The following is a 61034-nucleotide window of genomic DNA, read 5'->3' on the forward strand; positions in this document are numbered from 1 at the left end:
CTATCTATCTATCTATCTATCTATCTATCTATCTATCTATCTATCTAATCGTTCTCAGGTTATTTCCCTTATAATTACAAGATACTGAATATAGTCCCCTGTGCTATACTGTAGGTCCTTGTTTATCTGTTTTATACAGTAGTGTGTATCTGTTAATCCCAAACTCCTAATTTATACCCCCCAGCTAGCAAAGTGACTTTTAAAAGCATAAATCAGATGTTTTGTACTTTTTCCTTAAGAACTCTGCAAAGGCTTCCCGTTGCAATGTGAATAAATCCCTTCAAGGTAGTGTGGTCACTCTACCAGCTCCCTTCACTCTAGCGACATTAACCCACCGTGGTCCCATGAACTCCTCACCCATCTCAGGGAGAGGCCATCTCCTGCATTTTACTTGGGATGCTCTTCTGAGACCTTCGCATGGCTGTCCTCTTCTCATTATTCATGTACCTGTTTAAATATCATATGCCCATCAAGGCCTTTCCTGGCCTCTCTGTCTAAAGTACAAATCCCATCACTCTTCATTCCTTTACCCTCGTTTGTTCTCTTCTTAGCACTTATCACCAACTATCCTCCCAGGGCAGAGCCTTTGTTTTTGTCACCACTGTACCTGGAGTAACGCTGGACATTCACAAACGTTTGTCTGATTTACCTTATCGAATTGTTCCTGACCTAGGGGTTGTTGTGATAAAATGGGTGACAATGTAGTGTGGAATGGGCCCTGCACACACAGATTAACTTATTACATTAAGGTCTGTCCTCTGAATAACCCCTTTAAGCTGTTTCTTCACAGCCCAACTATTTTATGAACAAGACGTTTGTTGGATGCCTGCTAGGTGTTGCCCTTGTGCTGGGAATTGGGGCACAGCTGTGAACAAGGCAACTGCTGCATTTGTGGAGTTCACATATTAACGCAGTGAACTAATGAGTGAGCCAACCACCTGTGACCGAATATATCTAATATAAAAAATGCATTTCAAAATATTGGGATGAAGTGGTGTGGAAGGAAATCTCTTCTTAAATCTCCTGTTCAAGATGCTTAAACCAAAAGGATCATACAGATGCCTGACAGCTGCCTTTCTGTAATTCAGGTCCTTATATATTGCAATTGGCTCCAATAGTTAAAACCTGAATTACCCTTTTTGGACATTACTGAGAGGGAATTATTTAATCTGTCTACTGAAAATGAAGGCATTAGAACCCAATCAAAAGGGTTTGCAGATGTGTCCTTAAACGCTTGTAGCTTCTCAGGTGGCTCTTACATGAAACTTGAGTCCCGGAACAGGAGACTTCTTGTAGCCAGGACGCTAGAGGTGGAGCTTGAAACTTTACGGGTTAAATCCTAGTGTTAGCCCTTACTAGCTGGATGGTCTTGCTGATCTCGTTTTGGTACTGTACAATTACAGTTGCCCATTCTATTTCAAAAAGTTACAGAGAAGATCTGAACTAGTAAATGAATGTTAGTGTTCTTTTTACACTATAAAAAAACCCTGCAGAAATGTAAGGCGATATTGTGGGTTTACCTTTGTTCACTGTTGGATGAACAATAATGACTGGCAAAAAATATTTGGAGATTGAATCTATTAATAGGGGAGCAGTTAAATAAATTATGGCACACAGTGGAACACCACACAACCATTAAAACAAACATGATACCTCTCTATATACTAACACAGAAAGATATCCACAAGGTACTGAGAAAAAAAGTAAAAATATCTACCATTCTATCTATGTATGCAATTGCACAGAAAAATCACTTAGAGGACGATATGCCAAACTGTTAGCCATGGTTTTTCCAGGGTGGTGGTGGTGGTAGAATTCTTTTTAGATTGGTAAAATCTAAGCAACTTATGAGAGATTCTATTCGCAACTGGCAAAGTGCACACATCACTGATTACCTAGCCCCCTTCTAGATGTTTCCCAGCTCTCAGGTCTGATTTAGGTTAATACTGCCTTGGAGAATGAACTTGCCTAAATTGGGGAGCTTAGAGAGCCACGCTGAATAATAAATGACAAGCTCCTTGGAACAGCCTTACATGCAACATTCACAAAATAAAAGGCAAAGTAGAGGCTGTTATGAGACCTGCAATCTATTCACAACTGTGCCTCTGCTTCAAGAAGGTAAATGGTGATTTTAAGATACGGATTCCTCAGATTAAAGACTTGTTGCCTAAAAACCCATATATAAATTTCTTAAGGATCACAGTATCAATATATTTAACCATAGCTGGGTGAAGGAAAGTATAAGACGCCTTCCAACCTCCCACTTCGACTTTTCACACAATGGACATTATTGCTCTCCAAAAGTAGATGGTGGAGGGCATCCAGTGACCTCTATCAAATTCAGAAGATCGTCTTGGCCTTCCTGACGACTGACAGGGCAGGTTTGGTAAAAGCTAGCTGGCTGGAACTTAGACCAAAATGGACTTGAGCAGATCTTTCTGGAGATGGAGCTGGGATCCATCCATCTTGATTTAGCAGTCAGGAAAAAATGCAATTTCGTGTACATATGGAAGCTTACTGGGAGATATGGCTTGGACTTATCAAAGTGGTTCTTCGACTCCCTCAACTGGTACATCATTTTATTTTTTCACCATGCTGAATGGCATGTGGGATCTTAGGTCCCCAGTCAGGGATCGAACCCGTGTCCCCTGCAGTGGAAGCACAGAGTCTTAACCACTGGACAGTCAGGTAAGTCCCTCGTATATCATTTTAAATGTTCAATAGTGGAATACCTGACCACGTCTCAGGATAATTGCCTTGCTTTCACATATTTTTTTTCAGCGCATTCATCTGCTACAAAGTCAAATGCACTGGCTCTGAAATCAAGCACAACTAGGTCAGACATTTTTGTCCCACTAGAACTTATTTTCTCACCAGAAAGTAGAGGGTTTACTAATTTTAGCTGTTTTTAGAGAATAACCCCCTTTTGGTTGTAACAGCAATACATGCTCATTGAAGACAATCTGGACAATGGAAAAGCAGGAACAATCAACTACACACAAAATCCTCCACAACCCTTCCCCTTAAAGGCATCCACTGCTCTCTGATCACCCTTGATTGCATTCCTTTCCCATTTTTTTCCCCACACAGATTAAGTCATATACATATATAAAAACTATTTATACTTAACATTATATTAAGTATTTTCCCATGTAACTAAGCTCTTCAAAGACAATATTTCCTCTAAGAATATAAGCAATGCATTTTCTCTATAGAAGACTTGGAAAATACTGAAAGCAAAAGAAAGTTCCCCATAATCCCACCATCTACAGATGGACACCTTCAGGGGTAACTGCAGGGGCATATCCTCCCAATTTTTTTCTCATCATATATACATTTTCTTAAAAAAAGAATTGGATTCAAAGCATATATACTTTCTGCTTTTCCCCCATACTAGATCATAAACACTTTCCATGGTTAAATATTCCAATTGTCCATGACACAGATTATCATTTACTTAGCCATTATTGTGATCTTGGGCATTTAGGCTATTTCAATTTTTCTATTATGAATAATGCTGTGATAAGTTTGAAATAATTAACATGAATTTACTATAAAGAATGACCAACCTTTTTCCACCTCTTTTGAGGAGATATGAATGAGAGCTAAGGAAATACTAACCATGAGGGCAGCTTAAGGCCAAACTGGGCTACGTGAAGTTTCTTTAAAAAGTCTCATATGCCGGGACTTCCCTGGTGGCACAGTGGTTAAGAATCCACCTGCCAATGCAGGGGACATGGGTTTGATCCCTGGTCCAGGAAGATTCCACATGCCACGGAGCAACTAAGCCCACGCACCACAACTACTGAGCCTGCGCTCTAGAGCCCGTGAGCCACAATTCCTGAAGCCTGTGAGCCTAGAGCCCGTGCTCAGCAACAAGAGAAGCCACCGCAACGAAGAGTAGCCCCCGCTCGCTGCAACTAGAGAAAGCCTGCACACAGCAACGAAGACCCGACGCAGCCAAAAAATTTTTTTAAAAGTCTCATATGTCTAGAGATGAAGATGAACTGCAGTCCATCTATTGAAATTTATAATTCTGCTTTGTAGTAAAAAGTTGGAGAGGAGGGACTTCCCTGGTGGCACAGTGGTTAGGTTCTACCTGCCAATGCAGGGGACACGGGTTCGAGCCCTGGTCCAGGAAGATCCCACGTGCCATGGAGCAACTAAGCCTGTGTGCTGCAATTGCTGAGCCTGTGCTCTAGAGCCAGCGAGCCACAACTACTGAAGCCCGTGTGCCTAGAGCCCATGCTCCGCAACAAAGAGAAGCCACCACAATGAGAAGCCCGCGCACTGCAATGAAGAGTAGCCTCTGCTCACCACAATTAGAGAAAAGCCTGCGCACAGCAATGAAGACCCAACGCAGCCAAAAACAAACAAACAAACAAACAAATAAATCTATATAAAAGAAAAAGTTGCGGGCAAATGACAATGGTCGAAAGCAGCCTAGGTTTTTTTTAAAAGGCTTTTTGTTTTTTTAATAGATTTATTTATTTATTTTTGGCTGCATTGGGTCTTCGTTGCTGTGCACGGGATTCTCGCTGCAGTGGCTTCCCTTGTTGTGGAACACGGGCTCTAGGGTGCACGGACTTCAGTAGTTGCAGCACGTCGGCTCAGCAGTTGTGGCCCCTGGGCTGTAGAGCACAGGCTCAGTAGTTGTGGTGCATGGGCTTAGCTGCTCCACGGCATGTAGGATCTTCCCAGACCAGGGCTCGAACCCATGTCCCCTGCACTGGCAGGCGGACTCTCAACCACTGCGCCACCAGGGAAGTCCTGAAAGCACGCTAGGTTTTTAAAGGAAAGTTATCATGTAAACATAAGATCTTTATGTGTTATCTCCCTTATGACAAAATAAAAAAGATAAAAAATTAGGTAATAATATCCTTACCAATCCACAACACCAAGAGGTCTATCTAAATATGCTAGAAACACATTACAAAGCATGTTCATAAGTAATAAACAGAAATGGAGGCACATATTTTTTTCAAGTATACAATTTATTTTTATTTACAATACCCTATAAAAATGTAAATTTAGAAACTTTCATTTTTATTAATTAAAACCAAACAAAAAAGATAAAGCACAGAAAAGAAGAAATAATAATCAAGCCTTCACTTGATCGGTTGTGAAGGGAAGGTAGGAAAGGCGCCTAGTGGAAAATGATGGCAGAGGGCAAGCTAGGGAATGTCATGGGGAACAGCTGGTGGAACCTAGGGCCACTGAATGGGAAGAAATGGAGGTGGAGAACAAGGAGAGCTGGATATAACGGAGGACCTTACTGTTGTACATTTATGTGCAAAATGTTAAATCTCATTAAATATCATAACCTGTCCCCCCACTACATTCGAAAAGGCTAGAACAGCAAAATGTGCATCAGGACAGTCATGTGAAATCAATTCAGATTTAATTTTCTTGAGGGCTATAATCACCAGGGATCAGAACCCCTTATCCTGGTTGACTGCTGAATGGGGGAGGGATAAGTGACTAGGGTCACAGCAGGCTTGTCCCTGCTCGCATTCAGACCCAGGCCCCTGGCTGCCTGGGAATGGGACCTGGGTGAGATGAAGCAGCGAGGACGGCAGCTCTGCCCACAGTGTGGAGGAAACTGAAGAGCAGCACAGGCCCGACTTAGCTTCCATGTTTAGGTGTGGAGGTTTCTCCCCATGGCACCAAATAAAAACAGAAAAGAGAGAAGTGAAAGCATGGCTTACTGAAGTAGTCTCAGGAAGACAGACTGAGTGTGCAAAAGCTACACTGTGGAAGCGGGCTCTAGGTTAGGGTCATCTTGGGCAATCTTCCATGCACTCGAGGGGACAGGCTCAAGTACACTGCAGTTGTAGCAGGAAAAAGGCTTAACCGTGTGCTGTTTTCACTGAGGTGGACAGAACCAAAGGAAATACAAGTGGGGAGGAGATAAAGAACTTCTCAGCCTAGAGCTGGGCAGCAGCCAATTAAGAGTTCTGGTTTTATTAAACGTGCTCCATACCCTATATTTATATGAAAACAAGTAGAACCCACCAAATTCATTACAAGAGGGACGAGAATCAGATTAAAAATACATCAACTGGTTTGTGGTTAAAGAAGGGTTGTGTCACCTAAATATTTCTCAATCTAAAACTCATTCTTTAAGCATCCTTTGGAGACCACATAAGTGTGTGTATAGGGGTGTGTGTGCGCGCATAGATATAGACTTCTACTTAATTGGCTCTCCTACAGTCATATTAATATGGGGCAATGAAAAAAGACTTCAGTAGGATGAGGGAAGGAATCCTTTGGCAAGCTACAATCTACTCTGAACTGGAGTAGTGGTGGTGGGATAAAGGGAGAGATTATATTTGTGTTTCTAGGGCAAAGAAAATGCAAAATTGAGAAGAATTGGGTAAAAGTAGGACATGCAGAATTGTAACACAGAAGGTAAGAAGAAACCAGCAGAAGTATCACCCAGCCAAATTTCACAGACCAGTGGGGAAATACCTTGCATTCAGAGCCAACCCCTGTGAACAGGAATCGGTCCCACAAGACGCTCTGGGGAATAAGCTACCTTCCCTCCCTCATTAAAAACAACACTCCATTGGTGGTGGCAGCAGTGCAGGTGGCAGCCAAAAGGAGGTACAGGACACATGTGGAGATCTTTTATCGTATCCCCTGAACTAGCCTACGGTACAAAGAAAGAGAGAAAGGAAACCTGTATAAATGAGTTAAAACAGAAGTCAGTCATTTGTATCAGAGTTACATCCTTGTATGAACTCTCATAACAAAACACCTAAGATATTTGTACCCTTCGCATTTATTTAACAATGAGGGTTCTGTTGCATCCAATACAGTCTTTTATATCTCGCAGATACTCATGTATTTGACAGAAATCTTTAATCTCTTCCACCAAATGCAGTTTTATGCCCCCCCCCCCCAGCCTCAACATAACTTCTAAAGTGCCAACTTCAGTGAGATGTGGAACTCTCCTGTTTCCAACTTACTGCAGTTTTGTCTCCAGCAAGTTCAGTTTCTGTCGGTCAACGTAACGAGAAAACAGGGATACTAGATTTGTGGGTATAGAGACTGGCTTGGCCAGGGCTGCCTGGGGAATCCGCAGAAGTTCTCGGGTTGCCACGAACATCACCTCCGTCCTGAAAGGGAAAATCAAAAATAACAATATAAAAAAAGAATGAAAAGATTACCTAAAAGAACTTAAAATAAGAGAAGAAACACAGTCTAGACTGACCACTGGTTGCTCTGCGTTGATTCTGAAGTGGGGTCTGAGCCCTGCAGGTCTTCCCCCCGGCTCAGCACGACGAGGAGCAGTGACAGGCCGAACTACGAGAGGAGACAGAGGGCGTCACGCGGCGCTGCACCCAGTCCTCCTGGACCGCTGCTGCACGGACCGCAGCGCTAGATGGGCAACGGCGCTGGATCAAAAGAACCCCACTGCTGTGCTGCTCTGTGGAATCGGGCCGAGCCGAGAGGCCGTGTCCTTCTCCTGGCACAGCAGCAACAAGCTCCCTCAAAGGACACAGGAAGCCCCCGTGTCCAGCAGTCCTCTACACCCCACCCCACCCTGACAGGACAAGACAATTTCTCCTTGCCACGGGCAATGTGGGATTTAGCTTTTCTCCTGTTCACTAGAACAGAAATGGATTAAAAAGGAGAGTTAAATGAAGACAAATTTTGATACAGAAAATTAAAGTTCATAGAATAAAAAACATCAAATAGAATTTGAATTAAGAAAAATGGTGTTAAGACCTGTGAGAAAACATACAAAGAAAGGTAACTGGGATGATCAGGGAATGAAGAGAAAATTACCTTAAAAAAGGACACACATATCTGGAAATATAAAGGCTTAGAGAGGATGTTCAAGTCCTAGGTTAAATGTATGAATCACAGCTATAATGGACCATAAAGAGAAGCTGGGGATATTTTGGGATTCTATCCCCTCCTTTCTGAGTTCACCTCATACAGGATAACCTTGCCTTTCCAAAAAAGCTCCCTTCATGTCATTGTCAAAAAAACAACGGGTTACATAACCTTGTCTGACTTCATGCTTTTCTACTGTCTTTATCAAAATTAAAGCTAAGAGACCAAATAACATGGAAGGCACACAACTGATTACCCCAGAACCCCTGTCTTATGTCCCCTGAGGCACCATCACCCTCTCAGCCTCTGAGGTACTCACGGCCCTTCCGAGCCATGCTTGGCAGGTTTTCAGGTAGAAGAAGAAAGAGGCCTTGGGTCTACTTTTCCCTCTACTGTAACAGACGGCCCGTAGTGAGTGCTCACTGTGTACCAGGCATTATACTGAACCGTTCACAGCTGCTTTCTCATCTAAGAAACAGGACAACTCTGACACTGACCTCATCACCTCCACATTACAGATCAGGAAAGTGTGGCTCAGCAAAGTGAAATAATGTGTTCAGGGTCACAGAGCTAGGATGTGGCAGAGAAGGAGTGGAAACCTGCTCTGTCTCAAAGCTCATGTTCTTCTTCTGTATCCTGCTTCCCCCAGGAGTCTCTGGGTCTTTAACCTGATACAGATGAAACATGAAATAGTCTCTTATGACAGAGACCGTTAATTATCTACCTAATACTGTATGCTTTCCTTCTCCTATTAGATCTGATTTTATTTGTGGTGACAATGGTGTGAACTAAAAGACGTTCTCCAGCCTTCCCTGCAGTTTAGGCATGGCATGTGGCTAAGATCTGGCCATTGAGATTAAGTAGAAGTTGGTGGTTAGAGCTCCTGGAAAAGGTCCAAATACGGAGGACAGACAGCTACTCCACACCTCTTGGCCTTCTAAACACACCTCTCTTCCTGGTGCAAAGTGGAACCTTAAATTCCACAACCATCGTGGACCATTAGAGGTCACAAGCATGGCAGCCACTGCTAAGGATGGCAAAGAAGGGAAACTGAAGGAGCCTGTACCCCTGACACCATGCAGTCACCATACCAGATTTATTCCACATGAGATACAGAACGTTCTATTTTGTTGAAACCACTGTTATTTCTAGTTTTTATCACTATAAGCTTAATGTAAAAGGCCGAAGGAAGCCTTTTTTTTTTTTTTTTTTACAATTGCCACAGCAGTCATTATTTTTACTCATAACTCAAATTTAAATGCCTCTCAAAGTTCAGGGACATAAAAGGGCAAGGCCACCTTGTTCTGGAGCACAGCAGTGAGGTGAGGATTGGAGGGTGCTGGTGCAGCTGCACTCTGAGGTAGGTTCATTAGCTGTTGCAGAAGGCTGGTGACAGTCACTGATGGAAGATGATAGAGGAGAAGAGAGAAGGGACTCAATAAGCATGGCAGCACCTACCAAAAAAAAAAAAAAAAAAAAAAAGGCATTACATCTCGGCAACTGTTACTTCAGTCACACCCCATCAGTGGGCACGGATGGAAGGATGCTCAGTTGTATATTCAACTTCCCGAGGCAAGATTTAACCAAAAAGGGCTGACAAGCCTAGCAGATACTACCAGCATCTTAACAGTGGATTCTATGGTAGCTACTGAGAACTTTTTCAACTCAACTTGTAAAGGAAACAGCATTACTTGTGTGTACCAAGGGTGTAAACATACCTTCTCAAATACATAGCCAGATTCACGATAAAACATCAGTATTCCCTCCACAAATATTTAGATGCTTTTACACATTTAGATGTGTTCCAGGCGTGTGAGGTAAAAACAAATAGTAAACAGGACAGACCCTCAGGGGTCTAAGGCATAGAGGAGAAGCCATGAGTAAACTGGCAACTTTAATATATTGTGAGACGGACTCTAACACAGGTAAAATTGTCAGTGCTACAGAGTTATCGAGAAGTATTTTCAGAGTTAACTGTACCTTGTTTTATCTTTTTATAAAAGCTGAATGAGGAAATGATTAATCAATTTTTATAGATTATTAGAGAAGTTAAGTGATCAGAAACTCAGTGTTCGGTTACAAAGCTAGGAACTAGAACCAGACTCCAAGGCTGCTGGATTCCAGCCTGCTGGTCCACTCATTCCGTTTTGCCTTAAGGCCCGGACTGGGAAGTTAAAATACAGAGCTACTGGTATAACTAGGTTATGACACTTGAAAGGAAATTGAGGATGCTTCCAGCACTCAATGCCCATGGCGTAAAAAGTGATGGCTGGTTCTACTTTAAACAGCATCCAAGGGTGCAGAAAACGCCTCTTCATGATCTACTACTCTACATAAACAGAGCTTTAAAAATGAAACCATTCTTAAACATACACAAAAGTACAAAGACCAGTATAGTGAAGTCTACACACCCATAACCTAACTTCAACAACAATTCAATCAACAACAGGTTGCCAACCTTTTTAAATCTACGTGCTTCCCATATGAGATCATTCCATCCATAAATACTTCAATTGGCATCGCTAACAAAATCTCTCACAATATTATCACACCTAACAAAGTTTAATTCCTTAATTATCATCCAATATTTATTCCAAATTCAGTCTGTCCAACTGTCTCAAAAATGTCTTTTAACAGCTGATTTATTCTTTTTTTTTTTTTTTTTAAATGCCATCAGTTAATATAGTCCAACACAGCAAAGGCTTTCCTCAATGCTTTGGCCAATACGGTACATGCCCATCCTAGCTTGATGGACATTCAGTCTAGGACCAGCAATGTGAATTATTATTTTTATTTTTTAAATATTTGTCTATTTGCTTGCGCTGGGTCTTAGTTACCGCATGCGGGATGGTTAAACTCTTAGTTGCAGCATGTGGGACCTAGTTCCCTGACCAGAGATCGAACCCAGGCCCCCTGCATTGGGAGAGTGGAGTCTTAACCGCTGGACCATCAGGGAAGTCCCAGTAGCTGATTTATTTTAATCATGATTCAAATAAATCCACACATTGCATTCGGCTGGTAAGGCTTTTAAAATCTGTTAATAGCTCCTTTGTCACTGTCCATCTCCTTTTCTCATGCCATTTATTTGTTGAAGAAACTGGGTCATTTGTCCCATAGTTTGGATCTGGCTAATTGCACCCCTGTGTGGCACTAAACAGGTTTCACCATCCTCTGTTTTTTCCCATAAAAACTGATAATTAGAGGTTCGATTCAATTCAAGTTCAACGGAGGGGTCAGGGTGGTGCATGGCAAGAAAACTTCATGGAGAGAGCTGTGTGTTTTCTACCGCATCACATCAAGATGCACATAGTGTCCGGTTGTCCCCCTTAGTGGTGTTAACAGTCAACACTGGGGGACTTCCCTGGTGGCACAGTGGTTGAGAATCCACCTGCCAATGCAGGGGACACGGGTTCGAGTCCTGGTCCAGGAAGATCCCACATGAGGCGGAGCAGCTAAGCCCGTGCGCCACAACTACTGAGCCTGCGCTCTAGCGCCCGCGAGCCACAACTACTGAGCCCACGTGCCACAACTACTGAAGCCCCCGTGCCTGGAGCCCGTGCTTCGCAACAAGAGAAGCCACTGTGATGGGAAGCCCGTGCACCGCAATGAAGAGTAGCCCCCACTCGCTGCAACTAGAGAAATCCCGCGCGCAGCAATGAAGACCCAACGCAGCCATAAATAAATACATACATACATAAATAAAACCAAAAACAGTCATCAGTGGGTTCAGGTGTCGCCTGCCTGCTCCAACCACCGTAAAGGTCCCCATCCACCTTTTACCTAATGCTTTTGTAGCACCAGGAATGGTTGCTGCCTAGATTGACTGCTTTTCCATTAGGAGCTGTAAAACTGCAATTTTCTAATTTTATCATTTCTTTTGAATTTATTAGCTGATATACCTTCTATAAAGAAGAACTTTTCTATTATCACTCTCTGGTCACCATGACATTTGGTTGTAATGCGGCAGGATAAATGCTTCTTTTCCTTTATTTACCACTTTTCAGAATAATGAGTTGATAGCCTAGCAATCTCTGAAGGTGATTAGTATATTTTTTTCATACCATTATGAACTCATTAAATTAAATATATTTGATTTACTTCAATCCACCCCTATAATTTTTCTTTCTGATGCAAATTATCCCATTTTGACCAGGAGGAGACCCCTTCAAATTGGTCTGTGCATCTTTTACACAGGACCCTAGTAATCTTTTAGCTTCCATGCTTTCTGATACAAGATATTCCAGAATTATCTCGCACATTTTATGCCTCAGGACCTGGAACACGCTATTACTTCAAAAAAATGGGTGTTTAGAGATGTGGTCTATTACTCTTTAACGCACACAGGTAAAAACTTAGCCTCCACACTTAACCAAGTTTTCCTCACTAGCAGATAAGCTCTACCAAAGCAGGCATCTTTGGATTCCTAGCTCTCGGCACCTAGAACTAGGTGCTATATTTCTAGGACCTAAATGTGCCTGGTACATAGAAGTATTCAATAAATATTTGCTGAATGAAGAAATTCTTTCAATTCTATTATCATTTCAGAAGGAATAATTTTCACATCTTTCAGGTTCACGCTCATAAATTCTATTATTCTGAATCTCACATTGAGTAATACTAGCCCTTTGTGCTAACCTTATCAATTCCTTGTTTTGAAATTCTAAGACTATTTTAAATTGTGCTAATCTTTCAAGTATTACGACACGCATAAGCAGAGAGCAATTCTTACCAAGAGTTAACTTATAAACTTGATAATCATGTTTCAAATTCCAGCCCAGTTTAGGTTAGATAAAATTATTTAAAAGCACTGGCCCAATTCCTGTGGGACACCATTCAACTAAGTCTACAGGTCAATGTTAGCTACTAATAACAGCCCAATGAATGATACTTTATATCCAACAAAGTAAGCAAGATCATAAGTTGCAAATTTAGTGAGCATCAGATTCAGCTAGGGATGTTGTTATAAACCCAGAAGCCCTGATCGTCTCTCTGTAAATTCTGATTCAGCAAGATTGGCGTAGGGCTGAATTATCTGCTTCCCAAGCAATTCTGATACAGACCACAGCTTTTACAACTACTTCAAGTAAGACAGAATTACTGCTTTCCTCCTGTTTAGGAACATGGTCTGTTGGATAAAAAGTGACATTAAAAATACAGGCCTGGAGTAAAGTTTTTGCCTTAAATAATCTTATCACTCTGCCAAAGATAAAAGAATACAAAAGGGAAAAGGGGACAAAAAGAAATCTGGATTCTAGAAATCTTTTCAACTATGAAGACCCAAAGGAAAGATGTCCCACACATGGCGGATCACCTCATCTTGTGCATCCTTCTTGATAAGGAAAGGGAGGTTCCTGGCTGTTGTCATGAGAATGTCAGCTGCTTGCTCTGTGGAGAGGAAAGGAAGAATACGGGCAACCATTCTCTTCCCTTTTCTGATGCACATGATCTGTACAAAGTGGTCATCACTGGGCCTGCAGGGAAAGAAGAATGCTAACTTAGGCCAGCAAGAATAATGTAAAAAATCTCTTTTTTCCTCTTACATGTTACTGAGTGAATACACTGCATTTATTTTCACTCTACACTTATCTGTACTACAAAATAGAATTACTTCTCCAACTCTCAACCAAATAATAAAAAGTAATTCTTCGGGGCTTCCCTGATGGCGCAGTGGTTAAGAATCCGCCTGACAATGCAGGGGACATGGGCTCGAGCCCTGCTCTGGGAAGATCCCACATGCCACGGAGTACCTGAGCCCGCGCGCCACAACTACTGAAGCCCGCACGCCTAGAGCCCATGCTCTGCAACAAGAGAAGCCACCGCAATGAGAAGCCCGCGCACTGCAACAAAGAGTAGCCCTGCTCGCCGCAACTAGAGAAAGCCCACACGCAGCAACGAAGACCCAAATGCAGCCAAAACTAAATAAATAAAGAAGCTACTGTGGAGTTTTGGTATAGTCTCAAAGAATAATAAATAAAAAAAAAGTAATTCTTTGTTTCATAAATACTGAAAATCATCATTTCAAAAATTGTTATGTTAAAGAATTGATCAAACTATTTGCATTAATTTCCTTTATTAACTTTTAAGTAACTACACAAATGACATGGGTAAAACAGCAAAATCTGAAAATATATATAAGAAAAAAGGAATAAAATATTCATAATCTCAGAGATAATTTATTAGTGTTACCATTTTGAAGACATTTTTGCTGTCTATTGTATATTTTTATCTTTCATTTAAAAGAAAGGGTCCATATAATTTATATGGCTTTGTTACTTGACTTTTTTCACTCAACAACTTCTTGTGAACACTTTTCTATGGCAATAAATAATACTTTAACTACATATATTTTAATGGCTGCATAACAGTCAAATCTATGGATAAACCCAAACTTATTCAACCAGTTCCCTGTCAGCCCGACTCCAGAAAAGGTGTGCCGAAAAGAAGGTCGTTTTTTGAAGTTCTGTTTTGCATATGTCCTGGCTTAGAAGAATCATCAATTCTCTTGAATGGGCAAAGAGAAAGGGAGTGATTAGGAGACACAGTCCTCTTGCATTCATCAAATAAATATTGTGATTTATAGAACATTTACCATTAGCAAGATTCTGTTCCAGATACTGGGTGGGAGAGAGATGAGAGAGATATAGAGAAGTTATATTAAGGAGCTTAGTCTCCACTGGAAAACCAACTGGTTTCCATAGCAAATAAGTATTGTATGGGAATCCCAAGGAAGTGTAAGTGTTAATACTTTCCCTCCTAGTAGGAAAGAAAATACATAAAGATCACAAGGTTGAACATTAGTAAGCATAAACCAGATGCAATCTGTAAGCTCAACAACATAAGCTAAATAATGCTCCCCACTGTATCTCCAGTGCCCAGCACAGTTCCTAGCAGATACCTGAATAGGTACTTGCTGAAAAAATGAATTCAGGATAAACAGATTTTTTTCCTGGCTGGAAAGAATTATGAAATATTTTATATGAAGTGGCATTTGAGGCCAAAAGGAAAGACTTTGAGCTTACTGAGATGGTAAGGAAGGATATCCAAAGGGTAGAACGTATAAAGTTCAATGTAGCAGAGGAAGGAGTCTAGCTAGTCTATGTTTTTACCAAAGTACACTACTCTTACCTCTCCTGTCCAGGCAATTTCCCCCTTAAGTTGTCATACATGCTACAAATTTTGTGCTTTCTTTCATCCATCAGGGCAGGTCGCTCTTCTTCCAGACTTAGGAGGTAACGCCTTTCATAATCCTCCACGTCAAGGAGTAAACTATAGGTCTAAGTGAGAGACAAAGCAGGCCTCAGCAAGCTCAGAGTATTAGATAAACAACTTCACAGTTTAGGAATACCAGATAAAGACAAAAGGGTGAGAGCGCATTGTAATAAGATTGAGAGGGAAAAAGTGCTCTTTTAAACCCAGAAAAACATAGTGGAATAACTTAAAAAATTCTTTGAACATCATTCCCTGTACCTCCTTGACCTCTAATCCAGAAGGCAGACAGTGAAATGATTACACACTTTCCAAATTCTCCAGCAGCGGCAACAGCACTGTAAGATAAACAATGTGTACCACTGCTCCAAGTAATGCCTTATATTAATAAAAACGGTCACAGCTAATTTTACTACTGGGTGCCAGGCATATTGCTCTAAACACTCTGCAAGTACTCATTTACTGCATACTAACTCACCACAGCCCAGTGAGAAACAGACTCTTATAGTTTTCATTTTTAAAGATAAAGAAACTGAGGACAGCATAGAAAGGTTAAATAACTTGCCTCAAGTCACAGCTCTGAGAAATGGAAAAGACATGATTTGTAGACTGTTTCCAGGGTCTGTGCTCCTAATCCCTATGCTCTATGCCTTGCAATATGTATTTATGCTTTAACACTAACTGCTTATATATTACCTGATTGTCCTTAGAACCCAGGACAGTGCCCAGCACCCAGGGAATGTCCAATAAGTATATGTGAGCTGACTGAATAAATTCATAGGCAGAACAGTGTAATTTTAATTCTCATTTTCTTAGGAAGATGACCTGCCCCAAAATATTCACAGTTGTTAACTGAACAAGCTTGGACAAAAAACCCAGGACTTCTAATTGCAGTGTTCTTTTCATGAGGCCATAGGTGAGGCATGCCACATTCCTTTCTAGTGTGCCCTGTACACAATAGGCACTTTACACAAATATATCCATTAATTACAATCATGGAACACTAACTGATTGTTTACTTTCCCATTGTTGAGTACACATACATTTAATGGTTCCTTATTTGAAACTAACTACAGTAACAAATTCTAAAACTTACCTTCTCAATTATGACAAGGGTTTTTCGTCTTTTGTCCCGAACCTGTTTTTCTTTTGTCTCCTAAAAAAAGACAAGACTACTCAATGTGAACTCTTTACCCATGTTAAAAATAATTTACTGGCACATAGGTAATTCCATTTGTAACAATACTTTGAGAATATTGACTCTTTGAAAGTTAATACTCTAAAACAAAACTAATGTGGACAAAGGTCATAGAGTTGACTGAATCAACCCACACATAAACTGAATTCACAGATAGGCAAAAGGTAATTGCACAATGCAGTGGAAGATGAAGATATCATAGGAAAATCTTAAAACACAGAGAAAATCATAGTTTTAAGAACTGGAGTCAATAGCTGACGCTGCCTGCAGCCAGACTGACCTAGTTCAAAGGCCCCTGCCACCCCGGTCCCGCCTGGCTGCCTTAGGATTCCAATCCACTGACCCCCAAAGAAGTGGTGATGACCCAGACTTTTTTAAACACACAATTCTACAGACACTTACATCATCCTCACTCCGAGATGTCACAACAGCATCAATCATTTTTCGGGGATTATTCACACTAGAGACAGTAAGCTTTCCCAAAGAGCCCTCAAACTGCACTGCAGGGACAAAAAATTTCCAACAAATAAAAACTCAGAAATGCAGGCAGACAGCATCTTTATATTCTCTATTCTTTACACAGAGCCTAACAATTTACTACAAAAATCTATGTATTATCTAAAGCAATCTCTTATCAACATCTATCCTTTCCCATTTTTTTGGTTGTAATAATAAATAAAAATCTGAAGTATTTCTCCCTTATCTATTTTATGGATACTAGAAATTATAACAGGTTTTAAAAAGTCATGGAATCTCAAGTAGAAAAGGATCTAAAAGGCCATCTGTCAAACCATTCACTCCATGCTTGAATAAGGCTGACCTGTGCATTTGTCAAGGACAATGATACTTTACACATCCGTTTCAAACATCTCTATCCAATCATCTTTACAGTTATTTTTATTCTATCCTATCAGCAGCACCACACCTCTCCATTATGGCTGTGGGGATAAGGACCTCACCTGGCTTATAGGCGTGCTCCAGTTTGGCCACCTGAGGGGTAATGAGCTTGGTGCGCTCCTTTTTTGGGCCATCACCTTGCACTTCTTCAGCAGCTGACAGTTTCTCCAGTTTTTCAAAATAATTCTACCACATGAGAAGATGATTTCAGTTGCAACAAGCACAGAATATGGTCTCTCTCTATCATGAAATAATTAACTTATACTAGTGGTAGCAACACTACTTGTACTCTATAAATATATTGATCTTTAATTTTTGTTAGATTGCTATGAATTTACTTTATCAAAAAATCCCAGCCTTCAAAATAATCATCAATGGAAATATCTTTAAAGTTAGACTGCCAATAGTCTTCATTGAAAGAACCAGATTATTGATGCCGAAAAGATTTGAAAATATTGGTCTGAGAGCCTCCGTAGGTAAGAAATAAAAGGCATATATGCAAACCTTTGAGTGAATAGTGGGACAGGTTCTTCAGCTTGAAAAGAGGACAGAATTTGCTTAGTCAATTCTTATCCACTTGAAGACTACCTCAAAAGAAAATTCTATCAATATTTAATTCTACCAATATTTAAATGAGTACCTTCACCAGGGTAAGGGACTAAACTACTATCCTCAAAACTAGCACAGAGTACTTACCTGGTAATAAAAATCATCCAGGTAGGGATCAGTGCTTTGCAGCTGCACCATCTGGATTTTAGAGACCCAATCTTTTTCTCGCTGCAACATGAGATTGGCATATGGATCCTTTCGGAGATGATCCTGATGGCTGCTCCGGTGACTTCCTCTATCTCCTGCACCATTGAGATTCCGATGCTGACTGAAAAAGAAATACATGCCACATTCACTCCACGTGGATGCATGAATTATGCCTTGTAACAGCACTGGAGTAAACCAGGCCAACTGAAAAAAAGGTTCCCCTTTGCTTCTGTTAAAAGAGTGAAAAAGAATCGAATCTTAACAGAATTTGAAAGGAAAGAGCTGTGCAATACATAATTAAGGAGATAAAACTAAGATCCAAGTGCCTTACCATAAGCTAAGCACTTTCACCTATGGACTTTTGTATAAGCCCCACAATAACCCTATGAGGTAATAAGGTAGATTTATTTTCTCCACTTAAGACAACAAGCCGAGGCCAAAAGAGATCAAGTAGCTAGCCTAAAGCAGGATACCGGGCAGCAGAGTAAGAGATTTTGAACACATGCCAATTGGACCCCAAGTCTATATACTTTTAAAAAAACTTGATGAAAATCATGACATACTTCAAACATATAGAAAAGCCCAGCAAATACTATTAAAAAAAAATCCATTTACTCACCATCTAGACTTAATGAAAAAAAATTATTTGGTCAAATTTGCTTCAGACTTTTAAAAAGTAATATTAAAGTAATACAGTGTGACATTTACAGTTGAAGGCCCACCTATACCCTCCAGATCATGGTTTCCGCCTTCCCTTCCTTCCTATAGGAACCACTATCCTGACTTTGTTATGCAACCTCCATGAAATGTTTTTATACTTTTATTACTTGTACATCTACCTTTAAATATTATACAGTGTTATTCCATTTTACATAACTGATACTAGACATACAGTTCTGCTCCTTGTTTCTTATTCAACATTATGCCTTTCATATTTATCCATGTTGATGGTAACATACACAGGCATATACTGAAAAGCAGAACTGCTAGGATGCAGTGTATCCACATTATCAACCTTATTATTTATTGCCAAATTCTCTCTCAAAAGGCTGTGCATGCCATTCCTGCCAACAATGACAGGTGAGACACTTCACGTTTTGCCTGAGGATATAAAATGGTTATCTAATTTGCATTCTTCTGATTACAAGTGAATCTGAAAAATCTTTTCACTTTTATGAGCCATGTAGGTTTCCTCTATTGAAAATTACATGTTTGTGTTTGATGCCTTTTGTTACACAGAAGTTTAATATATTTTTGAAATTTTATTAAAATACTTTTAAGCTGCTTTATTAAGTGACAACTTGTACACAAAGAAGTGCACATATTTAATGTGTACAAACTGGTAAGTTTGGACATATGCAAACATTTGTGTTATCATCACCGTAAACAAAGTAATGGACATATCCAGCACCTACTCCTTGTGTCCCTTTCTTTCTCTTTTTTTGGTGGTGGTAAGAACACTTAACATGAGATCTACACTCTTAAATTCTGAAGTACATAATACCATCATGTTAACTGCAGGCACAAGAAGTTTCCTATTTTAACAGTCTAATGTATTAATCTTTTCCTTTATGGTCTGTACTTTTTGTGTCTTAAGAGTCCATATTGGTTTTTTTTCCCCCTGAAAAAAATATTCTGGAATGTTTTTGAAAGAAAAAATAAATTACACACAAAGAACCATAAAATGAAAGGTTGAAAAAACCCCTCAAAATTATGTTTAATTCTCTTATTTTATATATAAGAATGGTGATAGAATGTAAGCTCCATGAAGGCAAGGGTTTGATATGTCTTGTTCTTCTTTCAATCCCCAAAACTGACTACAGTGCCTGGTACACAGCTGAGGTCACATATATAAATATATATTTGAATGAGGATTAAACAGCGGCAAAGATAAAGAGTGACTGTTGGCTTTACGTAAGACCCAAATGTAATGCTAGAGACTATATTCAAGATTATGTCTGAGCTGAGATGGTCAACAAAAGGTAGTTAAAAGTATGGTAAGAACTTGGTAAGCAGTGAATATAAAATGTTGATTCCGCACCCCCCAGATCTAAATTGTATTTCAGAATTATAGTAACTTGGAAATAAACTGATAAGCTCTTGTCATTTAAAGCTTGTGCATTGGTATGCAGGCAGGTATTAAATCTAATAACATAATTTAAAGTTCAGGGCTCCAGTTTTTGGAAGGTGGAAACGGATGGAGGACATTCCCTCCTGTGAGAGCACCGGAATCACAACTAACTGCTGAACAATCATCGACAGGAAGACACTGGAACTCACCAAAAAAGATACCCCACATCCAAAGACAAAGGAGACGCCGCAATGAGACGGTAGGAGGGGCGCAATCACAATAAAATCAAATCCCACAACTGCTGGGTGGGTGACTCACAAGCTGGAGAACACTTATACCACAGAAGTCCACCCACTGGAGTGAAGGTTCTGAGCCCCACGTCAGGCTTCCCAACCTGGGGGTCCGGCAATGGAAGGAGGAATTCCTAGAGAATCAGACTTTGAAGGCTAGCGGGATTTGATTGCAGGACTTCAACAGGACTGGGGGAAACAGAGACTCCACTCTTGGAGGGCACACACAAAGGAGTGTACGCATCAGGACCCAGGGGAAGGAGCAGTGATGCCACGGGAGACTGAACCAGACGTACCTGCTAGTGTTGGAGGGTCTCCTGCAGAGGCTGGGGGTGGCTGTGGCTCACCGTGGGGACAAGGACACTGGCAGCAGAAGTTCTGGGAAGTACTCCTTGGCGTGAGCCCTCCCAGAGTCCACCATTAGTCCCACCAAAGAGTGGGTAGGCTCCAGTGCTGGGTCGCCTCAAGCCAAACAACCAACAGGGAGGGAACCCAGCCCCACCCATCAGCAGACAAGTGGAACAAAGTTTTACTGAGCTCTGCCCACCAGAACAACAGCCACCTCTACCCACCACCAGTCCCTCCCATCAGGAAGCTTGCACAAGCCTCTTAGATAGCCTCATCCACCAGAGGGCAGACAGCAGAAGCAAGAACTACAATTCTGCAGCCTGTGGAAGGAAAACCACATTCACAGAAAGATAGACAAAATGAAAAGGCAGAGGACGTGGTACCAGATGAAGGAACAAGATAAAACCCCAGAAAAACAACTAAATGAAGTGGAGATAGGCAACCTTCCAAAATAAGAATTCAGAATAATGATAGTGAAGATGATGCTGGACCTCGGAAAAAGGATGGAGGCAAAGATTGAGAAGATGCAAGAAATGTTTAACACAGACCTAGAAGCATTAAAGAACAAATACCTGGAAGAATTAAAGAACAAACAAACAGACATGAACAATACAATAACTGAAATGAAAAATACAACGGAAGGAATCAATAGCAGAATAACTGAGGCAGAAGAAAGGATAAGTGACCTGGAACCCAGAATGGTGGAATTCACTGCCGTGGAACAGAATAAAGAAAAAAGAATGAAAAGAAATGAAGACAGCCTAACAGACCTCAAGGACAACATTAATTAAAAGCACCAACAATTGCATTAGGGGTTCCAGAAGAAGAGAGAGAGAAAGGATCCGAGATGAAGAGATTATTTGAAGAGATTATAGTCAAAAACCTCCCTAGGGCTTCCCTGGTGGCGCAGTGGTTGAGAGTCTGCCTGCTGATGCAGGGGACACGGGTTCGTGCCCCGGTCCGGGAAGATCCCACATGCCACGGAGCCGCTGGGACCGTGAGCCGTGGCCGCTGAGCCTGCGTGTCCGGAGCCTGTTGCTCCGCAACGGGAGAGGCCACAGCAGTGAGAGGCTCGCGTACCGCAAACAAAACGAAACAAAACAAACAAACAAACAAAAAACACATCCCTAACATGGGAAAGGAAACAGCCACCCAAGTGCAGGAAGCACAGAGTCCCAGGCAGGATAAACTCAAGGAAGAACATGCCAAGACACATAGTAATCAAATTGACAAAAATTAAAGAAAAATTATTGAAAGCAACAAGGGAAAAATGACAACTAACATACAAGGGAACTCCCATAAGGTTAACAGCTGATTTCTCAGCAGATACTCTACAAGCCAGAAGAGAGTGGCCCGATATATTTCAAGTGATGAAAGAGAAGAACCTACAACCAAGATTACTCTACCCGGCAAGGATCTCATTCAGATTCAATGGAGAAATCAAAAGCTTTACAGACAAGGAAAAGCTAAAAGAATTCAACATCACCAAACCAGCTCTACAACAAATGCTAAAGGAATTTCTCTACGTGGGAAACACAAGAGAAGAAAAGGACCTACAAAAACAAACCCATAACAATTAAGAAAATGGTAACAGGAACATACATATCAATAATTACCTTAAACGTGAATGGATTACATGCTCCAACCAAAAGACACAGGCTCGCTGAATGGATACAAAAACAAGACCCATATATATGCTGTCTACAAGAGACCCACTTCAGACCTAGGGACACATACAGACTGAAAGTGAGGGGATGGAAAAAAGATATTCCATGCAAATGGAAATCAAAAGAAAGATGGAGTAGCAATACTCATGTCAGATAAAATAGACTTTAAAATAAAGGATGTTACAAAAGAGAAGGGGATCAATCCAAGAAGAAGATGTATCAATTATAAATATATATGCACCCAACACAGGAGCACCTCAATACATAAGGCAAATGCTAACAGCTATAAAAGAGGAAACTGACAGTAACACAATAATATTGGGGGACTTTAACACCTCAATTACACCAATGGACAGACCATCCAGACAGAAAATTAATAAGGAAACACAAGCTTTAAATGACACAACAGACCAGATAGATTTAATTGATATTTATAGGACAATCCATCCAAAAACGGCAGATTACACTTTCTTCTCAATGCACGTGGAACAATATCCAGGATAGATCACATCTTGGGTCACAACTCAAGCCTCAGTAAATTTAAGAAAACTGAAATCATATCAAACATCTTTTCCGACCACAACCCTATGATATTAGAAATCAATTACAAGGAAAAAAACATAAAAAACGCAAACTTATGGAGGCTAAACAGTACATTACTAAATAACCAAGAGATCACTAAAGAAATCAAAGAGGAAATAAAAAAATACCTAGAGACAAATTACAGCGAAAACACGACAATCCAAAACCTATGGGATGCAGCAAAAGCAGTTCTAAGAGGGAAGCTTATAGCAATACAATAAGCCTACCTCAAGAAACAAGAAAAATCTCAAATAAACAATCTAACCTTACACCTAAAGAAACTAGAGAAAGAAGAACAAACAAAACCCAAAGTTAGCAGAAGGAAAGAAATCATAAAGATCACAGCAGAAATAAATGAAATAGAAACAAAGAAAACAGTACCAAAGATCAATAGAAACTAAAAGCTGGTTCTTTGAGAAGATAAACAAAATTGACAAACTTTTAGCCAGACTCATCAAGCAAAAGAGGGAGAGGACTCAAATCAATAAAATTAGAAATGAAAAAGGAGAAGTTACAGCAGACACTGCAGAAATATAAAGCATCATAAGAGACTACTACAAGCAACTCTGTGGACAACCTGGAAGAAATGGACAAATCCTTAGAAAGGTATAACCTTCCAAGACTGAACGAGGAAGAAATAGAAAATATGAACAGACCAATCACAAGTAATGAAATTGAAACTGTGTTTAAAAATCTTGCAACAGGGCTTCCCTGGTGGCACAGTGGTTGAGAGTCCGCCTGCCAGTGCAGGGGACACGGGTTTGTGCCCCGGTCCGGGAAGATCCCACATGCCACGGAGCAGCTGGGCCCGTGAACCATGGTCACTGAGCCTGTGCGTCCGGAGCCTGTGCTCCGCAACGGGAGAGGCCACAACAGTGAGAGGTCCGCGTACCGCAAAAAAAAAAAAATTCCAACAAACAAAAATCCAGGACAGGATGGCTTCACAGGTGAATTCTATCAAACATTTACAGAATAGCTAATACGCATCCTTCTCAAACTCTTCCAAAAAACTGCAGAGGAAGGAACACTCCCAAACTCATTCTATGAGGCCACCATCACCCTGATACTGAAACCAAAGATACTAAAAAAAAAAAGAAAATTACAGACCAATATCACTCATGAATATAGATGCAAAAATCCTCAACAAAATACTAGCAAACAGAATCCAACAACACATTAAAAGGATCATACACCATGATCAAGTGCGATTTATCCCAGGGATGCAGGATTCTTCAATGTATGCAAAACAATCAATGTGATATACCATATTAACAAATTAAAGAATAAAAACCATATGCTCATCTCAATAGATGCAGAAAAAGCGTTTGACAAAATTCAACACTCATTTATCATAAAAAGTCTCCAGAAAGTGGGCACAGAAGGAACCTACCCCAACATAATAAAAGCCATATACGACAAACCCACAGCAAACATCATTCTCAATGGTGAAAATCTGAAAGCATTTCCTCTAAGATCAGGAACAAGACAAGGATGTCCACTCTCGCCACTATTATTCATCACAGTATTGGAAGTCCTAGCCACAGCAATCAGGGAAGAAAAAGAAATAAAAGGAAATTGGAAAAGAAAAAGTAAAACTGTCCATGGTGCCAACGACATGATACTATACGTAGAAAATCCTAAAGACCCTACCAGAAAACTACTAGAACTAATCAATGAATTTGGTAAGGTTGCAGGATACAAAATTAATGCACAGAAACCTCCTGCATTCCTACACACTAACAATGAAAGATCAGAAAGAGAAATTAAGGAAACAATCCCATTTACCATCCCACGAAAAGAATAAAATGCCTAGGAATAAACCTACCTAAGGAGGTAAAAGACCTGTACTCAGAAAACTGTAAGACACTGATGAAAGAAATCAAAGATGACACAAACAGATGGAGAGATATACCATGTTCTTGGATTGGAAGAAGCAATATCATGAAAATGACTATATTACCCAAAGCAATCTACAGATTCAATGCAATCCCTATCAAATTACCAATGGCATTTTTCACAGAACTGGAACAAAAAATTTCACAATTTGTACGTAAACACAAAAGACCCCAAATAGCCAAATCAATCTTGAGAAAGAAAAATGGAGCTGGAGGAATCAGGCTCCCTGACTTCATACTACAAAGCTACAGTAATCAAGACAACATGGTACTGGCACAAAAACAGACACATAGATCAATGGAACAGGATAGAAATCCCAGAGATAAACCCACACACTAATCTATGACAATGGACAAAAGACAGTCCCTTCAGTAAGTGGTGCTTGGAAAACTGGACAGCTACATGTAAAAGAATGAAATTAGAACACTCCCTAACACCATACACAAAAATAAACTCAAAATGGATTAGACACCTAAATGTAAGACTGGACACTATAAAACTCATAGAGGAAAATGTAAGAAGAACACTCTTTGACATGAATCACAGCAAGATCTTTTCTGATCCACCTCCTAATGGAAATGAAAACAAAAATACACAAATGGGACCTAATGAAACTTACAAGCTTTTGCAAAGCAAAGGAAACTACAAACAAGACGAAAAGACAACCCTCAGAATGGGAGAAAATATTTGCAAACAAATCAGTGGACAAAGGATTAATCTCCAAAATATATAAACAGCTCACGCAGCTCAAAATTAAAAAAACAACCCAATCCAAAAATGGGCAGAAGACCTAAATAGACATTTCTCCAAAGAAGACATACAGATGGCCAAGAAGCACGTGAAAAGCTGCTCAACATCACTAATTATTAGGGAAATGCAAATCAAAACTACAATGAGGTATCACCTCACACCAGTTAGAAAGAGCATCATCAGAAAATCTACAAACAACAAATGCTGGAGAGGGTGTGGAGAAAAGGGAACCCTCTTGCACTGTTGGTGGGAATGTAAATTGATACAGCCACTGTGGAGAACAGTATGGAGGTTTCTCAAAAAACTAAAAATAGAATTACCATATGATCCAGCAATCCCACTACTGGGCATATACCCAGAGAAAACCATAATTTAAAAAGACACATGCACCCCAATGTTCACTGCAGCACTATTTACAATAGCCAGGTCATGGAAGCAATCTAAATGCCCATCGACAGATGAATGGATAAAGAAGATGTGGTACATATATACAATGGAGTATTACTCAGCCATAAAAAGGAACGAAATTAGGTCATTTGTGGAGATGTGGATGGATCTAGAGACTGTCATACAGAGTGAAGTAAGTCAGAAAGAGAAAAACAAGTATCGTATGTTAATGCATATATGTGGAACCTAGAAAAATGGTACAGATGGTACAGATGAACTGGTTTGCAGGGCAGAAACAGACACACAGATGTAGAGAACTAACAAGGACCCCAAGGGGGGAAAGTGGCGGGGAAGGGTGGTGGTGGCGGGATGAATTGGGAGATTGGGATTGACATGTATACACTAATATGTATAAAACAGATGGTTAATAAGAACCTGCTATATAAAACATAAGTAAAATTCAAAAATTAAAAAAAAAGAATTTGTGCAGTGGAAACATAAAATAACAGCATATATGATCTGACTTAACCAGTTAAAATAAGTGCAATACTGATTACATTTACTTAAAAAGTAAACTAAATCAGTCAAAAATGAAAGCTAAATTAAGAAACCACAAAGGAGTAGGATAAGTACTTACTTCCTATTCTGTTGCTGTCTCTGATGCAAGAGTCGACGGTGCTGTGGATGAAGGTGGGTTGTGTCTGGTCTAAACATTGGGGCCTGTGATCTAAACAAAAAGGGAAAAGATGTGCAATTCTGTCATCCTGATGACTTGAAGTTTTTAACAATGTGGTCAGTACAGGATAACTTCATACAGGTTCACCCAAGGGAATGCTAAAGTCTATTCTAAGATCTTTCAGAAGGAAGACGCCACTGTATTTTTATGTCTTCCACAAAAGCCAATTCTCAACTCCTAAGAGGACAATCATAAAATTAGAATGAATCAGCAGTAAAGCAGTTTAACTCTTTTTCTTTTTGCTCCTGTTAAAGAGACGTCTCTAATAGATTTAGTGTACTTAGTTTCAAGTATTTGGGAATGACACTGAAACATATATGTGTGATAGTTAATTTTATATGTCAGCTTGGCTAAGCTGGCCAGTTGTTTGGACAATCACTCAACTAGATGTTGCTGTGAACGTATTTTGTAGATGCGACTAACATTTACAATTAGTTGACCTTAAGAAAAAAAGAGATGACCCTCGATAATGTGGTTGGGGGCTTGCCCAATCAGTTGAAAGGAAAACATGTTTCCCAGGGAAGGAATTTTGCCTCAAGACTAGAACACGGAAGTCCTGACTGAATTTCCAGCCTGCCCACCTGCCCTATAAATTCAGACTCAAGGTTGCAACCTCAACTCCTACCAAAATGTCCAGCCTCCTGGCCTGCCCTATGAATTTTGGACTTGCCAGCCCCACAATCATGCAAGCCAATTCCTTTCAGTAAATTTCTTCTTTACTTATTTATCTGTATCCTACTGGTTCTGCTGCTCTGGAGAATCCTGATACAATACGATATGTAATAAAACACAATTTCACTGAAGCAGGAACTTAAACCCCTCCTGTTATAAAACCACAGTGGAAGCAAGCAACTAGCTAGCACTGAGATTAGCTGACAACTCAACATCTATATCTCTGTTCCTTTTTTTTTTCTTTTTGGCTGAGCCGTGCAGCTTGCAGAATCTTAGTTCCCCAACCAGGCATTGAACCCAGGTCATGGCAGTGAAAGCACCGAATCCTAACCATTGGACCGCCAGGGAACTTCCTCTCTGTTCCTTAGTATATGATAATTCTTGTTAAATGACAAACACTTCGTGCATACGTAAGTATGTGTGTGTTTGTAAAATAAGTGAGACATAAGAAACTTCAGGAGAAATAAAAAAGGTGATTAGTAATGTGCAAATGTACACAGGAAGCATGTGACTGGAGGGAAATGTGATTCATAAGAAAGCCTGGAGACGGTCAAACATTTCTGTGTTTGGCAACTTGAGGATCAAATAACATCTCAAAATATATCACTTGCAAATATCAACAGACTTCTATGTTACAGCACTAAACGTCAATGATCAGGAGGCTTAGATGACAATGGATAAACGGAGGCACCTGTTTTGTGTACCTTAGGTTTTGCAGGTGAGGCCCTGGGCCAGGAGGGTGCTGCTGAGGAGGAGGCGGTGTAGCAGGGGCTGGAGCACTAAAGAAGGCACGGAAGCCTGGTGCTGGGGGAAGCATCTGCCCAACTCGCCCTTGCAGCAACTTGGGATTCATGGCAGCAAGTGGACTACCAACAAATCCAGGGACCCGTGCAAACTGGCTGGGAGACATCCGTCCAGGCTGTAGCTACAAGAGGCACAAGATCTCAGATTCAGTTGATCAGCAAGTCCCCTTACTTTTATCCACAGAAAAGTGAATACTGCTTCCATCAGTAACTCTGTCTGGGAAAGTAAAGGAAACAGTAAGAGGTGGCAGTGGCTGATTAACAGCAAAAAAGGGGGACACCAGCTAGTGAACCTTTGGAAAGTGAGAAAGCTCTTTAAGGGCTGAGCTAACCCTAGGCTTACCTGTGCTCCTCCAAGAAGCTGTGCTCTCTGGAGGGGGCTGAGAACAGGAGGAACACTAGGAGGGAAAGGGTGACCCAGTAGGGAAGAGTTCTAAAAAAAAAAAAAAAAAAATTATATTTATACCATGAAAACAGGTAAATAACAGGGGAACTCAATAGAAATACAGAATTAACTTAGATAGAAAAACTCTCAAATTGTAGAGCTGAGCTGTCCACTGAAGGAATATGAAAGAGTGATGCTAGAAGTTAGAAAGCACTATGATCATGTAACGTGAATGAGAAAGAAGTAGAATGAGGGACTATAATAGCAAGAAACCGGATCATGTCAAGTTTAGATTTTTAAGATAAGAAAAGAGTTGAGGTAAGAAATAGCTGAACATGATGAACTATGTCTTCTGACCCGGGGACTATAAGATCCAGAAATTCAAGTGTGGAGATTATAAAAAACATGTAAGATTTAGGAGATGTCTATATACTAGGCAGTGATCAAAAAGTATTTTCATTAGATTGTAAAGTGACATACCGGGACACTGCAGAGCTGGTTGGGAGACATCCTCTCACCGTAGGGAGCAGGATAGCGTGGTGGCATTGGGGGTCGAACATGGACAGGCTTCGGACACAGAACCTATCAGGACAAACATATATACAACTACACTCAGTGAAGTCAGCTTTCCCTCTACCTATTCTTCCTCCCCTCGAGTACCGGCAGAGACACAGAACTCAATGCAAAGCCCTACTTCCAAGCAAATTGCTATGGCTTTGGTCCACATACAGAACCTTTGGTCACTTCCTCTCACAAATATCAAGCAATGTGCCACTTTTAACTGAGGAAGATTTAGCTAATTCTCCAGTTATCCCCACCCTTCCATGCTATCTGAGGGAGGTACCAGCAGATATTCTGACTTGCAAATTCTCTCCAAGAGGATATATTTTGGTAGCAGTGAGGGAGATGGAATGATAAGAAAGCTGGAGGATTAACTAAGTCCTATTCTGAAGTCCCTATGATATGGCCGCCATGCTCAGCTCTTTCGTGTACGTTGTGACTCCACCATTTCATAGGATATTGAGCCTAACTAGGCCATACCAATACCACCCTCCCCCCATACCTTCCAAATTGGCCTTCCTTTTCAGCTGCTGGTTTCAGGTGGAGGAAAGTCTATGGAACAGGACTGCACAGGCTCTAGGGAAAGCAGGGATATCTTAAAGGTAAAAAGGGATGTGGACAATGCTGTGTGTTCCCACTCCCCCCAGCTTTCAGTTACCTCTCTGCCAATGTTTTGGGCAGCCAGCAAAACACTTTAAAAAGGACATTTACACTAAATGTGGTTCACTACCCTTTTTCTCCCCCAATTAAAAGGCAGCAGCAACAGTAGTAGCACCAGCAATGGGCATTGGGGAATGTGTCTCTTATTTGCACTAACTTTTCCTCTAATTGGCTACTTTTCTTTCTAATCTAATGCCTACCCCAAACTTCCACCCTCCTCCCAGCATCACCAATTTCCCAAATAATTTTGCCCAGATTCCCAATATCCTGGGCTGAGTGCCTGTTAATGAGAGGTACCTGTTGGTTGAAGCTGGGTACAGCCATCTGCTTAGGTGGGGTGCCTATGGGGACAGCTCTAACAGGAGGACTCCCAATGACAGGCGAAGTTGACCGCCTCGGTAATGCACGCTCAGAAACGTCCCGATCATCTTCTGGGCCCTGGGGGGGCCTCTGAGGCAAGGCATATTCTAACACAGACACTGTAGGCATTTCCTAATTGAGGAAGTAGTGTTAAAAAAATTAGCTACCTTGAAATGTTTTAATAACCTTTACAGATGCCAGATATCTTGAGAAATTATTTTAAAATTTTTTATTTAGTTTTATCTCACATCCAGTAAAAATGTTACCCTCTTTAGTGTATAGCATTAAATTTTGATAAATGCAGAGAGTCCTGGATCTAACACCAAAATCAAGACACGTAAGTTTTATTACTCCCCAAACTTCCTTTGTAGTCAACCTCTCCTACCACCCCCAACCACTGGCAAACACTGATCTGTTCTCTGTCCCTATAGTTTTGCCTAAAAATGACTTTAAGTAATTCAAATCATAAGCTGTCAAATTTGAGTCCCAATGCCCCCTTTCAACCATTTCGAAGAAAGCACAGTCAAGTGAGCATTACCACAGAGTCTGGGGAGGGCACAGTCAACAGGTCCAGCTATGGGTGCTGGGCGACATAATCAACGTTAAGACCGGCAAAGGATATGCATCCATACATTGTTCCAGTAAGGAAAGGACAACAACAGGAGCCAGCTTTGGGGTATTAGGATTTTTATACAACGAGAAAACGTTTAATACCTGAGCAAGCAGTGGTCCTCGGATTCGCCTCAGAACTTCAGATCCATCCCAGATGCTGGAATTGAGACTTCCTGGTCGGGGCTAACAAAAAAGGAAAACACACACACAAAGTCTAGAAGAGGGCGGGCTCGCTGGGCAACTTACCAGCTTTCGGTGAGCAAAGCTCCCAAAGAGCCTCAACTGCTTGAGAACAGAAACTACAGTGTTCTAGAATCGACCTTATTTCCCGACTTCATCTCTAGAATTGCTATCATCAGGAATTATCTACCAAATTTCTATAGCACATGTAATTCTCTCAGTATAGTAGGTGGAATAAAATAGCCAAGCCCAATACTTTGCTTTAATTATCAGTCTGCTATAGCTCTCAGATCACAGTAACTTACTTGCAACACTGGCCTGGTCTGTACTGCCCTCATGATAGCTGGATCTTCTAGTTCATTTTCAATCACCATCTTACTGAGCCTTTCTGCCAGATTCTCCTCGTGATCACCCAACAAGTCCATCTCATCCCTTTCTCCATTGCCTGTTTGTTCATTAACCGCCACAGGCAGCTTTTCTTCCAATTCAGCCAGGCGCTCATGTGCTTCCTGCCAATCATCATCTATAAGGAAATCATAAAAAAGAAACAGAGTTCATATTGGAATAAAAAAGTTTTATAAAATTCTTCTGTTATCCATCTAGAGTCATGAAATAAGGTTTAAACTAAGGGGCACATTTAAAGTGGGCTTTGCACTATTGAGAACAACTAACATCCTACTAGGAATAAACTCAGACTTTTGGAGTAATAGCTTAATACATTAGCAACGATGTGCAAACTATATTCTGAAACCAATTTCTAAGTTGGTGATATAGTACAACCTGTTGGTTTGAGATTCTGTGCTATTTCAGGCAAAAACTCACGCTAGCGTACAACTTTCTCTTAGGTAAGTGTCATCTTCTTTACAAGCTTTTAAATCCATTCGTGTCATCCAATTAGTATTTTTTGAGCATCTATTATGTGACAGACATTGTTTTAGGTGCATGGGGTACATTGGTGTACAAAACAGACAAGTATCCCTGCCCTCCTGTGGCTTTTTAAGCAGGGAAGAGACAGATAATAGATAATGAACATAACGAATAAGTAAATTAGATACTATATTAGAAGATGATATGCTACAGGAATACGGTGGAAGAGAAGCAAATTGAAAACTTTAAACAGGATGGTCAGAGGTATGTCTCACTGAGGTGGTGACATTTGAGCAAAATATCAATAAGTTAGCCATGTGGATATCTAGGAGAAGAGTGTCTCAGGCAGAGGGACAGTCAGTAAAAAGGCCTTAAGATGTGAGACTGACGATTTTGAGAAGCAAGGACTGTGCTTGGATTGGAATGAACAGGGGTGAAGAGGAGAAGAAAAATGAGGTCAAAGTGGGAGAGCTCCTACAGGGCCTTTAGAGCCACTCTGAAATGGGGGCCGCTGGAGGTTTGGATGTGGCTTGACTTTTTGAAAGAATCACTCTGGCTGCTGTGTTGAAAACAGATTTGCAGAGAAGGGGGCAACACTATTGGAAGCACGGAGGCCTGTTAGGAGGCTACTACAAGTATGCCACAGGAAAGGTGAGGGTGACTTGGACCAGCGTCGGTCCTCTTCTGCTTTAACTGTCTATTTCTACATACTACTATATAATCTGTAGCACTGGCACTAGGTTATTTTGTTGTCTTTTGTTTTTTATGCTGACACAGCATTGTTTTGGGGTCTAGCTATAGCACAGATGAAAATCTTCAGAACCTTCTATCGGCTTCTCTAGAACCAGACCTTACTTCCGTCACTTCTCTCATTCCAGTTCTCCTCGACCTCATCGCTCATCATGCCCTTCTGACTCCATCATAAAAGCTCTACTACTTTGCTCCTTTCAGCATTCAAATTCAGATACCTTTCCCTCCCCACTGAAGCTTTCCCTAAATAATCTTTTCATTTTAATTCTACCTTCACCTCATCTGAACATGCACTACTTTCTAACCCACCAAAACCCCATGTATTCTTTTGTAAATGTTATATATTTTTATTCTTATTTTAGTTTTGTTTTGTATGTCCTGCAAAATTCAAAACAGAGAGATAACAGGTAATTACTAACATAAAAACACAGAATTCTGAAAAAGTGTCCTTAATGACAATCCTTCCCATATTTTTCTATATACCTCATTTAAAGAAAGGAGAAGGAGGAAGTGGGAGCACCACGACAAGAAAAAAAGAAAAAAAAAGTGCCTGGTATATACTAAGGGTGTAATTAATGGTAGCCACTTAAAAAAAGATTTAGACTTTCTGAAGGGCTCATATGCAACTTGTTAAAATACATGTTTGTTAAAAAAATTTAAACATTACACAAATATGTAACTTAGAAAGTGAAAGTTCCCCATAATTCTTCAGGTATGTTAAATTTTTTAAAGTGGGAACACATAACTACTGATAATATCATCTCATTCTTTTTCATACCTATATAAGATTCTACTCTACTAATAAAGTAATTTAACTTATCCCTTACTGATGGAAATTTGGATTATTTACAATTTTTAATTTATTTATTGAAGTATAGTTGACATACAACATTACATTAGTTTCAGATGTAAAACAAATTTAAGTAGCCTAAGTCCCTTTCAGGGTCAGATTATAAACATTTAAAATTGCTACTTTTATTATATAACAATGTATCATATAACACTAGTGATCCAAAAAAAAAAAAGGTAAGGGATTTCCCTGGCGGTCCAGTGGTTAAGACTCCATGCTCCCAATGCAGGGGGCACGGGTTCAGTCCCTGGTCAGGAAACTAAGATCCCGCATGCCGTGGCCAAAAAACAAAAAAAACGAGGTAAGTGGGACTCCCAAATTTATAATTTGTATGATCAGAACCACTGTCTAGTCTTTGAGCACTGTGGTAGATGTGAATGTACTACTTGTGGTAAAGGGAAAAATCTACTTTAGATGAAAATTACAGCACTAATTTAAATTATCAGCTATTTAAAATATATGCTTAAAGAACAGTATAATTAAAAATCAATTGTGATATTAATATTTGTAACATCTTTGCTAAGGAAGAGTAAGCTAAGCATGTTTTGAAGGACTAACTGCTTTTTGCAATTTTACTGACTCAACAATGCCGGAAAAAAAAAAAAGGGAGTCTATAATCCTGAATTAAGGGATTTTTTAAAACATTTATTTCCCAAATTTAAGAAACTGATTTGTTAAGACTGATTCTAATGCAAAAGAGTTCTAATTTGCATTGATTTCATTCACTTCTCATAATCCTATTTACTAACTTTACTAGGTCCCACCAAAGATGATAATCTATTTGTCCTTAATAATTAATTTAAAAAATGCTGGTTAAGAAGCCATATTCTGTGAGAAAGGCTCTGTTGTGAATTACTTTTTCAAACATGTAAGCAAAGAAACCTATGCCACAGAACACCATCATGTTCATTTTAGATATTTCTTGCTCTTGCGAAAAATCATCTGAAACAGTAATGTCAGAGATCACACGTCCTTAGTATAAAAGGATACCTTACTCTGTATCTTTTTCAAATGACCTAAAAACATACTTAGATATGCCAATGCTTGACCTCAACCCACACTGGTCAAAATGATAAAGGGTAGGGGAAAAAAATAACAGAGAAATGAAGGGAAAGAGATAACTGTTTTCCTTCAACTAATTAACCTATACCCTGAGGTGGGTTACTGAACTCCTGGCTGCTTTTATAAATGTATGCTTGCTGTGGTAATTCCCCTCAAGTCTGTCTCAGGGATATTTGTTTCTGAATAAAAACAAAATGAGCAGGAAGTAGAGGTGATTTAATTTTAGAGCAATCTCAGTCCCTAAAGATTTTAGCAGCTATCAATAAAAAGGAAGTAGAAAGAATGGGGAGCCCTTCCATGTGGAGGCAGGAGATTCCCAAAGATCCCCCAGAGACTGTTAAAACATAACTGGTAGCTTACATTGACTGTATTTATAGTTACTTAACATCTCTGGCATTTTCCTTCTTCATTTGTTAACATGAGGATAATAATAGTACCTACCTTGCAAGGCTGCTACGAGGATTAACAATATACATGAAACACTCAGAATGGTCCCTAGCACATAATAAGCACCTTGTAAGTGTAAGCTTTTATTTTTAGAGAACAAGTTGAGATTACTGTGGCCCATTTACTGCTCAAAGATGATGCAAACATTTTTCCATGCAGAAGACAGTGACTAGTTTCTTAAGGAAAGGTGACATCAGAGCATCTGTAGCCAGTGACTTAAAATAACTACTGTACTAACAGGTATTACTCAAGATACTCACTCCTTGAGTTAAAAACCAACAAACCAAAATGTATGTCACAGGTCTGACATTTTATCTCCTGGTTTAAATTCTCTACACCAGCTGTATATCCACCTTTAGAAATATATTAAACAAGTCACAGGTTGACTTAGAAAGCAATTTTCTTTTTATAAACCCGTATAGTATTTATATCAAGATGAGGAACTAAGGTTTTAACTTCACAATTCAAGTATATTATACTCTCAATGGAAAGGGCTCACACTGGGAAATCTTTTCTCCATTATAAACTTTGTTGACCAAGAAGTCCTTAATCATCCTTGTGCCTCAGGGTACAAAATGGGCTAACCATATGCTACTTCACTGCCTTTACTTTTTTTTTTTTTTTTTTTTGCGCGGTACGAGGGCCTCTCACTGTTGTGGCCTCTCCCGCTGCGGAGCACAGGCTCCGGATGTGCAGGCTCAGCGGCCATGGCTCATGGGCCCAGCCGCTCAGTGGCATGTGGGATCTTCCCGGACCGGGGCACAAACCCGCGTCCCCTGCATCGGCAGGCGGACTCTCAACCACTGCGCCACCAGGGAAGCCCAACTGCCTTTACTTTTTATCACCTGTTCTTTTACTGTGTAACCCTAGGGGCTTTTTCATTTTCCATCACATAAAATGCAGTTCTGCACACTCTAAAATTCTTTTAAGGCAATACTTTCCTCATCTTGTGAGAAACATAGGAACTCAGAAAAAAAGACTGTCTAGCACTCTGGAAGTCAATGAGAAGGCCAAACTATTCCTCTTCTGTCCAGGTTAAAAACTGAGGACATTTACTATGCTGGCTAACCTCAACATACTTCATTTTAATAAATTTCATTTTAACACAGATGAATTTGCTAAAAAATGGTAACATTCAGTACAATATTTTAAGAGAAAAAGAGCTCCAGAAACAAGCACACACTGTTTATAGCTTCTATTGTATTCTATAGGTTTTTACTAAAGTTTCAAATATAATTTGCAATTCACATCAGTTTCCTGCTTTCATCATTCTATTCTATGTCCCTTTCCCTGTGATCTCCATGGATAGAGAACAGCATCTGAGATCATGTCATCCTCTGAACAATCTCATCCCCTAAACTATGGCTGTAATCCAAAAGGTCTTCGGTTCCCTTCTGCAATAAGCCTAGCTTCTACCTTAAATGCTTCTCTTGCTGCTTCCAACAGCAGCAGTTTTAGCTCTTCAAGGAATTCTGTAATCCCTGATTGAAAATAGTATGCTCTTTCATTTTTGCCGGTTCATTCAACTCAGTCTAAGCTTAAATAAACTTAAGCTGTTTAGGTGAGTGCAAAACCAGTAACCAGTACAACTATTTTATTTTATTTTTGGCTGCATTGGGTCTTTGTTGCTGCACGTGGGCTTCCTCTAGTTGCGGCGAGCAGGGGTTACTCTTTGTTGCGGTGTGCGGGCTTCTCACTGTGGTGGCTTCTCTTGCTGCGGAGCACGGGCTCTAGGTGGGCAAGCTTCAGTAGTTGCGGCACGCAGGCTCAGTAGTTGTGGCGCACGGGCTTAGCTGCTCAACTGCATGTGGGATCTTCCCCGACCAGGGATTGATCCCATGTCCCCTGCATTGGCAGGTGGATTCTTAACCCCTGCGCCACCAGGGAAGTCCTAATACAACATTTTTAAGACCTCTTATTTGTTTTTGATATTGAACATTTTAGGGTTACCCACTACTGATAAATTTCCTCTTCTTATTACTTAACTTGAATATTTGAAATCCCACATATTCACACATCCCAACATAAATGTGGTAATTGCTGCTTTTCAACACCAACAGTCAAAGCAAAGAGAGTTCCATGGACTCTTACCTATTCATCTTTTTTTTTTCCCAAATGTGTTCATCAAATTTATTGAAATGGAATGGACAAAATTAAAGCTACAAGATAATATTTTAAAACAATTACAGAAATTATTTTAAAACAATACTAAAACAAAACCCCACAATACTGACAGAATTGTGGTTAAAATGTTACCTCTATACAATGTTTTGGGTTTTTTTTTAACATCTTTATTGGAGTATAATTGCTTTACAATGATATGTTAGTTTCTGCTGTATAACAAAGTGAATCAGCTATACATAAACATATATCCCCATATCTCCTCCCTCTTGCGTGTCTCTCCCACCCTCCCTATCCCAGCCCTCTAGGTGGATACAAAGCACCAAGCTGATCTCCCTGTGCTATGTGGCTGCTTCCCACTAGCCATCGGTTTTACATTTGGTAGTGTATATATGTCCATGCCACTCTCTCACTTCATCCCAACTTCCCCTTCCCCGTGTCAAGTCCATTCTCTACGTCTGCGTTTTCATTCCTGTCCTGCCCCTAGGTGCTTTAGAACCATTATATTTTTAGATTCCATATATATGTGTTAGCATATGGTATTTGTTTTTTGTTTTTCTCTTTCTGACTTACTTCACTCTGTATGAGTCTCTAGGTCCATCCACCTCACTACAAATAACTCAATTTCATTTCTTTTTATGGCTGAGTAATATTCCATTGTATATCTGCACCACATCTTCTTTATCCATTCATCTGTCGATGGACACTTAGGTTGCTTCCATGTCCTGGCTATTGTAAATAGTGCTGCAATGAACATTGTGGTACTGCCTCTTTTTGAATTATGGTTTTCTCAGAGTATATGCCCAGTAGTGGGATTGTTGGGTCATATGGTAATTCTATTTTTAGATTTTTAAGGAACCCCCATACTACTCTCCATAGTGGCTACATCAATTTACATTCCCACCAGCAGTACAAGAGGGTTCCCTTTTCTCCACACCCTCTCCAGCATTTATTTGTAGATTTTTTGATGATGGCCATTCTGACCAGTGTGAAGTGATACCTCATTGTGGTTTTGATTTGCATTTCTCTAATGATTAGTGGTGTTGAGCATCCTTTCATGTGTTTCTTGGCCATCTGTATATCTTCTTTGGAGAAATGTCTATTAAGGTCTTCTGCCCATTTTTGGATTGGGTTGTTTGTTTTTTTGATATTGAGCTGCATGAGCTGCTTGTATATTTTGGAGATTAATCCTTTGTCAGTTCCTTCATTTGCAAATATTTTCTCCCATTCTGAGGGTTGTCTTTTGGTCTTGTTTATGGTTTCCTTTGCTGTGGAAAACTTAAGTTTCATTAGGTCCCATTTGTTTATTTTTATTTCCATTTCTGTAGTAGATGGGTCAAAAAGGATCTTGCTGTGATGTATGTCATAGAGTGTTCTGCCTATGTTTCCTCTAAGGGTTTTATAGTTTCTGGCCTTACCTATACTTTTTTTTTTTTTTTGGCTGCACGGGGTATGCGGGATCTTAGTTCCCCAACCAGGGATGAACCTGGGCCCTTGGCAGTGAGAGCGAAGAGTCCTAACCACTGGACGACCAGGGACCTCCCTTACCTATTCATCTTTCCAAAGTACAGTTTAATTTTAACTTATTAGTATACTTGTTCCAGGATCTCTAACTCTCAAACTTTATTATGTAAGCTTGCTCCCTAAACCTTTCATCTCAGTAATTATAACTGTGGCCTCTAGTTTAGTTTGGCTCTTTAATTTTTTAACCACTTCCAACACCAGGAATATTTATCTATACCCAAGGATGAGAAAATTTCATCTGTGCACAACACTTTTCTAACTTATGAAGACTTTCTATCACCAAAATTCTTGGAATAAAAAACTTTATTTATTGAATATACTATAGGGCAATAGCAGGGTCATGCAATATATTATTGATCAACTGAATTTTAAAACATATACATCTGAATCTGAGTTTTCTCCTAATCCACTAGTTTTCCTTAAGTTCCATGTTCCACAAATAAAAATTTCCTTCTTCTAGGATTATTTAAACCTTTGTAAAATGTCCACTTCTCTAATCATTTGAATTCCTTATAGTGTCAACTTAGAGCCATAGATCATAAAGCTGGAAGGGACAGGGCTTAGAAAACACTTGATTTTATAAGTGAGGCAAAAAGAAGCCCAGAGGAGGAGGGTAGATGCTTGGAGTGAAGAACAGAACAGTTTGCCAACTTTGTGAATGAGGTTACGCCTACTTAGACAAAAGTACTTATAAAAGAGAGCATTTGAAAACAGCAAGAGACCAAGATGACATTATAAAAGAAAGACATCACTTACCAACTGCACCTGACCCAAATGTATCATCATTGAATTGATCAATCTCTTCATCTTCCTCTCCCAGGCCCTGAAATGCATCTTCATCTTCATCCAGAGGACAATCCTCCAAAGACTAAAAAAAGAGAAAAAAGAGATCAGCTATTCATGAAGTTCACAACCTCGCTCTAAAAAAATGTTTTCATCTTCCCGATCAACACAATAGCTTCATTATGACTTTTTGTGCACATGGCATTTTTTCTATCCCCCAATTTCCCTGACACTGGAAGACTTCAGTACCTTTTCCTTCGGCTTCTCGTTCCTATTCCTTATTTAACCTCTTCCCCCAAACTTCCATTTCTCTATTTATCAAGAATCTAATAACAGCATTTCCTCATGCAACCAAATGAGGCCTGCCAACTTCCTTTCCATCACTGGTTACAATAATAATGACAAGTGAAAATGAACACTTTATTATTTTGCTTGAGTTCTACCTATATTTTTCAACGAAATTCTCATCTTCCCCATATTCATGTCACCTTTTCAACTATTTTATTATTCCCTTCTAAAGCTTTCTCTTCATTTTCCTTTTCCCCTTCTGTTTTCCTACAGATCCAAACTCTGGTGATAAAGGAGAAAGCTAAGTGTTCAATCACAATTAAGTGAACTCTTGAAAAGCTGTGATGTGACAGGTTTAAGTTGTGTCTCTACTCTTACAAGTGATACCAACTTGGGCAAGTCACATCCTTTCTGATTAATTCATTCAATACCCCCTGAGCATCTATTTTGTCTCAGGCTGTGTTAGCCTCTAAGCCACAATCTCTTAAGTGGTAATGCAGGGACAATACCACCTACCTCGGAAAGCTGTTGTGAGGATCGAATGAGGCAAAGATTTAGGCAAACATTGGGTATTGTTAAACAACGCTAGATATCACCAGTTTAACCACTTAGGTGTGTTCTATCTTAAACGTACCCTCCCACCCCCATTTCAGTTTTCAACTGATTTATTTTCCAAATTTTCTTTTCTTTTGGGAACTTTGCCTACTGCATCTCATCATCTCTCTCCATGTTTACATAAAGGCAGTTTGATCTTGAACCATTCCTATCAAATACCAAGTATACGTGTCCCCAGTTTTCAAAGACTCAGGATCGGAATTCCACACGCTCTCTGCAGTCACATTTCGGATACACCCTGACTGGCTACCTCTTAGCCAGGATGTTCCCAAATGAAAGGTTAGGTCAAACGGCCATCCTACCCATCTTAAGTCTCCCAAACTTACACAAAGCAAGCATGCAACTGCCTCCCCATCACAGGCAACTTCCAGAAGCATTCCCAAATCACAAAGATCTACTTAACCAAATCACTGCTTTTTACACTGGAAAGACTCTTAGGGGTCATCTAAACCAACCCTTTGGTTCTACAAATCCAGAAACCCTGTCCAATGATTAGGAGTCGCTAAAGGTCATACAGCGAACCAGTGACACTGTCAGGACTCTCGACTGTTGCTACATACCCGGACCGTCACCAAACCCACGTCCCCCTCCACTCGCCCAGAAGGAACTTCTGCTGGACACGCCCCTTCCCAACTCGGAGTCCTCTTTAGTAAACGGTCTTTGGCCCCAGTCAAAGGGCGAGTCCAGGCCCCCGGGACCTGACGGTCGCCGGTTTGTAAGGGGGTGTGTATAAGTAATTGGAGGGGAGATGGTTCCGGGTCCAGAGCGGGAAACGCGTCTCTGGGCTTTCTCGGGTGAAGCTTCCTCAAGAGCCACCGAGGGTGGGTGCAACGCTCTCTACTCCTCACTCCTCCGGGGGTGCGGGGTGGTCCGGTTAAGGCACGTAAGGGGCCCTCCCCACCCCAAAACATAGGTCAGCTCTCCTCAGTGGCAACTGATAGGACAGTCCCGCCCCCCGAAGCCAGCTCACAGCCCTCGGATTAAACCCGCGACCCCAGACCCAACGCACTCCGTTCGGTCCCGCGGGTCCCGCCGCCCGCCCCCTCCCCCCAGGAGCGCTGGGCAGACGCGCGGAGGGTGAGAGAGAAAGAGGGGCGCGTGCGGGAGGGAGGGAGGGGTCACTTCCGGTCGAAACAACTCACCTCGTAGCGGAACATTCTTGGGGGGGGGAGGGAGCGGGGAGGGGAATAGGGGAGGGAGGGAAGAAGCGCTGACTCTGCGGGCTCCTCCGCGCGCGGGTCCTCCACCGGCTCGCGACCCCTGGCCGCCGCCGTACGCCGGAGCGTGCGTGGGAACGTGCGCAGGCGCGCCTCGGGGAGGGCGGCCGCCCCGTTCGGCGCCCGGCGGCGGCGGCTGCGCGGGGACAGATTTGGCGTCCCGCTTCCTAGTCTCAGCGGCGGGAAGGAGGTCCCATGGCGAGACACTGCGCACGCGCCGCCCGTCGGGGGCTTCCTCGCGATCTGGACTTGTAGCTCCGCCCCTGGCTTCTGTGTGCCCGCCCGGCGCTCTGGTTCGAGTCACGAGCTTTCCGTCACCGACGGGGCGGAGAAAAGCCTTGTGATTGTCACAGGGTAAGGCTTTGAAGAGTCCCAGGATTAGCCTGGACTGGGAGAAATGGAGATTCCTAGACTGTTTTGCCAGCGTCCAACACGGTCTTCGCGGGTTTTGCTTGGCACTCCTCACGACATACGATAATGCGCCGAGTGGAGGGGAAAAAATAAAAGTTCAGGTCATTGAAATGGGCAGAATTCGTCGCCACTTTCAGCGGCACGTCACCCGCTGAGTCGACAGCGGGTCAGGGCTGTGATTTGTGTGTCTCAAAGTGATGAGGGCGATTAAAAAAAAAAAAGCCGAATGCATGTTCCGGGAGGTTCCACCAGGGAGGTATTTTTAGGTCCCAGGCGCTCCAGGCAGGTGAAGTGGGAGAGCCAAGTAGGGCAGCACAGCCGTGGGCAGCAAGGTCATCGAGGCTGAGTGCGCCGCTGGGTGACACCACCTGCTTAGAGGATCAAGCCCAGAAAAACGTTTGTCCTGGGTGTAAGCCTCGGCAGCCTGCCTCCAGAAGTCTGTTTGGGGGGTATACCTCCGCTAGCACCTTGCATGCCCTTTCGGCCCTGGAGAACTCTTTCTTTCCCCATAAGGACTAAACTTGGACCACAAAGAATTAATTCGAAGAATTAAAGAGTGGATTTCGCAACTCCTTTCTCCCGGTGTCTTAAAATGCAGCCTCGCCTAGGAGTGGCATAAATTCCTTACATGTTAGTATGACCAGATTGATCAATCAGAGTCTGAGTACTGGAAACTTTGGATTTGGAACTAGAAGTTATGGGTGGGAATCAGTACTTTGTCATTGGCTGTCAGATGTGGAGCAGGTTATCTAAACACGTCTGAGGCTTAATTTCTTTGTAAAATGGGTTTAATGAAACCTGCCTCACAGAGTAGTGGTTCAGTGATGATTCTAATACTACTTCTACTAATGACTGAAGTCTGCCTTATGCCAACCCTGTGAGGTAGGTACTGTTATTTTCCCTATAGATGTGGAACCTGAGGATTAGAGATGTTAATTCATCTATCCTAAACCACCCAGTGGAAAGTGACAACCAGTTCTCTCTGATTCCAAAAATCCAATCTCTTAATCACTGTGACAGTTTTACAAAAGCGAATGTTTGCATGGGCCAGGCCTAAAGCTTAAAGTGGAACAGGCCAAGGATAAGATGATAATTAGCTTTCAAGCATGCATGGAACATTACAAAACCTCATGTAGTACAGGTAACAGCACAATGACCAAAGAACTGGTGCCATGTAGGCCAAGGGTTGGCAAGTTGTGACCCACAGCCGAATCTGGCCAGCTGCCTGTTTTTGTAAGTAAAGTTTTGTTGGAATACAACCACCCTCATTTTTTTGCGTATTGTCTTTGGTTGCTTTAGGGCAACCAAGGCAGAGTTGTATACTTACAATGGAGGCCATTTGGCTAGCAAAGCCTGAAATATTTACTGTCTGGCCCTTTACACAAAGAGTTTGCTGATTCCTGATGTTGCAGATCCTGTTTTCTGATCATTATGTTAGAGATCAGAAATTAAAAAAAAACAAAACAAAAACTGCGTGCCTCTAATTAATGGACTACTTGAGAAAACATAATGGGAAGCAAAAAATATTTAGAACTGAATGATAAACTTATTAACATATAAAGACTTTTAGGATACAGCTAAAGCAGTTTATATAAGAAAATAGGAAAGCTTGAATATAAATGAACTATAGGATAATTTTAAAGAAAAGATAAGGAAAGAAATAATACAGAGCAGAGAAGGAAACAGAAAACAAGGTGTCATATAGACAATCAATAAAATTACCTGTTTTTCCGATGCACCAACTGCCTTTGAGGGAGATTAATGAGAGTCCCTTTAGGTGAATAATGTATTTTTTTGAGCTGTGTAATAGGCCCATTATTAAGATAGAGAGGATACAAATTCTTTTCACAAGTAATTCTGTAGAAATAAGATATGAGGCCCCTGGAGAGTGTCCCTTGAGTGAGTGGAAGAAAAGTCTTTCCTGCGAGCCTGGGTATATGGAAAAGGCTTTTCACAGCTGAGAGAGAACATCAGTTAGTGAAAGCCACCGTGCTTTGGTATTGTCTGTCCTTTCTCCAGAGGCTGTAAATAATCCACTGTGGTATTTACAGATTCTCTACATGCTTCTTTTTTTTTAGATCATGGTAAAAGAACATAAAATGTACTTTCTTGTGAGACTAGTTTCAGATGTTGTATTAATTTTCATTAAGTAATGTACAGCTCTACAACAGTGGTTCCCAGCCTCGCCAAGAGGGCTTGTTCTAACAGACTGCTGGGCCCCATCCCTGGTGTTTCTGGTTCAGTAGGTCTGAAGTGGGACCTAAGAATTGCATTTATGCCAAATTCCCAGGTGATGCTGATGCTATTGGTTCTTGGACTACACTTTGCATACCGCTGCTTTAAGATATTGTCCATGAGTGCTTGCAAAGGGTTATAGAGAGGGAGAAAAAGAGTGGTGGGCTGCCCAGAGGGTCATTTCTCATGTAGCCAACAAAGTTGTGACGGACATCCCAGAAAGCTATGGGAACTCTTGGTGCAGCAGACTTTAGACAAAAGGATTAGCAATATAATGAAAATAAAAATGTATAAGATGAAACTTGTGGTAGATTAAACAAGGCTACAAATTCTTTGTTCTCTCATCAAGAGGTGGGTTCTACTTCCATTATTCCTTGAATCTGGACTGGATTATAATGGCTTTGACCAATGGAGCAGGGGGCGGGGGGGGTGATGCTATGCCAGTTCTGTGTCTAGTCTTTAAGAAGATTGACAGTGTAAGTCCATGTAAGATGTCCAGTTACCTTGCTGAAGAGGTCATGTGGAAAGGCCCTGAGACTACGTGAAGAGGAAGAGGGGTCCAGCTATACCCAGCTTACCAGCCACACCAGACACGTGAATGAAGCTGTCCAGACCAGCTCAGCTAGCAACTGAATGTCATTGAGTGACCCCATTCAACACGATGTGAAGCAGAAGAATCACTCAGCTGAGCCTTTCCCAGATACCTGACCCATAAAATTGTGGTATTATAATCAAATGGTTGTGGTTTTAAACCACAAAATTTTGGAGTAGTTTATTACTCACTAATAGGTAACTGGGACAAGTGTGTTTAGAAAAATTGTACAGAACTGGGAAATAAGGAAAAAAGGTTATTGTGCGCCCCTTCTATGTTATAACAAGAACATTGTCTAACGAGCCTGCTTCAGGATAATTTGAAGTTCTAGGGGAGGCAACTTTGTCTGACTTAGTATTTACTATTAGTGAGGTACCAGACTCAGTAAAGTTAGATGTTAATTTGTAGAAGACTGCTAAATTGCAAATTAATTTTGTCCAGTTGAGATGATTTCATTTTGATAGAAAAGATAATCCCAAAGGGGACAGTTTTATTGCCTTGCCGGATATTAACTGGTATGATATTTAACATTTGAGTCTTACTCCAGCATTCTTTTTTTTTTAAATAAATTTATTTATTTATTCATTTATTTATTTATTTTTGGCTGAGTTGGGTCTTTGTTGCTGCACGAGGGTTTTCTCTAGTTGCGGCAAGCGGTGGGTACTCTTTGTTGCGGTGCTCAGTCTGCTCATTGTGGTGGCTTCTCAATGCGGAGCATGGGCTCTAGGCGTGTGGGCTTCAGTAGTTGTGGCTCGCAGGCTCAGTAGTTGTGGTTCATTGCTCTGCGGCATGTGGGATCTTCCCGGACCAGGCCTCGAACCTGTGTCCGCTGCATTGGCAGGCAGATTCTTAACCACTGCACCACCAGGGAAGCCCCCTCCAGCATTCTCTTCCACACTAGTTATAGTTCATAGTTTCTTATATCTCTTTTGAACCAGCCTTAACATCCTGCCGGTTCTCTCATTAACAAGATAAATAAATGGCCCGTGCTCATGCTGGTTCACACACTGGCCCCCCATACATAGAGGGCAAGGAGAGACTGAAGAAAGAGGCAGCCACTCCAGATTGGTAGGTGGTAGGAAGTACCTACAGAGCAAGAGAACTTACATACGGGCTTGTCTTGGGCAGCTGCAAGCAAGTAGATCTCCTTACCCGCCTGCCAGAATCTTAAAAGTTTATATGGAGCCCAGAACAGGGCCAGTCACGTATACTGTCCAGGTGGTCTCAACAACATCCTACTCTCTTGTCCTTGAAAATAGCTCCCACTGTGGGAATGGTGGGCAAAGTGTACATTACAAAGACAGAGGAGGGGGTGTGTAGTATCCAATTGCCAGGGTCCAGCTCATGGCTCCATGGATGAGCATGTCCTTTTCAATTATTTATTTATTTATCTTTTCTTTTGACTGTCTCGGGTCTTAGTTGTGGCCCTTGGGATCTTCACTGAGGCATGCGGGATCTTTCATTGTGGCGTGTGGGTTTTCTCTCTCTAGTTGTGGCGTGGGCTCCAGGGCGCATGGGCTCTGTAGTTTGCGGCAGGCTCTCTTGTTGAGGTGCGCGAGCTCAGTAGTTGTAGCATATGGAGTTAGTTTCCCCTCGGCATGTGGGATCTTAGTTCCCCGACCAGGGATTGAACCCTCATCCCCTGCATTGGAAGGTGGATTCTTTACCACTGGACCACCAGGGAAGTCCCGATCATGTCCTTTCAATGACAGCCTCCAACAGCTAATAATATATTTTAGAGTCTATTATGTAAAAAGTTAATAATCTGTTACGTAAAGTGTCTTGAGCAGGACGGGGGTAGTTTATTAGGTATGAGTTAAGTGCTGAATGGTAGTATATTAGTTTACTATTGCTACTGTAACAAATTACCACAAACTTAGTGGGTTAAAACAACACAAATTTATTCTCTTATAGTTGTGGAGGTCAGAGTCTAAAATGGGTTGTAGGGCTTCCCTGGTGGCGCAGTGGTTGAGAGTCAGCCTGCCGATGCAGGGGACACGGGTTCGTGCCCCGGTCCGGGAAGATCCCACATGCCGCGGAGCGGCTGGGCCCGTGAGCCATGGCCGCTGAGCCTGCGCGTCCGGAGCCTGTGCTCCGCAACGGGAGAGGCCGCAACGGTGAGAGGCCCGCGTACCGCAAAAAAAAAAAAATAAAAAAAACAAATAAATAAATAAATAAAATGGGTTGTAGTACTGTGTTCCTTCTGGAAGCACTAGGCGAGAATCTGTTTTCTTCCTTTTTTTAGTTTCTAGAGGTTGCTTGCATTCCTTGGCTTATGGCCTCATCCTCCATCTTCAAAGCCAGTGGCATAGCATCTCCCAAACTCTCCCTCTCTCACCCTCCTTCTGTTGTCACATTTTTCTCTCCCACCCTCCTTCCTCCTTCTTATAAATAATCTGTGATAACAGTGGGGGCAACTGCATAATCCAGGATAATCTCCTCATCTCAGGACCCTTAATCTCATCTGCAAAGTCCCTTTTACCATATAAAGTAACATACAGTTTCTGGGGATTAGGACTTGGGGGACCATTTTTCAGCCTACCACATGTGGTATGTGGTAACCATTGGGGGTGTCCAAAATGATTTTTGATAGTATAATGAGAAAACATTTTAAAGTTTAAGTGTTTGTTTTGTATACTTTTTTTTTTTTTGGCTGCACTGTGTGGCATGTGGGATCTTAGTTCCCAAACCAGGGAGGGAACCCATGCCCCTACAGTGGAAGTGCGGAGTCTTAACCATTGGACTGCCAGGGACATTCCTATACTATTTATTTAAAGGTGAAAAAAGATTTACTAGGTGAAACTATGAAGGGCCATTAAAAGGAGAATCAAGAAGGAGTAAGAGGGCTTCCCTGTTGGTGCAGTGGTTAAGAATCCGCCTGCCAATGCAGGGGACACGGGTTTGAGTCCTGGTCTGGGAAGATCCCACATGCCGTGGAGCAACTAAGCCCGTGCGCCACAGCTACTGAGCCTGCGCTCTAGAGCCCGTGAGCCACAACTACTGAGCCCGCGTGCCACAACTACTAAAGCCTGTGCACCCTAGAGCCCATGCTCTGCAACAAGAGAAGCCACCGCAATGGGAAGCCCATGCACTGCAACGAAGAGTAGACCCCTCTCGCCTCAACTAGAAGAAGTCCGCGCAGCAAGAGACCCAACACAGCCAAAAATAAATAAATTAAATAAATAAATAAATTTAAAAAATCATATTAAAAAGCTATTAATGAAATTAAAAAAAAAAAAAGAATGAGTAAGAGAACATGCAGGCCCCCCACTCCTGCCATGGATCCCAGAAGGGGCAGCTCTGTGCTGACCAGGCCTTGACAGTAAGAACAGGTTGCAGGGACATCTCTCCTGTATGAGTATGTGTTTGGCTGTGAGTTAGAGGTGAGGAAATATGATGGTTTGTTGGGGTAGATCATGGCATTGGAAGATAAAAGCAGAAAGCCAGTTTTGTTGCACATTTTTCTATTACTGAACTGGTAAGAGAAGGGGGAGCTTACAGTGTCATTGCTCCCCTTATTTCTTTTTGACTCTCTGAGCATTGCAGAGTGAGGGTTGGGGCATTGGGAACTATTCCGCTCATCATTTACACAATCCGGGAAAGGGATGATGATGATAATGATTATTTTTGGCCGTGCAGCTTGTGGTATCTTAGTTCCCTGACCAGGGACTGAACCCAGGTCCTCAGCAGTGAAAGCACCAGGTCCTAACCACTGGACTGCCAGGGAATTCCCAGAAACTATTTCCTTTTTTTTTTTGCACGTAATATGGAATACTTTTATTCACATGGAAATGGAAAAAAACTAGGAATAAATATTAAGTAATTAAAAATTGCTATTTTTAATTACAAATAAAAATTTAATGGTAGCATCAAGGAAGATAGGATATCAATGAAAATGTTTTGAACCAGTGATACTTTGTTTCTTTCCATTAATTCTCCAAATACTACTTTCCTTTTCTTTTTTGGGTTTACTTTTTTTTTTTTTTTTTTTAGATCTTTACTGGAGTATAATTGCTTCACAATACTGTGTTAGTTTCTGTTGTACAACAAAGTGAATCAGTCATATGCATACACATGTCCCCATATCCCCTCCCTCTTGAGCCTCCCTCCCACCCTCCCTATCCCACCCCTCCAGGTCATCCCAGAGCACCGAGCTGATCTCCCTGTGCTATGCAGCTGCTTCCCACTAGCTATCTATTTTACATTCAGTAGTGTATATGTGTCGATGCTACTCTCACTTCCCCCCCCCTTCCCCCTGCCCCACCACCTCGTGTCCTCAAGTCCATTCTCTATGTCTTTGTCCTTATTCCTGTGCTGCCCCTAGGTTCTTCAGAACCTTTTTTTTTTTTTTAGATTCCATATATATGTGTTAGCATACGGTATTTGTTTTTCTCATTCTGACTTACTTCACTCTGTATGACGGACCATCCACCTCACTACAAATAACTAAGTTTTGTTTCTTTTTATGGCTGAGTAATATTCCACTGTATATATGTGCCATCTGTTGATGGACATTTAGGTTGCTTCCATGTCCTGACTATTGTAAATAGTGCTGCAATGAGCATTGTTTTACATATATCTTTTTGAATTATGGTTCTCTCAGGGTATATGCCCAGTAGTGGGATTGCTGTGTCATATGGTAGTTCTATTTTTAGTTTTTTAAGGAACCTCCATACTGTTCTCCATAGTGGTTCTATCAATTTACATTCCCACCAACAGTGCAGGAGGGTTTGCTTTTCACCCCACCCTTTCTAGCATTTATTGTTTCTAGATTTTTTTAAAGAAAATAAAATATTCCTTTATTAAATTTAATTGAACATTATCCAAAAAATCACTTTTCCAAGGAGAGCAATATGAGATTTTCTCATTGACAGTTAAACAATGCTTTACCACATAACTAGAGTTGAGAAAATAATAAATTATGCCATATGTTCTTATCTAGATCATGCCCCCAAAGGCCTGGAGAATGGGCATGGTTTAATAAATCTAAACAAATTAAATAAATGTTTTGCACTTGGAACTCTGTTACCTTTTAGCAAAAAAAAAAAAAAAAAAAAAGAATTACTTCCAGGGGAGCCACAAAATTAAAGGGACCCTGTAAACGAAAGAACAGAAGACTGTCTTCACACCAAATTAACAGACCACCAGACAAGTAACAACAGATTATTCAGTTTATCAAAAAAGACAGCTAACTCACTGCAGTTTACATTCATGGACTATATATAAAAATATATATAAATATAATCTTATTTTTATTATTAATGGAAAAAGACAAGAAAACTTCTTCAATTTCTCAAGAAATGAATATGTTTTTAAGAGCAAGATGTAAAAAACCTTGAATATTCCCTTCTAAACTTATTTCAGATTCTGCTTGTGCCTACAAACCCCAGTACCCACGTTACTTCTCCCTGTAAGCATCTGACTATACACCAGCACGTGTATCTGAGCCTTGGCTATGTGTCCCACACTTTTTTTTAAATTTTTATTTTATTTACTTTTTTATACATTTCTTATTAGTCATCAGTTTTATACACATCAGTGTATACATGTCAATCCCAATCTCCCAATTCATCACACCACCATCCCTACCCCACCGCGGCTTTCCCCGTTCGTGACCATACATTTGTTCTCTACATCTCTGTCTCAACTTCTGCCCTGCAAACTGGTTCATCTGTACCACTTTTCTAGGTTCCACATATATGCGTTAATATACGATATTTGTTTTTCTCTTTCTGACTTACTTCACTTGGTATGACAGTCTCTAGATCCATCCATGTGTCTACAAATGACCCAGTTTCGTTCCTTTTTATGTCTGAGTAATATTCCATTGTATATATGTACCACATCTTCTTTATCCATTCGTCTGTCGATGGGCATTTAAGTTGCTTCCATGACCTGACTATTGTAAATAGTGCTGCAATGAACATTGGGGTGCATGTGTCTTTTTGAATTATGGTTTTCTCTGGGTATATGCCCAGGAGTGGGATTGCTGGATCATATGGTAATTCTATTTTTAGTTTTTTAGGGAACCTCCATACTGTTCTCCACAGTGGCTGTATCAATTTACATTCCCACCAACGGTGCAAGAGGGTTCCCTTTTCTCCACACCCTCTCCAGCATTTGTTGTTTGTAGGTTTTCTGATGATGCCCATTCTAACTGGTGTGAGGTGATACCTCATTGTAGTTTTGATTTGCATTTCTCTAATAATAATGATGTTGAGCAGCTTTTCATGTGCTTCTTGGCCATCTGTATGTCTTCTTTGGAGAAATGTCTATTTAGGTCTTCTGCCCATTTTTGGATTGCGTTGTTTGTTTCTTTAATATTGAGCTGCATGAGCTGTTTATATATTTTGGAGATTAATCCTTTGTCCATTGTGTTTGCAAATATTTTCTCCCATTCTGAGGGTTGTCTTTTGGTCTTGTTTATGGTTTCCTTTGCTGTGCAAAAGCTTTGAAGTTTCATTAGGTCCCATTTGTTTACTTTTGTTTTTATTTCCATTACTCTAAGAGGTGGATCAATAAAGATCTTGGTGTGATTTATGTTAAAGAGTTTTCTGCCTATGTTTTTCTCTAAGAGTTTTATAGTGTCTGGTCTTACATTTAGGTGTCTAATCCATTTTGAGTTTATTTTTGTGTTTGGTGTTAGGGAGTGTTCTAATTTCATTCTTTTACATGTAGCTGTCCAGTTTTCCCAGCACCACTTATTGAAGAGACTGTCTTTTCTCCATTGTATATCCTTGCCTCCTTTGTCATAGATTAGTTGACCATAGGTGCATGGGTTTATCTCTGGGCTTTCTATCTTTTTCCATTGATCTATGTTTCTGTTTTTGTGCCAGTACCATATTATCTTGATTACTGTAGCTCTGTAGTATAGTCTGAAGTCAGGGAATCTGATTCCTCCAGCTCCGTTTTTTTCCCCTCAAGACTGCTTTGGCTATTCGGGGTCTTTTGTGTCTCCATACAAATTTTAAGATTTTTTTGTTCTAGTTCCATAAAAAATGCCATTGGTAATTTGATAGGGATTGCATTGAATCTGTATATTGCTTTGGGGAGTATAGTCATTTTCACAATGTTGATTCTTCCAATCCAAGGATATGGTATATCTCTCCATCTGTTGGTATCATCTTTAATTTCTTTCATCAGTGTCTTATCATTTTCTGCATACAGGTCTTTTGTCTCCCTAGGTAGGTTTATTCCTCGGTATTTTATTCTTTGTGTTGCAATGGTAAATGCGAGTGTTTCCTTAATTTCTCTTTCAGAATTTTCATCATTAGTGTATAGGAATGCAAGAGATTTCTGTGCATTAATTTTGTATCCTGCAACTTTACCAAATTCACTGATTAGCTCTAGTAGTTTTCTGGTGGCATTTTTAGGATTCTCTGTGTATAGTATCATGTCATCTCTACACAGTGACAGTTTTACTTCTTCTTTTCTAATTTGTATTCCTTTTATTTCTTTTTCTTCTCTGATTGTCGTGGCTAGGAGTTCCAAAGCTATGTTGAATAATAGTGGTGAGAGTGGACATCCTTGTCTTGTTCCTGATCTTAGTGGAAATGGTTTCAGTTTTTCACCATTGAGAATGATGTTTGCTGTGAGTCTGTTGTATATGGCCCTTATTATGTTGAGGTAGGTTCTCTCTATGCCCACTTTCTGAAGAGTTTTTATCATAAATCGGTGTTGAATTTTGTCAAAAGCTTTTTCTGCATCTATTGAGATGATCATATGGTTTTTCTTCTTCAATTTGTTAATATGGTGTGTCACATTGATTGATTTGTGTATATTGAAGAATCCTTGTATCCCTGGGATAAATCCCACTTGATCATGGTGTATGATCCTTTTAATGTGTTGTTGGATTCTGTTTGCTAGTATTTTGTTGAGGATTTTTGCATCTCTATTCATGAGTGATATTGGTCTGTAATTTTCTTTTTTTGTAGTATCTTTGTCTGGTTTTGGTATCAGGGTGACGGTGGCCTCATAGAATGAGTTTGGGAGTGTTCCTTCCTCTGCAATTTTTTGTAAGCGTTTGAGAAGGATGGGTGTTAGCTCTTCTCTAAATGTTTGATAGAATTCACCTGTGAAGCCATCTGGTCCTGGACGTTTGTTTGTTGCAATATTTTAAGTCACAGTTTCAATTTCATTACTTGTGATTGGTCTGTTCATATTTTCTATTTCTTCTTGGTTCAGTCTTGGTAGGTTATACCTTTCTAAGAATTTGTCTGTTTCTTCCAGGTTGTCCATTTTATTGGCATAGTGTTTGCTTGTAGTAGTCTCTTAGGATGCTTTGTATTTCTGTGGTGTCTGTTGTAACGTCTCCTTTTTCATTTGTAATTTTATTGATTTGAGTCCTCTCCTTCTTTTGCTTGATGAGTCTGGCTAATGGTTTATCAATTTTGGTTATCTTCTCAAAGAACCATCTTTTGGTTTTATTGATCTTTGCTATTGTTTTCTTTGTTTCTATTTCATTTATTTCTGCTCTGATCTTTATGATTTATTTCCTTCTGCTAACTTTGGGTTTCGTTTGTTCTTCTTTCTCTAGTTCCTTCGGGCGTAAGGTTACATTGTTTATTTGAGATTTTCCTTGTTTCTTGAAGTAGGCTTGTATAGCTATAAGCTTCCCTCTTAGAACTGCTTTTGCTGCATCCCATAGGTTTTGGATCATCGTGTTTTCATTGTCATTTGTCTCTAGGTATTTTTTGATTTCCGCTTTGATTTCTTCAGTGATCTCTTAGTTATTTAGTAACGTATTGTTTAGCCTCCATGTGTTTGTGTTTTTTACGTTTTTTTCCCTGTAATTCATTTCTAATCTCATAGCGCTGTGGTCAGAAGATATTTTTTATATGATGTCAATTTTCTTAAATTTACTGAGGCTTGATTTGTGACCCAAGATGTGATCTATCCTGGAGAATGTTCCGTGCGCACTTGAGAAGAAAGTATAATCTGCTATTTTTGGATGGAATGTCCTATAAATATCAATGAAATCTATCTGGTCTATTGTGTCATTTAAAGCTTCTGTTTCCTTATTTATTTTCATTTTGGATGATCTGTCCATTGGTGTAATTGAGGTGTTAAAGTCCCCCACTATTATTGTGTTACTGTTGATTTCCTCTTTTTTGGGTGTTAGCAGTTGCCTTATGTATTGAGGTACTCCTATGTTGGGGGTATATATATTTATAATTGTTATATCTTCTTCTTTGATTGATCCCTTGATCATTATGTAGTGTCCTTCCTTGTCTCTTGTAACTCTCCCGTTGCGGAGCACAGGCTCCAAACACACAGGCTCAGCGGCCATGGCTCACGGGCCCAGCCGCTCCACAGCATGTGGGATCTTCCCGGACCAGGGCACGAACGCATGTCCCCTGCATCGGCAGGCAGACTCTCAACCACTGCGCCACCAGGGAAGCTCCCTCTTGTAACATTCTTTATTTTAAAGTCTATTTTATCTGATATGAGTTTTGCTACTCCAGCTTTCTTTTGATTTCCATTTGCATGGAATATCTTTCTCCATGCCCTCACTTTCAGTCTGTATGTGTCCCTAGGTCTGAAGTGGGTCTCCTGTAGACAGCATATATATGGGTCTTTTTTTGGTATCCATTCAGCGAGCCTGTGTCTCTTGGTTGGAGCATTTAATCCATTCACGTTTAAGGTAATTATCGATATGTATGTTCCTATGACCATTTTCCTAATTGTTTTGGGTTTGTTTTTGTAGGTCCTTTTCTTCTCTTGTTTTTCCCACTTAGAGAAGTTCCTTTAGCATTTGTTGTAGAGCTGGTTTGGTGGTGCTGAATTCTCTTAGCTTTTGCTTTTCTGTAAAGCTTTTGATTTCTCCATTGAATCTGAATGAGATCCTTGCCGAGTAGAGTAGTCTTGGTTGTAGGCTCTTCCCTTTCATCACTTTAAGTATATCATGCCACACCCTTCTGACCTGTAGAGTGTCTGCTGAGAAGTCAGCTGTTAACCTTATGGGAGTTCCCTTGTATGTTATTTGTCATTTTTCCCTTGCTGCTTTCAATAATTTTTCTTTGTCTTTAATTTTTGCCAGTTTGATTACTATGTGTCTCAGCATGTTTCTCCTTGGGTTTAACCTGTATGGGACTCACTGCACTTCCTGCACTTGGGTGGCTATTTCCTTTCCCATGTTAGGGAAGTTTTCGGCTATAATCTCTTCAAATATTTTCTCTGGTCCTTTCTCTCTCTCTTCTTCTTCTGGGACCCCTATAATGCGAATGTTGTTGCATTTAATGTTGTCCCAGAGGTCTCTTAGGCTGTCTTCATTTCTTTTCATTCATTTTTCTTTATTCTGTTCCACAGCAGTGAATTCCACCATTCTGTCTTCCAGGTCACTTATCCATTCTTCTGTGTCAGTTATTCTGCTATTGATTCCTTCTAGTGTAGTTTTCATTTCAGTTATTGTATTGTTCATCTCTGTTTGTTCTTTAATTCTTCTAGGTCTTTGTTCAACATTTCTTGCATCGTCTCGATCTTTGCCTCCATTCTTTTTCTGAGGTCCTGGATCATCTTCACTATCAGTATTCTGAATTCTGTTTCTGGAAGGTTGCCTATCTCCACTTCATTTAGCTGTTTTTCTGGGGTTTTATCTTGTTCTTTCATCTGGTACATAGCTGTCTGCCTTTTCATCCTGTGTATCTTTCTGTGAATTTGGTTTTTGTTCCACAGGCTGCAGGATTGTAGTTTTTCTTCCCCAGAAGCTATTTCTTTCTTTCTTTCTTTCTTTTTTTTGCTGCACAATGAACTCATTTGGGGAACTTTATTTTTTTTTAACTTTTTATTTTATATTGGAATATAGCCAATTAACAATGTTGTGAAAGTTTCAGGTGCACAGCAAAGCAACTCAGCCATACATATACATGTAACCATTCTCCCCCAAACTCCCCTCCCATCCAGGCTGCCACATAACATTGAGCAGAGTTCCTTGTGCTATAGAGTAGGTCCTTGTTGGTTATCCATTTTAAATACAACAGTGTGTACATGTCAACCCTAAACTCCCTAACTATCCCTTCCCCCCACCCTTACCCCCTGGTAACCGTAAGTTCGTTCTCTAAGTCTGTGAGCCTGTTTCTGTTTTGTAAATAAGTTCATTTTTATCATTTCTTTTTAGCTTCTGCATATAAGGGATATCATACAATATTTCTCTTTCTCTGTCTGACTTACTTTCCACAGTATGACAATCTCTAGGTCCATCCATGTTGCTGCAAATGACATTATTTCATTCCTTTTAATGGCTGAGTAATAGTCCATTGTACATATATACCACATCTTCTTTATCCATTCCTCTATTGATGGACATTAAGGTTGCTTCCACGTTTTGGCCATTGTAAACAGTGCTGCAATGAACATTGGGTTGCATGTATCCTTTCAGACCATGTTTTTCTCCGGATATATGCTCAGAAGTGGGATTGCAGGGTCATAGGGTAGCTCTATTTTTAGTTTTTTAAGGAACCTCCAGACTGTTCTCCATAGTGGCTGTACCAGTTTACATTCCCACCAACAGTGTAGGAGGGTTCCCTTCTCTCCACACCCTCTCCAGCATTTATTGTTTGTGGATTTTTTGATGATAGCCATTTTGACTGGTGTGAGGTGATATCTCATTGTAGTTTTGATTTGCATTTCTCTAATAATTAGCGATGTTGAACATCTTTTCATGTACCTCTTGGCCATCTGCATGTCTTCTTTGGTTAAATGTCTGTTTAGGTCTTCTGCCCATTTTTTGATTCGGTTGTTTGTTTTGATGATATTAAGCCTCACGAGCCGTTTGTAAATTTTGGAGACTAATCCCTTGTCATTCACATCATTTGCAAATATTTTCTCCCAATCTGTGAGCTGTCTTTTCGTTTTGTTTTTTATGCTTTCCTTTGCTGTGCAAAAGCTTTTGAGTTTAATTAGGTCCCGTTTATTCATTTTTGTTTTTATTTCCATTATTCTGAGAGATGGACCAGAAAAGATATTACTGCGATTTATGTCAGAGAGAGTTCTCCCTATGTTTTCCTCTAGGAGTTTTATACTGTCTGGTCTCACATTTAGGTCTTTAATCCATTTTGAGCTTATTTTTGTGTATGGTGTTAGGGAGTGTTCTAATCCCATACTTTTACATGTAGCTGTCCAGTTTTCCCAGCACCACTTATTGAAGAGGCTGTCCTTTCTCCACTGTACATTCCTGCCTCGTTTATCAAAGATAAGGTGACCATATGTGTGTGGGTTTATCCCTGGGCTTTCTATCCTGTTCCATTTTCTCCATAAAGTCTTTCCTAATAGCATAATCAGGAGCAGGCTTTTCTTTAAACTTATATAAACCTTCCTTATGGCATTCTGTCTCATATTATAGATAATATTATGTACTTAAAAATTATTTGACTACATGTCTGACTAAAATCAAACACAATGGTGAGCTTTTTTTTTTTAAATTCTACATATGTAGTTAATGGATATTTTTGACTTAATTTAAATCAATCTTCATGGGCATATAAATAATGAGACATCAAAGAAGGTCTAATGATATGGGAAGAACTACTTTAGACTGGAAAGCCTTGATCATTCATGAGACTCACAGTGGATTTTTGTTCCACAAGTATTCGTTTTGAGTATCTTCTTTGTGCTAGATGATATATGAGCGTTTAAGCAGGCAACTGACCTGAGAAGTGGAGATAAACAGGAACCTAGAGGAAGTGTCCCCCAAAGGAGCAGAACTTTGAAACAGAAAAAATCGGGGACTGCTCTTAGTGAGAGGAGAGATTTTAACAGAAGTAAACTTCATGGGAAAATGGTATCATTTAATGAAAGCATAATAAACAAGAGAAAACCTAGGCAGGTTATGTGTAGATGCTGTAGAAGTGCCAAAGATGAAAATGTCAAATTACTGTAAAAATTAGAACAACTTAAAAAAAAGAAACCGGTTAGTACATATGTTTCAGGCAAATTGAACAAATCAGGGTTCTGAACTGGATTTTCTCGAGCTCAGAGCCATTGAAGCTTTCAATAGAGAGAAAAGTCAATATAAGGTCAATAGAGAGTTGCCAAAATCCATAAAGAAGGCAAACTATCTTTTTCTCCAGAAGACCAGGAACCAGAGACCAGAGCTGCTGCAGAACTTATGTGGAGTAAGACTGAGACCACAGTGGATGTTCTTGGGGTTCATCTTGAAACCAAGATAAGGAGCAGATTTGCAGTGGCCGGGTGGTGGGGGACAAAGGTTGTCTCCAGATGCAGGAGTTCTGCCAATCCTGATATATCTTATGATAGAAAAGAAACTTTGTGCAATGTCTACTTTTCAATTTCGAATGGAGATCAAAAAAGCAAATGAAGTTGGATACCCCACAAGTTGTACCTACCAAGTCCATCTGTGGTTCGACTTTATTTACCCTAAAATAAGAAATCTAAGTTTTATAAAACCATTACACTTTTAATTTTAGCTTTGAGAAGACGAAACTTGAAGATATAGGGATTTGAGCGGGGGGAATGTAAGCTTTATTTTGTGAGACCCCAGGATGTAAAACAAAAACTAAAAATAAGAAATTATGGAGAGATAGCTTTTAGTTCAATAAAAAAGGAATATCTAGATTGGTTCTGGTTCTGGGCAAAATAAAGTAAGCATCATCTACCCCGTCCCTCCCACCGAATGCGGCTATAAAACTTGGACAAAAAGCAAGGAGCAGCCATTTGGGGACTCTGAAAAGCAAACAGTCGCAGGCAGTTTGGGGAAGAAGACCAGAATTAAGTACTACCTAACTTGGGCTTCCCGGGTGGCGCAGTGGTTGAGAGTCCGCTTGCCGCTGCAGGGGACGCGTGTTCGTGCCCCGGGCCGGGAAAATCCCACATGCCTCGGAGCGGCTAGGCCCGTGAACCATAGCCGCTGAGCTTGCGCGTCCGGAGCCTGTGCTCCGCAACGGGAGAGGCCACAACTGTGAGAGGCCCACGTACCGCAAAAAAAAAAAAAAAAGTACTACTCAACTGGTGGCTGGTTTATCGCATTTTGTTCCCTCTCCAGTATTCCTTGGCCTGGACTCAAGGCAGCCTGAAACCCAGAAGTGGGTTTTGACAAGGATAGGCAGGGCTCCAAGAGAAGCCATCTGGTGCAGACTTGAAGAGTGAGAAGGGACCTGCTGGTGGTGACAATGGCAGCAGCGGGAACCAAAGGCACCTAGAACTCCGAGGGAGGGTACTTTCTTCTCCAATCAAAGGACCTGTTGTCCTAGAAGGTAGGTGAACCCCTGTCGATTTCTTCTCTCCCGTCTTCCTGCTGCTTGGACTCAGACTTGGGTGCTGTTGAGGGAAACTCCCTTCAGCGTAGGGTAAATAAAGCCTCAGCTTTCTGACCCAAATAGGAGAACCTTAGGGAACTGGGAAATACCAAGGAGATTTTGGAGAGGGAGGAACTTAGGAAAATGACCTGATAAGGTTGTTTATGAACTCCTGGGCTCACCCCTGAGCCACATACTAGTGGAAATGATTCCAAACAGCATACTAAAGACTTTGAGAACTGAACTAACAGGTAAATCGCTTTTCAGGTGCCAGATTGGCCACTGTGTGGAACACATGTGGAGCGTATCTGAATATCACATTTTTGTTTTGAAATATCACTTGTTGCTGAAAATGGAACTGACATTGAAACCACAATGTAAAGGGGTAGTGGTGGTAAGAGAATTTCCCACACTTTGACTCTAATAACCAGAGAAATTACTGAGACTTGGTGACAGTAACCATGCCAACCCTAGCCTCCTGGAAGAGAATGAGGATGGAGAATGGATGGTAAAAATTGGGGGATAGCTGTGAATGTTGATCATGTCCCAGCTGGGCTACTTTCTAGAGCAGTGGATCTTAAACTTTATTAGGTATCAGAATCACATGGAAGGCTTGTTAAAAACTCAGGTTGCTGGACCCCACCTTCTCCAGTTTCTGATTAAGTAGGTCTGAGGTAGGGCCTGAGAATTTGCCTTTGTAACAGGTTTCCAGGTGATGTGGATGCTCCTGGCCTTGGGAACTGCGCTTTGAGGATCGCCGTTGTAAAGTAGCATTGCAGAGGAACCAACTTGGTTCCAGCTGCATATTATTAATTGGAAGAGTGAGAAGCCAGACAGACTCCTCTGTGATTTAACATTTTTGTCTAGCAATTATGTGTTCGATATTACTCACACGCACACGCACAGTTTGGTCCCTAACCCTAACTCTAACCTCCAGGAACAGCTCCTTCTTCAACTTTGCCTTTTTTTCCTTCATCTCCTCCCCCTCCCCACCCCCATCTTCACTCCTCATTTTCTTCCTTCTCCTTCTTCTCTAGCAACTATTGCATTAAGTATTGAAAGAATATATATAATTTCCCTGACCTCCAGGAACAACTCCTCTTTATCTCCTTCCCCTTCCTCTTCCTCTTTCCCTTCTCTCTTCTCCTTCCCCTCTCCCTACTCTACTCCCTCCTTATTTTAGATACAGTAACAAAACATAGTTGGAATTTTCATGAGAACAATTAGAGTTCTCAGCAGAGTGATGACTCAGAGGAGGTCACAGAGTTTCTCTCCAAAGAATTATTCACAAGTTGTTGCAACATTGGACACTGGGTTCTGTTGCCCATAGATACTATAATACCTTTTGGCCCATTTAGCAGTTAGCCACATATTCCTGAATTTTCCAGGTGGAAAATGGATCTAGGTGGGATTCACTGATTCAGTTCCAGTTTTTGTAAACAGAACATATGACATATATCCATTAAGATCGATCAGTCTCTAGAAAATCAAACGAAAGGGCCCTTTTATTTGCAATGAAGCCCACCCACATCAACATGGGATGCTACTACTACACAATCAGGCCTCTGTACTTTTTTTGTTCTTGGAATTTGGGAAGAAAGAGACAGAACTTGAGAAAGACTACAGATGAGCTAGTTTTATCAAGTTCCATGAGAAAGAGGAAAGAATCTTTTTGAATGTCAAGAAAGAAAACAAAATTATATTTACAGTCTTTCTGACATTAAGAAACAAAGCATGAGTTTATTCTAATTCTTTTCGTATTTTTCCTTTTTAGAAAAATAGCCACAAATAAAACTTTCTCAACCCACATAAACGGCATCATAACAGCATATCTGAACTTAATGATCAGAAAAAGGGGAGCAGTTTTATGTATGAAAACATGTACACTATTTGTATTATTAAAAAACTGGAAATACCTAAAATGTTTAGTTTGGGGAGAATGGTTTGACTCTGTGTCAATCAGCGATTGCTGCAAAGATGTTGTATAGCAAACCAATCCCAAGCCTAGTGACTTATAAGCATGAATTTATTTATCTACTTAAAAAAATTGTGCAGGTGATTGTGTGCCAGCTTGGGCAGCTCTGCTTCAGGGTGAAGGTTGGATAGACTTGGCTTCAGGCTTCAGATTGTGTTTAGGTCTTCTGCACATGTCTTGTTT

General features: G+C 40.6%; 1 protein-coding gene across 1 annotated transcript; it reads right to left on the minus strand.

Annotated features, from left to right (window-relative positions):
* Positions 1–4980: 4980 nt before the first annotated feature.
* Positions 4981–41506, minus strand: PATL1 (PAT1 homolog 1, processing body mRNA decay factor). Its single transcript, XM_029208750.1, has 19 exons — positions 41312–41506; positions 39240–39351; positions 31168–31385; positions 30785–30865; positions 30008–30202; positions 28970–29071; positions 28448–28537; positions 28006–28226; positions 26531–26620; positions 17843–18023; positions 17209–17332; positions 16652–16749; positions 16148–16207; positions 14971–15119; positions 13157–13316; positions 9144–9299; positions 7217–7308; positions 6972–7121; positions 4981–6652 (listed from the first exon to the last, which is right to left on the minus strand). Exons 1-19 carry the CDS (start codon positions 41324–41326, stop codon positions 6631–6633), a joined length of 2316 nt encoding a protein of 771 aa, XP_029064583.1. The 5' UTR covers positions 41327–41506; the 3' UTR covers positions 4981–6630.
* Between the last annotated feature and the right edge of the window lie 19528 nt (positions 41507–61034).

Source organism: Monodon monoceros, unplaced genomic scaffold, assembly GCF_005190385.1.
Source record: "Monodon monoceros isolate NGI ecotype Baffin Bay Population unplaced genomic scaffold, NGI_Narwhal_1 Super_Scaffold_7, whole genome shotgun sequence".
Taxonomy (NCBI): domain Eukaryota; kingdom Metazoa; phylum Chordata; class Mammalia; order Artiodactyla; family Monodontidae; genus Monodon; species Monodon monoceros.

What these genes read in the sequence shown, in the direction of transcription:
- PATL1 (XM_029208750.1), bottom strand. An exon ending in AGACAGCAACAGAATAGGAA is followed by an intron (nt 18,024 to 26,530) that starts GTAAGTACTTAT and finishes TTTCTTTTTCAG; the next exon opens with TCAGCATCGGAATCTCAATG. An exon ending in TTGCTGGAGACAAAACTGCA is followed by an intron (nt 6,653 to 6,971) that starts GTAAGTTGGAAA and finishes TTTGTACCGTAG; the next exon opens with GCTAGTTCAGGGGATACGAT.